Source organism: Saccopteryx bilineata, chromosome 3 (assembly GCF_036850765.1).
Source record: "Saccopteryx bilineata isolate mSacBil1 chromosome 3, mSacBil1_pri_phased_curated, whole genome shotgun sequence".
Lineage (NCBI taxonomy): Eukaryota > Metazoa > Chordata > Mammalia > Chiroptera > Emballonuridae > Saccopteryx > Saccopteryx bilineata.
This window is the reverse complement of record NC_089492.1, coordinates 148,223,560-148,295,648: the sequence shown is the minus strand read 5'-3', so window position 1 is coordinate 148,295,648 and position 72,089 is coordinate 148,223,560. Positions and strand designations below refer to the sequence as shown.

Below are 72,089 nucleotides of genomic sequence, written 5' to 3'. Positions count from 1 at the left end.
GACTGCAATTGCAATAGAACTATCCACAAAACAAAAAATATTCACTGTCTGTTTTTTTTACAGAAAAACTTTTCCAACTCCTGATCTAGACCATTAGACATGGAGGTGGGCTGAGCTGGACAATAAGAAACCAAGTGTTGGCCCTGGCCGGTTGGCTCAGTGGTAGAGCGTCGGCCTGGCGTGCGGAAGTCCCAGGTTCGATTCCCGGCCAGGGCACACAGGAGAGGTGCCCATCTGCTTCTCCACCCCTCCCCCTCTTCTTCCTCTCTGTCTCTCTCTTCCCCTCCCGCAGCCCAGGCTCCATTGGAGCAAAGGATGGCCCGGGCGCTGGGGATGGCTCCTTGGCCTCTGCCCCAGGAGCTAGAGTGGCTCTGGTTGGAACAGAGCGACGCCCCGGATGGACAGAGCATCGCCCCCTGGTGGGCGTGCAGGGTGGATCCCGGTTTAGCGCATGCGGGAGTCTGTCTGACTGCCTCCCCGTTTCCAGCTTCAGAAAAATACAAAAAAAAAAAAAAAAAAAAGAAACCAGGTGTTCTATGGGAAGCTTATAGCAATACAACCATAAGCCAGGCATCTATATTTTCAGCCTCTGCTACCTCTTGGGATCACACAGCAGGCAGCAAACTTCTGGAACGTGTTAAACAGAACTTTCTTGTTGTTGTTCTAAAATTGCTGCTTCTAAGCTTCAGTGAGTGTCCCTTTGGCAGGCACATTCGGCTCCTCCCCCTCTGTTCCCTCCACTATCCTGTAGATTTCACCATATCCCTGCTTGCCCTTTCTCTCCCAAACTTTACTGTGTGTGTTTTTATAAGTCTGTCCTCAAACAGAAGCCTCTCCTTCCCCTTGAGTGTTTTAATTGCTTTTCTCTGGACCATGTCCAGGTTCTTTATGTCTCACAGGAGACTGTGGCCAGAACTACACACTTTCAGAAGCAAACTGTGGTTTTAAGGAAGGAAGGAAGGAAGTTTTGGTGGTGGGGCTTGGGGTTGAGGCCAGGTTTTGTGGATGACCTGGGTTAGAATCCTGACTCTTGAACCTTCTAGTTACATGGCTTCGTCCATCACAGCCTAGCCACCTCCATAAGCTCTAAGGTGGCTGTGTATAGTGGTGAGCAGGTGAGACATGAAGCACAGCTTAAAACCCACACAAGCACATACTCCAGATGTATAGTCGACTGATGATTCTCTATGTCTGGGCTCCTGCCTTCAGGGAAGTCCGTGATGTCAGCTGCATATTCGTGTGGGTGGACAGATAGATAGATAGATACATGCATACATACATACATACATACATAGATACATAGATAGAAATATACATCTGAAATCACAACTGACTTCTCTGAAGATAAGTAAATGTGTGCCTCTCTATATATATGTATATACCTATGTATGTATTTTTATAGATTTGTGTTAGGTGTGCATATATACACAGTTGCATAGTGTGTATACAGTATACACACTGCCTCATATTTATTTATATATAGAGAGGTTTATAGTTGTAAATATGTGTATTCTTATATTATTATTTATTCTTATATTATTATTTATTAATTAATGTATTATTTTCTTATGGACAACGCAAACCTACTTTTGCCTCACCCAGTATTCATAATATATTTAAAACTAATGAAATTAATCTGTTCCCCACTGAGCACGGGGCTCTCATGGGGCTCAGCTGCACCCATCCTTCTGCACATTCAGGGGCCAACATGGCCTGTGACATAGGGGAAGGGACACTGAAGGACACCATGCAAGCCAGAAAATTAATTTCAATAGAATTTAAAGCTTTAAGTGAGGAACTAAAATTGTTTAATAAATACTTGTGAGTTCATGATTTAAGTTGAATGACTCTCAGAACCCTGTTTAAATACATATTTAGCAAACATTATTGAATACCTAAAAAGAGCCCTTTAAATAGGACCTGTCCTTTGCACCCATCAGTTTATAGCTCTTAGCTGTTTGACAAGCCAGCAGGGAGGACAGGGTTTGAAGAGAAAGGTACTGGGCCATTGTCACTGGAGATGATGTGTCTCTGTGATATTCAGGGAAGCCCATGAGAATACATCTGCACTCACAGCACCTAATGTACACCCAGCGTGTAGGAAACGGAACATCCCCTGTTCTCGGCTCTGACCTTGGCACTGGCATCCCGTGGGGACAGTGGACTCATTTCCCTCTGAAGCAGTCACCTGAGGGGGCACTGCAAAGTCCTTCATCTGCCCCTTAGCTGCTAGAGCCACAGCAAAAATTGGCTGTAAGAAGCTCTCGTCCCTAATCTCGAACACAGACAGCCCAAGGAACAGGGGCGCTGACAGGAGCCCCAGAATGTCTCTTCCTCAGCCAGGATTTGCCCTGGAAGTCTGAGAGTTTAAAAAGCGAAAGAGTTTCCAAAGGCCTCTGCTTGCGCCACCACTGGCCTGAGCAGACCCCTATCTCTAATAGGGATCACACATTAATGACAGAGACTAGTCCTCAGGAAGATTAAAGGCCTGTATAATTAAAAAGATAAGAGCAGGCCTGGGAGAAGGAAATTGGGATTCAATTAACATGGGCACTCTCCCCCACTGCCCACTCCCCCGCTATCAAATGTTCCTCTGAGAAGTGCCCTCTCTCCTTGGAGAGTGAAAGGCTGAGGGCTCTTATTTATGGCCGACTGGAGTGGGCCCGGGCCTCAGGGCTGGGGTAGTGTTTACTTAGAGCCCAGGAGGGGAGGGAAGCAACACAAATCCTGCAGAAGGAGCAACAAGGTGCTTTTCACTCCTTTTCTCTCCTCATCTCAGCTCCTCTGATCTTCTTGACAGGGGAAGAAAAATACTCAATGGAAGGTCTATTTCCTTCCTCCTTCAGCCCGAGGCTGACACACAGGCTAAGGGTCACCGCTGAGAAGGCTCTGTGGGGTTATTTGTGTTGGGAAACTGGGCCACTTCCCCCTTTCCGTCTTTCTCAGGTTTCAGTGGAGGCAGAGGGGAGATAAGGCCGAGACGCAGCTGCTTGCTCCCAGGGCTGGTGGGACTGGACCTGTGGTTGCCGGCCCAAGGAACCTCGCTCTGCTGTCTACCAAAGGCCTCCACAGCAGGGACAGCCGGCTTACTGGTGTCCGGGGTGTCTGCTGGCGTCGGGGCTTCGGCAAAGGGTGGCAGGTGTGGGAGTCATCCTGATGTGCCTTTACTCGCAACTCTCTTACTTCACAGCTAACTAGTGGTTAAGGCGGCCCTGGGCCCCATGGACTTACAGAAATGGAGGACCATTTAGGTAAATGGGCTGTTTTGAAATCCTCTTCTTCTGCTGAACGTTGGAGAAGCCCATCCTGGGGCTGCCCCCTGACCCTCTTTGCACAGGGCTCGTGGGGCTTGGTCAGAGCCCTCCCGACCCAGAAGTAGCTTCTGGTCAGCTGGTGAGGACTTGGCCAACAGGCTCCGTGGGCCCAAGGAGGATGGCCTTGAGGAAACCAACCCAGGATATCTGGGACTAAGAAGACAGAAAATGGTACAACAGCCAGAGAATGAGAAATCTGCAAATAAAGCATCATACTCAGGATGTTAGACCTTGTTTCATGCCCCGTTAATCACCTGGAAGCTCTACTTATGGCTGCACATTAGCCTCACTGAAAATGCCACAGAGAACTCAATGAGCTCAAGACGTTTGAAACCAAACTCCACGTTCTAATCATTTGATATCTTTTCCTCCCACGTTCCCTGTTCCAGCAAACACCCATGTAGGACTTTCTGAGCCTTAGTTGTTCAATCCATAGGACAGAAGAGATAATGCAGCCCCATATCCCTCAGAGTTGACAGAATCTGATAGGCCACCCAGAAAAAGCACATTTCAGAAAACAAAATATGAGGCAGATCATCAAAGCTGGAGACCTTGACTCTCCTCTCCCTCACCGCCCACATCAGTCACCTCCTTACAGACTCTCCAAACAGAGCCCTGTCACGCATGAACTGAAGATGCAGTCACACCAAGTGCACTGGAATGGGCTGCAATTGCGAGAGGGTGACAACAAGTGCAGCCCAGTAGGACATGGGCCCCCAGACCTCCCTCAGGTGCAATGCACAGCCATTTCCTCAGGAGCCCCGAGACTGAAATGGAATGTTTAGTATGGAATGAGGGGTTGACGATAGCAGGAATTTTAAGTTACATGGTAGTGGAGAGTAGCTGCATAGCAGACTTGCTCGAGAGCTATTTGCAGCAAGCAGAGATGTGGCTACAGAATGTAGACTTAGATATAATCAACTGTTTCTTGTTTCCCAGAGCAACCATTGGAAATGAGAGAGAGTATAGATATCAGCTGCCAAGATGATTACCTGGAATTCAAGTCTCTGTGTAACCCCTACCCCATTGATTTGGGCTGACCTCTGTGACCAGGGGGATATTAATGAAAGAATAATTGTGACTTACTGAGTCTAGATTTTAAAACATATTGAGACTTCGGCCTTGGACACTCACTGCGGGAAGCCAGCTAGCTGCCACATAATGAAGGCACTCAAGCAGTCTTATGGAGAAGCCTGCATGGTGAGAAATGGCAGCCACTTGCCAGCAATGTGTGAGCAAGCCATCTAGAAGGGGCTGGAAGGGCCCAGCCCCAGTGAAGCCTTCAGGTGATGCAGCCTCAGCCAATGTATTGAGAGGTTGAGTCAGAGCCTCCCGGTTATACCGCATCTAGATCTCTGCCCCACAAAAACTGAAATAATAAATGTCTGTTCTTTGAATGCACTGAGTTTGAATAGATAACTAATATAGAGGTAGTATGTTACCAAATTATATTTGGTATTTTCACAGTGTATCCACAATCATTGTCTCATTTTATTCTGATCCTTGTTCTATCTGGCCCAAAGACAGAGAAACTGCAGCTTGGAGGGTTTGCACCATGCCCAGTGGCAGAAGCAGGAGAAGAAGCCAAGCATTCTACCTCTAGTCTTTTCTCTTTGCACACTATCCAGCCACTGCTGTCATGTGATGTGAATATCCACATCCTGATCCATTCTCTAAGGCTTCCTCTCTTTGCAAGAGCTAGCTGGGTGCTCTGGGGCACACATGGCAGAGCATCACAGGTGGATTAGGGAGTTACCTCAACTTCAGCACAAGCTGCGTATTCCCAGCCATCATTCGACAAGCCTCAATTGAGTGTCTGCTATATGACAAGTGTCGAAGAAGCCACGTCTACAGGATGCATTTCCTAGAGGCACAGCTCAATAGAGAGCCAGGGAGTGGAAAAAAAAAGAGAGAGAAAAGAAAAAATGAGAAAGCTCTAACATTTGAGCTTGAAATGTCACAGGGAGCCAAGGAAGTTATCTGATGGATTGCCCTGTCATCTCCAAGCCAAAGAAAAATAATTCAGATCCATCAATTTGTTCCTGCCCTTTTAATCCAAACAATATCTTGCAACATCAAAACCAAAAAAAATTATTTTCTTAGACACTCAACAGTGTGTGTGCGCGGATTGCTGAGTGGTTCACCAGAAAGCAGCAAGTAAAAACTGCAGGTGGTTCAAATGTCTGCACATATTATTCTTCCAGATTATATGTGAAAATAGACTACATACATGAGAGGTTATGTGGTGCCATATGTTCATTTATTCATTCAGTCAGTTACTGATGTCTGTCTGCATGGCTTAATGTCTACATGGGAGCCCAATGTCCACGTGGCTGCCTTAGACCATGTACACGAAGGGACATGTGTATATAAACTTCAGCTACCCAGGTCAAGAACCCCTATGCCTGCTCTGGACTTGCTCCTCCCTCTGACTGGCTTCCTGGTCAGTTGACATGTTCTCTAATATCTTCTTGTAGGGCCACACTCTAGGCCTCCACCATCTGTCCCTTGGATCAAAGGTTTGGCTCTTAGGCTCAGATCCTGTTTCAGTACAGCTTTATGTACAGAGTTGGCTGAACAGCTCCTTCCTGTGACATGGAAAGTGTGAGGTACATGCTGCAGAAGTTTTTAGGACAAGCACTTGTTTGTCTTTATTTCAGCAGCTCCAAGGGAGGTACAATTTGATGGGAGGGCTGCTGGCTCTCAAACGAGTCCTGCCTTCCCTCACGCCCAGGTCTTCGCTCACACTGCTTCCTTCCTGGCCCTTAGTCTGTGTGAGTGTTCCCTTCCCCATTGTATTTGGTTCCTCTCTCCCTGCGATCTGCTATCTGAATTACCCACGGGTACACCTAGCTCTTCTTTTTCACTGTGTGTCATCTTTAGACACGATTGTGTCTATTTCTCAAGCAATGTGTAACACAAGGAATAACAAATCTTTATCATGTGACCATTGTTACCTACCCTCACTTTACAAAAGATGACACAAAGGCAAAGAGAAATGAAGCAGCTGCTCAGGGTCAGACAGCTAATTGGCAGGACTGGGATTAGAACCCACGTCATCTGACTGCAGAGCTTGTGCTCATCACGCCCTCACAAGACTGGAGCGTATTGCTTGCTAGTGATTCCATATATGTCTGTTTGTAATTTCTGTCTAACTCTATTTTCTGTAGGGATTCAAGTCAGTAAAGAAAAACTCTTTTTTTAAATTCTTTCAAATGTTTTACAACAACAAAAAGTATGTTTCCTCTAATTTTTTCTTCTGTAGATTAAATATACCCATTTTCTCAAGTGTTCTATAGGACGGGCTGCTTCTCGCTCCCTCTGTACCCTCTGCTGAGTATCCCTGAGTGTGTAATAATTCTCACAGGAGGTAGAACCTGGAAATAAGTGCAATACTCCAAGTATGGTTCAACCAGCATGGAGTACACTGAGATGGTGATTCTGTCTGAGGTGGAGCAGATGGCAGGTGACTGGGCTTGGGAGAAAGACACTTGTAAGAGGATGAGGGTGATACTGAGGCAGAAAGCGAGACAGAAAACAAGGCGTTGGTAACAAGTTAGGGAGGTGACAGGAAGGGTACACTCTAGTAAATGTGTGAAGAGCTATGCAAACTGAAAGAAGAAGGAGTTACAGAAGCAAGAGAATTAAGGAGGATGAGAACTGAGAAGATGGACATTCCTGCTGGTCTGGGGAGAGACACTGGGAAGAGCAGGCAATGAGCCAGAAGGTGACTTCCTGTCTTTCCTTGTTGCAAAAGTACAGGAAGGAGGACAGTGGCTGGTGGGAGGAGGGGCAGGCAGCAGGAACAAGTAAGAGAGGAAAGAATGAATGAAGAAGGAAAGATTGAAGTCACTGCAACCAGGGTGGGATGAAGGGAGCAGACAAGATGGGAAGTAAAGGGAGCTCTTTGCAAGTAGAGACAGAAACACCTGAAAGTCTGAAGGTACAGAAAGGCCATGATAACAACTCTCACTTAGTGCCTTTTTTTTTTTTATATACAAAGGCAGAGAGAAAGGGAGACAGGAACACAGAGCTACTCCTGCATGTGCCCTGACCAGGGAGCGGTCACTTAGTGCTTTGTGGCCTGGTACCACCTTGGCATGTGAGCAGATATCTAAGTAGTTTCACCATTGTCCTCAAATCTTTATACTTCTGGAGGACAATGGCTCTACCTGTAATTTGACTGCAGATGCACGAGGGGAAACCCTTTAGAAACTACTCCCATCTGTGTAAAAGCAGTATTTTAGGAGCTGCTTGTATTTTTCTTGTTAGCTGAAAGAGTTTGGCAGTTGCCTGAAAGAATGCCCAGTGCCCTCCCCCCCATTCTGTTAGATATCTGAACTCAGTGACAATATCTTCTGAACTCCAAATTGAAATGTGTGACCTGATCTACAAGTGTGCATATAAAGATGACGGATCAACATATTTGAAGCTGGCCCAGCGCATAGAGGTAGAGTCCCTACTTGTGTGGTAATAAGAGAGTTTGGGCTGGCCAACCTGACTCAGAGTCCTGGCAACCTCACTCCCATGCTCTGTGAACTTGAGGGTGTCTCAGATTCTCAGAGCCAACTTCCATCCTCAGACCATCTCATGGTATTACAGGAGTAAAACAGACCAATCTACTAAAATGAACCAAATAATACAGAAGCGCTACTAAAGTGCTGTTTGTTATTATGATGATACTGCCCATAAATGATAAGAAAACCATTCTTTAAGTGAGACTCCAGAGCTCGGGAGTTTAAGCATCTGATGTTGACTTGCCTGTGGACATTTTCCCTCATGTGCTGTTCTCACCTCAGTGATACACAGCACATCTCCCCTTGCCTGCTCCCCTCAATCATTTTTAGCAGAGAAACTTCACAGCCCCATACCCTCTGAAATTAGTTTGCAACTAAGTCAATAGGTTTGGGGAAGAGAGTTTGGTGAACTGAAACTAATAATTCGTTTGGAGGCCTGATCTCATTTTCTCGTGGGGTAATTCCAAGACTTGACACACTTTGCTAGTGGCTTTAGAAACACCGTGGCCTGCTTTGGGGCTGTTGCAAGATACATCCTTCTGGTTGATTCTAAGGCCGGCATTTTCACATCCTTTAAATACAAAACATAACCTTACCTTTAACACAGCATATGGGGGCTGAAATTTTTTATTCTTATGTAATAGATGAGGAAACTGAAGCTCAGAAAGAATTTAAAATGTCCCTAAAGTCACACTAACAATCGTCAGAGCTGGGAATTTAGCCCTTTCTTATGTCCAGCATTCTTTCCACTATTCCCCCTATATAAAGAAAAGGCTCTGTAAATCAGTTGGATTATTTTGGGCCCTTTCATCCTGTATTTTGATTCAAGAGCTTTATTGAATCCCCTAGTTCATCAACAGGGGTGAGACTGACAAATTATCCAATGAGAGGACTACAGAAGCCAGACACCCTGTATATGGCCACCATTGAATGTCAAACACACTGCAAATCAGATAGAGAAAATAATAAACTGCCCAACACATTGTGCTGGGACACTGCTGACCATAAAGAAACACTAGATTGGAATCCTCATTTACAGCATGTCCAAAATCAATTTAAGGGGATAATAGCTTAAATGTGAAGAGTAAAGCTTGACACTGGGAAAATGTGGGGGAATATTTTTATGACCTAGGATAGAAAATACTTTATTGGCCTGACCTATGGTGGTGCAGTGGATAAAGTGTTGACCTGGAAATGCTGAGGTTGCCGGTTCTCTCTCTCTCTCTCTCTGTCTCTCCCTCTCCTCTCTAAAAATGAGTAAATTAAAAAAGAAAATACTTTATTGTCCATATAAAAAGTAAAGCTCATAAAGAAAAAAATTGTTAATGGTGATTATTTTGAAATTAAGAAGGCGGATTTGTCAAAATATACTATAAAGAAAATGAAAAAACAAGGCACAAACTTGGAGAAAATATTTGCAACACAAAATCAACAGAAGAGAATTTCTGAAAACCAGTAAGAGAAAGACAAACAATTTAACAAAAATAGTCAAAAAGAGTCGTGAATAGTCATTTCACAGACTACAAGGAAACACAAATTATTAATAAACATATACAAATTCATTCAGTCTCGTGAATCAAGAATATTAAAAATAAGACCACAATGAGAAACAATTTCACACCCCCAAGTGTAAAGTCGGGTAACACCAAGTGTTGGTGAAGATAGGGTAGAGCGATTGCTCTTGCTGGCGGGAGAGTAAGCTGACTCAGCCCCACTGGACAGCTCAGTGTGGGCTAGGACATCAGAGATGTGCATGCGCCCCAGCCTGAAGTGACTGTCCTCGGCACACACCATGAAGAAAAGCCCAGCCTGTGCAGTGGGAGAATGAAAAGAATGTCCATGCCAGCATTGCTGAGACAGAAACAAATGGTCATTAACAGGAAAATGGGTAAATACCTTGAGACCTCATCTTCCACCAGAAGAGCATAAAGCCTTGGAAAGAAAGTACAGATGGCAACATCAATACACTGGAACTCCCAAACATACTGCTGAGCAAAATAGGAAAGCTAGATGGCACAGCACATACCTTTCATGACACTACATATGTAATTCAAAAATATGAGATGATACACAATCTATTGTTTGGATCACAGAAAGTTGAGGTCAACTACAAAGAAAGGTAAAAGGAATAATAAACCCGGAATCCAGGATTGTGGGCACCCTGCTGGGAAGGAGGGCCAGAGGCCTCTAGTCGTTCTGCAGGTGATGTTCCATCTCTCAGATTTTGCTGTGTTTACACTGGTGTTTATATCAGTCTTTATACCTTTTAGATGCTGTAGAGCAGTGGTAGCCAACCTGGTCCCTACCACCCCCTAGTGGGCGTTCCAGCTTTCATGGTGGGCGGTAGTGGAGCAACCAAAGTATAAATAAAAAGATAGATTTAACTATAGTAAGTTGTTTTATAAAGATTTATTCTGCCAAACTTAGCGAAAATCTGACATAAAGTACTTGGTAAGTAATTATTATTATATGCTTTAACTTGCTGTAACTCTGCTTTATAAGTTTCATAAAGTGAAGTTACTTCCCTACTTTATAAATCACCATTACTATGGAACCGGTGGGCGGTTAGAAAATTTTACTACTCACAGAGATACAAAAGTGGGCAGTAGGTATAAAAAGGTTGACTACCCCTGCTGTAAAGGCTGTTTTGTGAGCACAAGTTTAGAAGAGGACCTAGATGAGGAAAACTAATATCTACAATGCAGAGTGAACAGTTCTCCAGCACTGCGGGCACAGCTTGCCCCATGCTAACTCTAAGCTCCTGAAGTCTGTCTGCATGGCCAGCGCCTGGCACTGCAGTCGAGTGTCACAGATGCACAATAATCGCTTGATAAGGTAATGACTGGTGGAGGATTGATTGGATGGAGGGGTGGACAGATGAATGACTGAATAGGTGTCCAGCTCAAAGCCTACATAATAAGAAGGTATTTAATGGAAGCTCAGGGCAAATGAGGGAAGGACGCAGAAAGCCAGGACTCAAGGTCTGCGACCGGAACTTCTTTTTTCCTATTTTCTAAAGGCAATCAGATAAAATTAGGATCATCTCATTTAACATAGCCTAATTGAATCCCTCTTTATTAAATGGAAAGAAGACTATGAGTATATTAATTCTGTGTAGCCCTTCCCCCACTACCTGCGCTCCCCAGGAGGCTGACCCTTTATGCCTTGCTCTGAGCCCTGCTTCCCAACTCTTGCTGATTCGGTCTTTGAATGCACTTTGTCTATGGCCACTCTTTACTGATCGCAAGTTTCATGCCCTTCTGGGCCTCGCCAGGCTGTAAGCTGATGAAGGGAAATGTGTCTTATCAACTGTTAGTCCTGCACCTTACAGCACTTGGAAGATCTCATGGGCTGGGCACATGCTTCTTTTCAAGCTAACAGACACTGAAATGGTTTCTATTAAAAGCAGTGACTATAAAGTCAACAACTCCAAAACTCAAGTATTGATAGATTAGTGGAGGAGGACTCTCAAAATTAGAAGAATGGCAAAAATACAAAGTGGACTCCAGGCTGTTAATGGCTGAGACGTAAAAAAAAAAAGCAATGTAAACCAGGCTCTGAAGCCTTGCTGATCCCTTTGCTAAGCCAAGCAAGTCTGAGGTGCACAGTTCACCTCACAGGCCACCCACAGCCCAGGGGACAGAATGGCAAAGCTTGGCTGGGAGATCTTTAAAAGATCAAATAGAAGTCAGCTTTTTGAAAATAGGGCATTCAAGACAAACATGCTTTTTAATATCCATCCCTGGAAAACCCAGGAAACATCAGGGTGCCCAGGAAAGGGTGGGCAGGAGACAGGGCCAGGAAAAGGTATAGAAACAGAAAGGTGAGAGAAGAGGCTGGTGATGTCACACACAGAGAAGTGCGGCCCCTGGATGGAATAAATCACACCGCTAATATCTGGCTCTGCATGGATCCTGTACTCGTTCTAGTGCGGCAACCAAGACATAGTTGAAATTCTTCTAGCAGATACTGCCGGAAGCTCCTCTTCTAAAAATTTATCCAAGTTGCTTTATTTTGGTTAGATACTAAATGCTTCTTCACATCCAAATATAAAAGAACTCAAAGAAGAAACCAAGTTATAACTCATCATTGGTTTTGATAATTTTTTTTCCTCCTAAGTTTTTGGAATATTCTCAAATCTTGGCTAGTTTGGCCTGATTAGTGAAAACTATTGTTTGGCCCCTGGACGAAGCCCCTCATGGCAGCCACAACAACGACACAGTCACACCTGGTCGACCACTCACTGTATGTTGGCACTATCTTAAACCACGATGGTGTGTTATTCTTGTCTCAATCATGGCAGTGCCCTCAGATCTGGATCATTGCCCCATTTTTCACAGGAGAAAACTGAGTCTTGAGAGGTAAAGTAGCTATTACAAAATGGTAGAGAAGAGGTTACTCTCCATGGCCATGGCCATCTAATTCAAACTTTTCCTAGTCAGCATTTCTAACAAGACCTCTTTAAGGAGCTGTCAGATACGGTCAGCTAGCTCTATCTACTTTGAGAACAAAGACTGGACAAGGAACACGTGTAGGGAAGAATTAGCACAGACCGGGCAGATGCAGCACAGAATGCCAGCTGACTGAACTCTGTTTGGAGATCACACAGAATGTCAGGGCTTTGAGAACATCTATCTACCAGTGAAGACTCTCCACTGCTGGTACTCTTTCCTTTTCCTCCTCTTTCCCTTTCTTTCCTGCCTGCCTCCCATTAAATAAACGTTTACCAACGCTCACTTTGTGTTAGGAGCTGGGGTACAGAGATAAAGTGGACGTGGACTCACACTCAGGAACCTTGGTCCAGACATGGAAACACATGTAGCACAAGCTACTCGAGCCCCAGGGAGGAGTGACCAGACAGAGTCACATCCATACCTTCGCTCGTGTTTCCCATCAGACTTCAGGGTCATGTTTCTAAATGGGAGAGAACTCTCAGATGCATTTGTCTGGCATGTTTGAGCAGGTCTGCAAATAAACTAGACCATATGTCACATAGAGGGAGGACAGTTGCAACCGCATGAAGGAAGCACTATCAAGCCAGGGATGGAGACAGAGAAGCATAGTCTCTCTGAGCTCCGAGAAGAGGGGAAGGAGTTAGAGGCCTGGAAATAACTTAACAGTCAGAAAACTTCCTGACCAGTCTTGCCCCCACTCACACTCAGCCCCAGTACCTCCCAAGGAGGACTGTGACTTCTGTCCTTAATCTCATAAGTAAGAATGGAAAACGTGAATTGAGTCAGTGCTGGAGAATGGACCGAGCTGGAAGCACCTGTCAGGTGAAAGCAAAAATCCATTTCAATACTTATTTATTTATTATTATTATTATTTTAAGGAGAGCAAAAAGAACAAAAACAAAAGCTAAACAAACAAACAAACAAAATCCCAGGAATATTTCCAAAATGTCAACACTGTTAAGGAAATCTGAACACCTTAATTCATTTAAATGTCAGCTTGAACCAGGCGCTGGTTTTCGGGAGGGGAGAATGAGGAAGAAAGGAGGGGCAGAGGGAATTAATGCCAGATTCCACATAATCTATCAAAGTTTCTTTCTTTTGTTAATATATTAAATATTAAATGCTTCTTTGCATCTGAGTGAGAGAGGAGAGAGAGAGGGACCAGGGTGGAACTCATAAATGCCTAGATAATTGGTTTTGAGGTTTTTTTTTCTTCTTTCTTTCTTTCTTTCTTCTTGGTGGATTCTCAATTTCCCTATAAAAGAGAAAATTCATTTCCAGCCGCTAATGTAATGTCAGCGTGCTGTTTACTAAGCATGGATGATGTATAGGGGGACACTACTTTCAGAGGACTACTTAATGATGCATAGAATTAAATCCTGAGCTCCTCAGCTGAGCCTCCTCCCTCCCTCCTGGTTCCCAGGCTCCCAATGCATCCTGGGAGGAGTGCGGTTGGCATAACCTGTCTCCCCGTTGCTAGAATTCTGTGGTGTCTGCCTGGGAAGCTTAAAAGTCTCCCCTTAGCCTCTGTAGACAACGTTTTCCCCTGGCGTAGCCTGGGGTGAGCTCCTGGGCAGTAAGGAGCTGATGGACAAAGAGAAAGATGGATGCTCAGTGCTGAGGGGGTTCGAGTGGGGCTTTGGTGGGAGGCAGGGGTGGGTGAAGTTGGAGAGCCCTAGTAGGAAAAGGGCTGACGCTGACAGAGAAGAGGTGGAGGTGGAGTTTCTCTGAGCTTGCCCTCTGCCCTCTGAAAACCACAGCATTCAGATGTCAAAGAAAATGGATGTGGGCGGTTCAGCTGCGTCCCAGGGCATGTGGGGCTGTCGTCGCCAGGGCAGCACCTAGACCCAGCGGTTGTGTGGCTCAGGCTGTCTCACGGGGCTGGGTAGCCCAAGGTGGCTTGGTCTCCCCAAGGGGCTCCACCGGAAGTAAGCCACCTCCGTCCTCCCCTGGGGAAGTGACTCAGCCATGCCACCTGAGGAGACCATTGACTCTGGGTAGTTAGCTGGGCCACTGGGAAGCCAGGAGTGAAGGCAGGAAAGTAAACATTCGGACAGGCGGGCTGAGGTGAGGGGGTAAGCACTCAGGTAGGGTGTGGGGAGGGGTGTTAGTGCCTCAGAATCTGTTCTAGGGCTGCTTGGCCTCCATCTTCCTACTGAAACTGATCTCCTTCTTCCCCTGGGTAAGGCAGGTGTCCTCTGTCCTCTCAGCATGTGGTCACTGGCCAGTACCTTTCCGGGGTCTCCAAACTGCTTTGGTGCCTCAACATTGCCATGTGTCATGGCATCTTTTGCCCCTCAGTCTGCTTGCTCAGCTGTTGTCCAGGCACCTTCTTGATGGGTTGCTCCTCCTCTGTTATTGTCACTCCCTGATAGGGTCCCTGTCTGGCGTGACGCCCAGCAAACCTTGCTGACATCCCAGGCTCCTGGACACATTCGCAAACACCTTCAGGGCACCTTGGCTGATGTGCTCTGCTCCTGCAGCAAGTGCAGTATCACCCCCGCTTCTGCCCGTACAATGCCCCTTTAACATCCCTGGCTTCATTACTCATCCCTTGAAACAGCTCCTGTGTCTGGACTCCTGCTGAGGGCCCCAGCTCTTACCTGCCCTGCCCACACCCTCATCTCAGTCATCCTGAGCTCTGAGGTCTGACTCATTCACAAACCACCATTTCAGAGGCTAGTCACCACCTACTCAACTGTGTCCAGACTGTACCACACCGAGTGGACCCCAATTCAAAGAAGAATCAAAGCGGGGTGGGGAGGTTACCATCAGGCATCAGCCATAATTGTGACCCAGGTCACAGTTTCCTTGTGGATTAAGAGTTGGAGAAATTGAGTTTTCAACTTGGAAGAAGGGGGACCAAAAATATGAGCTTCTTTTATTAACCAGTGTCACTCAAATAATCAATTTAAAAAATAAAGTAGCCCGGGCCGGTTAGCTCAGTGGTAGAGCGTCAGCCCAGTGTGTGGAAGTCCCAGGTTTGATTCCTGGCCAGGACACACAGGAGAAGCGCCCATCTGCTTCTCCACCCTTCACCCTCTCCTTCCTCTCTGTCTCTCTCTTCCCCTCCCGCAGCCACGGCTCTATTGGAGCAAAGTTGGCCCGGGTACTGAGGATGACTCCATGCCTTCTGCCTCAGGCTCTAGAATGGCTCTGGCCATAACAGAGCAATGCCCCAGATGGGCAGAGCATTGCCCCCTGGTGGGCATGCTGGGTGGATCCTGGCCGGTTGGGCTCATGCTGGAGTCTGTCTGCCTCCCCCTGCCCCGCCCCCCGCTTCTCAGTTCGGAAAAATACAAAAAAAAAATTAGTTTTTAGACCTGTCTGGGTAGCTCAATTGGTTATAGAGTGTCGTCCCAACATGCCAAGGTTGTGGGTTTGATCTCTGGTCAGGGCACACACATGAAACCACCAATAAGTGCACAAATAAGTGGAACAAAAGATCAATCTCTCTCTCTCTCTCTCTAAATCAATCAATTTTAAAAATTTAAAAATTTGAGCTTAATTTGAAAATCTGAAGAATTTCTCTGCAGCAAAAGGGGAGATGCTGATACACACAAAGAGTTGTGTCTGTATCTGGAACCAGTGAACACTACAAATAATAAGATTTTAGCAGAACTTTCCAACAGTCAGAGATATCCAAAGACAAAATTATCTGCTCCTCTCGCTATGTGTGTTCGAACAAAGATCTCTGGTCACATGTACAGATGTTATAGAAGAAACTGTGTGGGGTTGGTGAGGCAGGAAGAACTTCCCTAGCAGGACCTAGGTGTCCTCTCCCACTAAGGTCTTGTGCTGTTCTATCAGACTTCAAGTCCTTCCTACATGTGGGCTCACCTCTGCACCTATTTTCTTTTCCAGCACTCCCCGCATGTGTCCAGGCAGACCAGATTCTTTACTGTCCACACGTGCTCAATGAAAGTCTTTGCCCATGTGACGTCTCTAATGAAGAATAGCCTCTCACTTGTCCTTCAAACCCACTTTCTACAGGAAGCCCACTGGGCTTCTCTGTACTCTCCCATGTTTGACTAACAGCCATTCAACCACAGGATCTTGTATTGTACTCCCTCTCCCCATCTCCAAATTTTTCTAAGTGAGAGTCACTCTTACTTCCTATAATAGAAGAATTGTACTGCTTCTTTTGCAACCTCACAGTATCTAACACACACCCTGGCCCATCCTGGCCGTTAATCAATATTTGATCAATTAATCAAGTAAACATTATAACATAATATTTTCACTGCCCACCTTAAGTCTTGCTTTGTTAGCCTTGCCAGCCAAGAAATGTTATTCAAAGAAAAATTCTGTGCATGAAAAAGTCTTGCTCTCCATCATGCGCAGAATAAAATGTCAGTTCCTAAGAATGGCACTCAGAGCCCATCACATCCTGATCACGGGCTACCTCTTCAGAATGCTCCTATAGCCCTCACAGCTAATCCTCACTCCATGCTCTGGCCGTATCAGACTCCCACTGTCCCCCTCCCTGGAATGCCCTCTTCATCTTCGTTCATTTGAAATAATTTTTATTCACCCTTCAAAAAGCAACTCAGAAATCACCTTCTTGGGAGGCTTTTCCTGATGACCTCTAAGGCAGTGCCTTCATTCCTCCTGTGCCCTCACGACACTTGGGGCAGGTCTCCATTATATTGCTCGCCATATTTTATTATAGGTAATTGTGTATACATATGCCTTCCCCACTGTTCGATGTGCTTGCCGTTCAAGGGCAAAGACAATGTCTTACCCATCTCTCATCCCTCTGGTACCCAGGCAAGTGTGATGCATGTAGCATTTAATTAATAGGGAAGAAGAGAGTAAAGGGATAGAAATAAAGGGGGATGAAAAGGGGGATGGAGGGAGAGAAAGAAAGAAGGAACAGAGGGGAGATCATGAACAGTGGGTGCTATAACAAGGATCTGAAGGATCATATTCACCTGTCCCACAGGAAATAAATGGCAGGAAGTAGGCATTTTGTGATACTTTGTGGGTCTGAATAAAAGGTCTTTGCCTCCATTCAGAAGCATCCACTCTGGTGTGTGATTACAGCTTCCTGCATTATAGTCCATGCTAATTAAAGCAACTTACTTTACCCCTTCTGGGACACTGATGTCCCCCTGTGCAGAAGACAGAAGAGAGTATTTCCATGAAGGCTGAGCTTTGAGCGATGGGAGAACATGGTAAGAGACTCAGGAGCAAGGGCTGCCCGGAGCTGTGCTTTTCTCAGCCCATGGAGTACGATGGTGGGGTCCTGGGCCTCACAGTGTTGTCACAGAAACTCGGAGTAACTCTCCTTGCTGCCAGTCCTCTGCAGAGTGAGTCTCAGGGAAGCTCAGGGAAGCTCTTGCCCTGGGCTCCCTGTCTAGTCAATGCTGCAGATTTGAGTAACAGTTTCCCAGTTGGGTCAGAGCACAGACTCGGGTATAATCTGTTAGGGGGATTTGAGAAACACCTCTCTCCCAGCAATCACTCTAGATCCTTTCTCACAGCAGAACTGATCTGCCCCCAGAGGACTCTTGAACCGAATCTGTAGGAATCTGTGCACAGAGAGACATACCTGCTGAGTTCCTTGTGGAAGACCTTTGTAGGGAGGGAAGATGGAACCTCATGAGGTAACTCACTGTCAGGAAAAAAGTCTTTGAAGGTGAGCCGATTTAGCAGCAGGACCAAAGTTTAGAGGGATGTGGTGGTATTGTGTGTGGCACTTGAGCTATTTTAGGGACTCGACCCAACTCAGCTATCCTGAAGACACAAGGAGAAAAAATGTCTGTATGTTCGTACATTGAAAGAAGTGTTTCAGTAAATTCTAATTTTGGGGGATGCAGGCAACCTTCCTCGGAGATCTCTCCCAGTTAAGTATAGAGGACCAATGTTCTCTCTTCTTAAGAGTCTGAGTGATTGAGCTAGTCATCAGCAGCTTCACACGGCACAGCCCCTCGTCATGGCATTTGTGGGAAGAGCAAAGACTTGTTCACCAGTGGAGATGACAGCCCAAAATAAAAGAAGCCAGCACTGTAGCAGGCAAGGCTAAAATGCCTGCAAAAACCATCCTTTGGTTTGGGAGGAGGAGGAGACGACATGAGCAGGAGGGAGCTCAGAGGTGGCAGGCTGAGGATAGCAAGGTGTCACCACCTGAACCGCTGCTGGTGAGACTCAGACATCGAAAAGATGTAGTTTAGGTGTTATTGGTGTCGTCATTGTTGTTTCACCTTTCTGTTGATGTTAGTTTAAATGCAGAAGGTGGTCATTCAGACCAGGAGAACAGAAATAAAATCACCCTCCTCGCACATCCTCATCTCTTGGGTCAAGTCATGACATCTTGTCTTGTTGTCTATGCTCAGGTTCTGCGTGAGGGCAGGTGCCCCCTAAAGATGAGAGTTCCCACGTGGGACTCCAGCTTTAGCCCTGAAAGTCAAGTCGAGTATACTGGAGATGAAGTGGTGAGAGTGGGAAGCAGAGCACACACAGTCCATCTCAAGGGTGTCAGAACAGTTGCTCCTCCCTCAGAGATCCCCTGTCATTAACAGGAAGACATTTCAAAGGATCTCTGAGAAGGCCGATACCATGTCATCACTGGTCCAGCCGAGAGCACTGGTCAGCACCAGTTTTGTCAGCCTGAGCACCTACCTGTTCCAGAAGCTCAGGCAAAGCCAGCATCTCTTGTTTTAGCACTATTTTCTAGAACACTTTATTTTTCTACGTTAATACAAATTTCTTCAAATTATGTCTTCTAGATTTACCCTTTAACATACTGCCATTATATAAATCCTGATTTCTCATCTCTTTCATAATCCAACCCACTTTTATTTCATCATCCACAATGTAACCACATCCATTTCTAGGGCCTTTGTCTTTAAAAAAAGTTGGACTGGCCCAGGAGAAAGAGAAGACTGTACAAAACCTGCCCATCCTCTTGTCCGCGTTCCCATCTGTCCAGCATTCCTCTCCTCGAGTCATGGGCTGTTGGTGCTTCCTGGTTTGTGAGGCTCAGGCCCACCTCCTTCCTGAGCCTCACCACTTCCTGCCCATCTCAGACTCCAGCGTCTGGGACACTGTAAGCTCTCTGGTCTAAGTGTTAGTGGCTAATGTGAGTGACTGGTTTACATTCCCCTGGGACCTTTTGAAGTCACCATGGCAGGATATTTCCACTCAAATTCCTCATGTTAAGAGGTTGCTGACATGCCCACATTTTGGTTTTTTTGGAAAGTACTAAGATCAGGGTCTTGTGATCCTGAATGACACCACCCACCTGCCCATACCTCCCATATTTGGTGTTGGTCACTCTCAGGTCCGGGTCTGTCTCCCAGTTTCACTGCTCCTGGGTTGGGGGAGTCTCCACACTGGGACCAGTCACCAGCCAATCCCACATGAGGCTGACCCAAACTCCAACTGTCTGATTGTTCCAATTATCGGCCAGCAAAGAAACTTACATGCTTCAGTAAGCATGTAAGCATTCTCTGTCTCTTCTTCTCTCTCTCATTCACTCATTCATGTTCACTTGCTTCTAAAATAGTATTTTTTTAAAGTTAAAACTAAAAAGACTTGAAAAGATCCTACCTTGAGGCTGTGATGAATAAGGAAAATTTCACCCCTGCGGATGACTTTTGAGACAGTTATAAATGACTGAAATTGGAAATTTGGTATGGAGAGATGCCCATCTGTTACTCTCATTGCCAAAAGTGGAAACAAACCTTTCACAAAGAGTGAGGGGCACTGAGAACAGGGAAAGGTTGTATAAACCTTGCCAGACTGAGAAATAAGACCTGGGGATGGGAAACACTACTCCAACCCCTCTTATGGCCCTAACGACTGGCTCACAGGCCTCCCACAGTGGCACCTCCCACACGACGTGTATAAACAGCAGAAGGGGCTTCAGGCAGCTGGGTGATGAGCCAGGGAGCAGGGAGAGGGATCAGTCTGAACTTTGAGCTCAGGGAAAAGTCTGTTGAGGTGTCCCCCAACCGTGTCCGGGTTTGGCAAAAGTGGTCCTCATTTGTAAATCATAATAACCAATGTTAAAAGCCACCAAGCCTTTGCTATGTGACAGACACTGCAGAGTTCTTTACCTGCATTCACTTATTTCTCCTCACAACAATCCTATGTGCCGGGTCTTACCAGAGACATTATTGTACAAATGAAGAAACAATGGCTTAGAAAGATAGAGGGAAGAGCCAGGGGGTTACACGTGCACCTGCAATTCAGAACCCAGTCTGCCTGTTTCCATTCTGTTTGTCTGGAGGTGTGCACAGCAGTCCTTGCCTCTTATCATTCCTGGGGAGGCCCCATTCTGGGCCTCCTCTCTCCGTGGTTATTCTGTCAGCAGACTGGGCGGGGGGAGGGGAGAGGGTTTCCTGGGGTACTGGGTTGGTCAGTGGGAAAGTTAGCCAGGAATAACCACCCTTGAACAGATACAACGCCTCCTGGTTTATAATGTTTTCTTATATGTGCTGGCTCTTCATTTTCACAACAGACTTCACATATAAACAGGGCAAGGTTTCCTCTTCTATAAAGTGAATATATAATTGTTCACGTTGTAAGGTTGGTCTGAAGATGAAACGATCCTAAGAAAGCTCCTGGAACAATGTCAGGAACAGAATTTACTCTTTCAGCACCCTGAGGTTCCTTCCCCAGTCCCTAGAAAGTGATGGCGCCAGTACTGCAGCCCTCCAGCTGCACTTCCCCACCGGGCTTCCTCTCGACAGGGGCAAGGGGCCGGTCCTATGTCCTGTGCCTCCTCTGGGCTATCATCCTCCCTTCCCATTTCTCCTCCTCCTGCCCCATCTCAGTGCCCCGGAGCCGCAAGTCCTAAGTGGACTTACAACACAGTGCTCTGTTTTAGGGCACAGATCTAAGAGAAGACTGCAGGCTTGGATGGGTACAGGAGGCCTTTAAGTGACAGGATGTAGACGTGGTTAGGGAGGGAGAAGTTCAGGTCACTGAAGAAGGTAAGGGACAGGAAGGTGAGTGCACACAAGTGGGTCATGCATGTGCAGCACATATACACATGCATGTACACACACACATCGGCAGCAGTGGTCTCAACAATGAGGCCCGGTCATGCTGGAGAGAGTTGTTCGATCAACATGTTCTCCAGTAAACACTCATTTTTTCCAGGAGATATTTAATATATCCAAAATCATATATAATATATAGAAACCTAAATGGCCTGGCTGAAATGTGGCCAAGTGTCCTGAGGACCAGCTTCTCAGCCTGCCCTGTAGCCCCTTCACTTGCTCCTGAGGTGACAATGCAGTTTTATAAGAATCTACAGATAGACTTGAAAAAATCCAGCCTAAACCAGAGAAGAAATGCATGCAGAGTTGGGGCTGGGAGATAGCAGACCGCAGTTGACTCTGATCACAGAGTGTGGGTAGTTGATAATGCAGCAGTGGAGGGGTGGTGGCCTGGGTCTCTGGTGACTTGCTGGAGTCCCTGCACCAACATTGGGCTGTCACACCCACACTCTGCTCTATGAGAGACTAACCCCTTTCTTTATTTAGGCCACTGTTATTTGTATTTCCTATTTTGTGCAGGTCAGCTCAGGCCCTAACTGACCCACCGTGTTGGCCATCCTTCTCCTGGCATTCTGCCTCTGGCTGACCTCTCGGTCTGATGTATGCTTCCCCTGCGTCCCACTCATGACTTGACATCTCTTATTCTCTTCCTGCCCACAAATCATTCAAGATGCCTTACTTGCCTGGTTATCATAGTACCCCCATGTCTCAGGTCCATACCCAACACACAGCAGGCACTCGCTGGGTGTTTCTTTCTTTCTTTTTTTTTTTTTCTTGTATTTTTCTGAAGTAGAAACAGGGAGGCAGAGACAGACTCCTGCACGTGCCCAAACGGGATCCACCCAGCAAGCCCACTAAGGGGCGATGTTCTGCCCATCTGGGGCATTGCTCCATTGCAACCGGAGCCATTCCACACCGTAAGGTGGAGGCCATGAAGCCATCCTCAGTGCCCGGGCCAACTTTGCTCCAATGGAGCCTTGGCTGCAGGAGGAGAAGAGAGAAAGATAGAGAGGAAGGAGAGGGGGAAGGGTAGAGAAGCAGATGGGCACTTCTTCTGTGTGCCCTGGCCAGGAATCGAACCTGGGACATCCACATGCCGGGCCGACGCTCTACCACTGAGCAAATCTGCCAGGGGTCGCAGGATATTTCTTTCTTTTTTCTTTTTTCAGAGACAGAGAGAGAGAGTCAGAGAGAGGGATAGATAGGGACAGACAGACAGGAAGGGAGAGAGATGAGAAGCATCAATCATCAGTTTTTTGTTGCAACACCTTAGTTGTTCATTGATTGCTTTTTCATATGTGCCTTGACTGTGAGCCTTCAGCAGACTGAGTGACCCCTTACTCAAGCCAGCGACGTTGGGTCCAACTGGTGAGCTTTGCTCAAACTAGATGAGCCCACGCTCAAGCTGGTGACCTCGGGGTCTTGAACCTGGGTCCTTCTGCATCCCAGCCCGATGCTCTATCCACTGCGCCACTGCCTGGTTAGGCAGGATATTTCTTAAGCAAACAAATGAATGATGTCATCAGCCCTGTCTTATTCCCATTACCCCGTGGTTGCTCAACCTACATCTTAAGCCCTGACCCTTTGGCCCTTTCCTATCTCACATTCCTTATTGTCTGTGGAAGATCTCTGTGGGGTTGCCCTTCAACCCTGCAACAAAACCTGTCTGAAGTGGAGCTTATTATCCTTCCTTCCAACCCAGAGTCCCTCCCACTTCTCTACTGTTGCTAGCAGTTCAATTAGCCTTGGGACCCGCAGACATCCCCCTTCATCTTCCTTTTCTTGATATTTACTCCCTCTTTGCATCTTGCCTGTTCTTTCTCAGCAAGATCTCACAGATGCCAAGGCCTCTGTTGTCCCTGCCCACTGGGGGCCCAGGCACACTCTGGGCAGACCATGGTCAGGCCCAGCTGCTGCCAATGCCTGATGCAGATATGAGAGTGAGTGCTGGGGGCTGCAGCATCACCAAGAATACTCAGCGTGTGTGATGAGGGAATGAGGAAGCAAATGAAGAACTCACTCTGGCTTCTCCTCCAGGAAGGAGAAGGGTCATCTGTGTCCTGTCTTCCCAAGGTGAACTCAGTAGACTGACTGACTGAGGGCGAGTCCTAATTCTTCAAGCTTGCTTCATTCACAGAGGCCATCTGGAAACATGTCCCTCTTCCCTAACTCCACACCACCCACTCTCTCCTGCTTTCCTGATCCTGGACCTCTGTCCTTCACTGAGCACACCCACGTGACAGCTGAGGAAGAGGGACCATGTCAGGGACTCACTGATGATCCCCCGACCCCCGTCTAGGCCTCTCCTGCTTCTGTGCACCCAGCTGCTTACCCCTCTCAGAAAACATGTTCCTCCCCTTTCAGTTTTACCCTGTGATTCCATCTTTCAAACAAACACAAAAATAACAAAAGAAAGATTAAAGAAAGAGTGACTTCTTCACAAGGCAAGGCCAGCTCCCCTGACCTGCACTGCAAATTCTAGCTCTAACCCCTGCCCTGGAAATACTCTTCCCATGGAGAGGGGCAGGGTTTTCCCCCTTTGCTGTTCTCAGGGTGTAATTATACAGCTGGGATGAGCCTTTGGGTTCCCTGCACCCTCAACACATCTTTTGACTGATTTACGCAGGGCTACGCAGCTTCCTGAGACAACAACTGGGGTTTGAACATGCACAGACATGTCTGGTAACATTGAGGGGTCTTCATGGAAGCCACATGGCAGTGAGGAAATTCAGGGCACAGGAGCTGAGCAGTAGGTGGAAGTGGATCCTCACAGAGGCGGCCAACACACCTGAGCTCACGCGGCCCAGCCTGCCCAGAGCCCCAGAGCTCTTCTGCAGAGTCAAGGCCACGTATAGGTGCAGTGGCTGGCACGGTGACACCTTGGGGTTCAAGTTGCTCCAGCTCCCTGTAATGGAGCCACACAGGAAGGGAGAGCCTTTTCTCTTCCCCTTTGCTGATGCACAGCTAATGGCTATCCAGAGTGAGTCGTGACAGCCACCTTTCAAGAGGCAGCCTGAGCAGAGTGACAAAGACCAAGAAGCAAGAAGCATCAGCAGATAAGGCAGCAGAGGTCCCTGAGAGCTTTGTGACACCAAGACAGGCTAGGATGACGGGAGGAGCCATGGGGGTGGGGTATGGCCTTGAGTTCCCACAGCGCCGTCTCTAACTCCAGGAGCCAGGCACACAGATCACAGTGACCTCCTTGCACTCACAGGCAGTGACATGATGGGGCATACAGGTTGTATCAAGATCCTCCAGCTCAAAGTACATCAGGCAAGTCCAAAGAATGAAGCAGGAAGAAAAGACAAACAAGATGGCTGGCGTCCAGAGCATGGAGCACAGTTGAGAAAGCGGAGGGCTTGCGAACGGTGGTGGACAAAGGCTTGGCCTGGCCGGGCTGGAGGGAGGAGAGGACGTGGCAGGGAGCTAATCACTGGTGTTCACCCCCACCCTGACCAGCACTGTCCTGAGGGGTGGGGATTAAGGTAGGACAGAAACAGTGGATGCCTTGGGGACCGAGACTCCAATGTCTCCTTTTCATGGGCAGGCAACGGGGCTTCTCACAAAGAAGAATAATTTAAGTGGAGTTTGGCTGGCACATCACACAAGGCCCCCATGTGCATTGTATAGCCCACATAATTCCCACAACAGACTATGAGATATGGCTATCTTATGTTAAAGGCATGGAAATAAAGGTTCAGCAACATTACATGACCCAAGGAGCCCATGCTATCCTGCACACCTCACTCTGCTAAAGGAGGGGAGCTCCAGGACAGCTTGGGGACACAGTGTGGGCCGGCCATTCCAGAAGTACAGTGCCTATGATACAAAAAATATTGTCAAATACAAATTGAGTAAACTTTTAAGTACTGGGAGGTCCCATAAAATAGTGAGAAAATATGAGATTCAGGAAAATTCAGGAAGCATATGAGCCAATGTTGGATGTGCTTCAGTGTTTGTTAGGAATACAGGTGTAAGGATCCTGCCGTGCACTGTGATTCGGGACTTCTGGGGCCTCTCCATACTCACCAAGCCACCCAAGTTCTTCTGCTTTACCTGAAGACTTGATAATTAATGTTTCTAGATGGCAGTTGACCTTAATTTAGTTATGAAGACAAATAATCAACCAGTTTGTAAAACCTTTGTAGATCGCCATCTGATAATAATATCAATCTTTAATTGTTCTTTTAAAATTTTTATTTATATATTTTACATATAAATATATTTTAAAATATGTTTGTATTTATATAAACATAAATATACATATCTATATATAAAGTTATGTAAATACATAGAGAAAAATATAGAATATATTAAAATGTATATACAGCAAGAGGGATAAAGAGAAACATTGACTTGTTCCATTTATTTATGCATTCATTAATTGATTCTTGTATGTGCCCTGACCAAGGATCGAACCCACAACCTTGATGTATCAAGATGATGCTCTAACCAACTGAGCTATTCGGCCCGGGCCTAATAGCAAATCTTTGTGAGCCATATATGTATATTCTTTTTTTTTTTTAAGTGAGAGAAGGGGAGATAGAGAGACAGACTCCCACATGCGCCCCAACTGGCATCTTCTGGCAACCCTTGTCTGCTGAGGCCGATGCTCAAATAGGCCAAGCGATCCTCAGGGTTTAAAACAATTGTGCCACTGGCTGCTAGAGGGGAAGAGAGAGAGAGAGAAGGAGGCAAGGAAGAGGGAGAGAAGCAGATGGTTGCTTTTCATGTGTGCCCTGACCAGGAATGGAACCCAGGACATCTGCATGCTGGGCACTCTATCCACTGAGGCAACCAGCCAGGGCCCATATATGTATATTCTGATTTAATTTGTATAAGAACTCTGCCAGGTTAGTACAATATCCTTACGTTATAAATGTAGGATGAGTGATTTGGGTGCTGAGCTGGGCCCAATCCGTCTGCCCCAGTGCGAGCTCCTGCCCTAGACCCACAGCATCTCTCCTTGGCCCTGGAGGAGAGCCCAGGCGGCCGGCCCTCAGCACAGGTGCAGTCACTCGTCACTGCAGCGACCAGTAGAGACTTTGAGAAGCTGTGAGCTAGGATGAGGAGCACGTTCCACCTCGATGCATGTCAGAAGAGACTGGGAGCTTGTCTGACGAAGAATTATGAGGGACTAGCAAGGGAGTCTGAGGTGAAAAAGATAAGAATGGATGGGGAGAGGGAGGCCAGCTGGAGGAATGCAAGTGGTTGGGATCCGGACTCTGGAGAGTGAGGGAGTGAGGTGATGTGGTTGAAGGTGCTGTGAGAGGGGAGCCTGCGGAGGGAGAGAAAGGGAGCTTCCTGCTGGAGGAGGTGGGGGAGGCTGCTGTGAAGAGGGGTCCCAGAGAGCTGCAGGAGGGGAGAGGGGGAACTGAGGAGTGGGGGCAAAGAGTGGGCCCATTATTTCTATGCCAAACTCTAACTTATAATCTTTTAGGACAACACTCAGGTTCCACAGTTCTCAAAATTTTGACCTCAAGATCCTTTTATATTTTAAAAAATTATCAAGCAGCCCAAGAGCATTTGTTTATAAGGGTTATAGGTGTCAATATTTATTGTGTTATAAATAAAAACTGAGACATTTTAAAAACATATATTTATTAATTCATTTAAAAGTAATGATAAATTCATTCATATATGTATGTATATAATATACCTATATTAATGTAGATCATGTATTTTTATGGAAAATAACTGCATTTTAAAAAACAGCAAGCCAGGTGTCATTATTGTACATGTTTATGTCTCTTTAATGTCTGCCTAATAGACAACAGCTGGGTTCTCATGCCTGTTTTGCCATTCAGGATGTTGGGATACATTGTTTGGAACAAACTTGGCTTCACAAAATATACAGTTGGAAAACAGAAGAATATGTGAATCACCTTTCAGGTCATTGTGGACATTCTTTCTAATACTTCCTCAGAATTCAACAAATGGTAGTTTTAAAGTTAATTGCATTGTGGAATGAGGTTTTGTACCCTCTTACTGTAAAAGGCATCAGTTCCTACCTTGAGTGGACATTTCACACAAGCAAGAGTCGCAACCTCATGCCCCAGTCATTTGGGGCAAATGTGAAAGGCTGAGAGAGGTGATTCTGAAATTGTGCTGACCTCACAGACCCCTTAGAGCGGTGTTTCCCAATGTGGGGCCCACGCCCCACAGGGGGGCAATTTGATAGTTAAGAGGGGCAATTTGAAAATGGACTCAACACGACTTTAACTCTTTCACCCCGGGCCATTTAAATGCAATGCTAGATATCGGTGCCAAATTTAACAAAAAATGCAATTCTTAAATAATTGCGGTAAATAACTATTAAGTATAATTTCATTTGACGAGACCAAAATATCAACTGGGTGATTGGCGTCATCAAGTAAACTTCGTCCTGGGTTCACCGCGGAGCATGCCGTCTGCCGCAGGGAACCCAGGACGTTTTAAAAACTTGCTAAACAACGCAGTTATTCTCACCTAATTGGCCCATCGCAACTTCTGTAGTGTTTCACATCATTCAGTTGGTGTTAATTTGAAATAAGTGTCAGTCAAAACTGTTGTAAAAGCTCGTTGATTTAATAAATATACATATATATATTATATAGATATAATTGGTAAGTATTTGATTTTATTTTTATCAATATTAAACTCTTGAGGCTAGTTATCAAATTTCTTTATTCATCACTAAAACTGGAGAAAATCACACTATAGGAGAGAATTTAATAATACCATCAATATCAGCATTTCTTAAAACGGTTCTTGAAAAAGATGACAAACTGACCTGTGGTGGCACAGTGGGATAAAGTGTCGACCTGGAACACTGAGGTCGCCTGTTCGAAACCTTGGGCTTGACTGGTCAAGGCACATATGGGAGTTGATGCTTCCTGCTCCTCCCCCTTCTCTCTCTCTCTCTGTCTCTCTCTCTCTCTCACTCCGATCTCTCTAAAAAAAAAAAAAAAAGAAAAGAAAAAGATGACAAAGATATAAAAGCTATGCCACTCAGTAACAATACTGTTAGCAGAAGAATAGACGAAATGAGTGAGGATATTGAAAAACAACTTATTGAAAAGCTGAAAACAAGAAAATTCTCCTTGCAAATGGATGAATCAACTTTGAGAGACAGTGAGGCAGTATTGATAACTTACATAAGATATATTGATAAAGGACATTTTGCTGAAGAAATGTTGTTCTGTAAAAGATTAGAAAGCACCACTACCTCCAAAGATATATATAATAAGCTAAAAAACTACTTAGATGTCAATGATATACCAATGAAAAATATAACATCTTGTGCTGCAGATGGTGCTCCCAATATGATGGGCAAAAAAAAAATGACTGCTTAAAATTGATGAAAGATGCGAATCCAGAAATGATTCTTGTGCATTGTGTTATTCATAGGAAAAATTTGGTAGCTAAAAACATCTCGCCTGTTCTGAATGAAGTATTACATACAGTAATAAAGTGTGTTAATGCTATTAAAGCTAGTGCCAAATGTGAGCGTCTTTCAAGCTATTTTGTGAAGAACAAAATGAAGACCATGTGAGACTTTTACTTCATACTGAAGTAAGATGGCTATCTAAAGGAAACTGTTTGAAAAGATTTATGGAACTGTTTGATACTCTTAGTGATTTTTTAAGCGACAAACCTGAAATGAAGTATCTGTTAACAATAGATGGTAAAGCACTTGTGAGTTATTTAGCCGATATCTTTGAAAAACTAAATATATTAAATAAGCAACTTCAAGGAACAAATAAAACTCTTGTCGATGCAAAAGCAAAGATATTTGGTTTCATTACCAATATTGAGTTATGTCAGAAACATATTAACAACAAAAACTTTAAACAGTTCATTGGCTCCAAAAATGTGAAGTAACTGATACCGCTTTACTTGTTATTGTCAATCATTTGAATATTCTATCGGCTGATTTAAAAGAAAGATTTTCTGATTTAAAACAAATTGATTTCCCAACATGGATGATGCAGCCAATGTTAGTGGATTTGTCTGATATATCAAATATGCAATATCAAGAAGAACTCGCAGAATTGCAAAATGATGAGTCAGTTAAAGCTTTATTTAATATCAAAGGAGCGATGGCATGGCTTTGTGAGGAAACAGAAATCAAATACCCAAATTCAACCAAATATGCAAGAAAACTATTGCTACCATTTCCATCTTCATTTTTAGCTGAATGTGGATTTAGTGCTGTAAATGATTTACTGGTGAAAAAAAGAAATCGGCTAGATATAACACAACGTGGAGACTTGAGACTAAAGCTCACCAAATTGGAACCTAATATAAAATCTCTGTGCAGCAAGCATCAAGCGCAAGGATCACACTAAATTAAAATAATAAATTAATATAGAAAAATCTGTATTAAATTATTTGGAATTTAAATTTCTGTTTTTCATTATATGTTTTGAAATTTTACTTACTGTGTTTTGTTAACAATTTCATAGTGATTTCTTCCTAGAACCTATCATTTATGTTTATTAAGTGAACAAATCAATTTTTTAATGTTAAAAATTATGTATGTTACATAATGGGGGTACATAAAAATTTTAGAAAGGTTAAGGTGGGGCATGGCACAAAAAAGGTTGGGAAACACTGCAGAGGGTCCCAGAGTCCAGGGCCCTGACCACACCTGGGAATCCCTGCTGTGTTGTAATGACACCTGGGCACGTCCTTGAGCGTCTCTGGGACCCCTCAGCAAGCTGAATGATTCACTCTTTCATGAAAATTCCCCGTGAATCCTCCCACCAAGCCTTTCTTTGCTGTCTGAAATGTGTTCTTCTCCACTCAATTCTCCAACTGTCACCTGTCAGTTGCCTCCCTTCTTGGAGGCCCAGTTGCTGAGCCACCCTTTCATGACATATTCCTGACTTCCCCTCAGGTCCTTTGTTCAGACCTCTCCTGGGGACCTTATCTCACTCAGCCCCAAGTGAAAAGGATCACCACCTGTACTTCTGCCCCCACCAGCCCCTCCCAGTGGCACCTTGAGTCCCTGGAGAGCAGAGGCCACCTGCCTTGTCCAAGCCGTGTCTCCTTCAGCCACCCCAGCCAATGCCTGGAGAGGAGTAGGCACTCTGTGCAAGTAAAACTAATTGCTTAGCACGTTTCAGAAAGATCTGTCTGTAAGGCTGAATGGATATTTATGGGAGAAGGGGCTGGGAAGAGGTGACTGGGAGGTGAAGGAAGAGGAATGATGGTAAATGGAAATAATGAGAAAAGTGATAGGAGGAGATGGAGAGGAGAGGTCAAAGGATGTGCCAACAGGCCAGAGAGAGGGACAAAGAGATAGGGTAGGATCGAGGCATAGCGAGGCGTAAGAAGGGCATTTTCGGGTGGATTGAGAGGTTGGGGGAGCTGCTTGGGAAACAGTATTCCACTTTATTAGGAAACTAAAGGGTGAAAACCCTGAGATGCCAGTCAGCAGAGAAGGCTGAGTCCTGGGCAGCACTGAGGCGGCTGCCTGTGCGTCAGGGGTGTGAGCAGGGTGAGAGGAAGCCGTCTGTGTAGCCTGTCCTCAGTTCTCTCGCCCTACAATTCAAGAATGCTATCGGCTCTCGGGCACCCAGAACAGCCTGCCAGCTTGCACACATTGGTGAGGAATGAGCTGTGTGAAACAGAAGTAAAAAAGAGCAAGCCACTCAAAACCTTTTTTTCTCTTCCAATATTTGCCGAGCGATGTGTGGCACGGGTATGGAGAACACAGTGCTTATTGCTCACACTACATTAAAATTCAGATTGGCTTTGCAATATCCCAGCATAACCACCCTGTGCTGATATTTTTATAACTCTTAATATCAAACAAATTGCCTCTTCACTGAGACAATTTAATGTGATGGGGGCCATGCCTGCCAGCTTCCTCACACCGGCCCCATAAAGATCACTGTTCTGTTACTGAGGATGAAGAGCCCTGAATTTCTTATCAAAAATACGGCTGGATTATGCAGAGTAAATCTCAGATTGTATCAAAGGCACCATGGTGTTTTACTTTCTTTTCTTTCTCCCTGTGCTCATCCCTGCATCTTTTCCTCCTAATAAAAGGAAGAGAGAGGGGGGCTCCTGACTGAATCGGTAGCTGTGAGTTGGTCCATGCTCATGTTTTTCCAGACTTCTTCCCAGTCGTCAGTGGATGCCCCTGGTCCACCCCACCCTCGATAGATGTCACCTCTCTCCTTCATGATTCGATGGAGAAATAGATTTGGATGGATTTTCCTAGAAAATCCCTACCATGATGTCAACTTCAGGGTCCTCCTATTTAGGCAGGTTTTGGCCTACTGGCCACTGGGCAGCAGAGAGAGGGCAGCAGAGGACACTGTCTACTGCTACTTCCCAAGCTTGGTTTGTCTAAGACCCCTTTACTATCAAGCCATGAACTCCTGGGTAATTAGAAAACACAGACTCTATTAAAAAATTGAATCTCTTTGTCATTTATGAATCAAAGACTTAGAAAAATGTCAATCAGAGCAATCCATTTGAGATAGTAATTTCTGTTGAGTTGGCATAAATCAACCCAAAGCAAAGAAAGTTGACATTTTATTAATCCAAGATACTTTCCTTAGGTAATCCAAATATTTTCCAAATACTGAAATAGTTCACGGACTATTTCCCCCACCCCGACCATGGCTCCAGACAGCCATTTGGAGCACTGAAGTTTATAATAAGTAGTCTCCAAAGGGACGAAGGAAAGATTGACTGAAAGGGACCTCCCAAATCAGAGATCTCAGTGTAATACATGCACAGTTTATAATAAAAATGCCTATGTGAGTATGAAGCCAAAAAACAAATTATCAAATAGTTTTGTGTCATTTTCCAGCCTTCCAGAGACCCATACACTCCAGACGGACAGACATACAGATGGATACCTCCAAACTGTCGGTCACTTGGGGTGCCTGTGGGTGGTCACTGAATCTTGAATTTCTTCTCCATTTTTATACCTTGAATCCTTTTCTTCTTATCCACTCCTGTGCTACTAGACACTTCTCAGGCCAGACTCTTAGAATGACCCCAACACTTTCAAATTTTACATTTTAACACACTTTAAAATGACAGCACACTGACCACCAATTAGAGGTAACTTGTCCCATTATTATAATTTGGCTCATATTTTATTTGGAAATGTGCTACCATGACTCAAGTAAAATAAGCCTTTTCTTTTTTTTTTTTTTTGTATTTTTCTAAAGCTGGAAACGGGGAGAGACAGTCAGACTCCCGCATGCGCCCAACCGGGATCCACCCGGCACGCCCACCAGGGGCGACGCTCTGCCCACCAGGGGGCGATGCTCTGCCCCTCCGGGGCATCGCTCCGCCGCGACCAGAGCCACTCCAGCGCCTGGGGCAGAGGCCAAGGAGCCATCCTCAGCGCCGGGGCCATCTTTGCTCCAATGGAGCCTTGGCTGTGGGAGGGGAAGAGAGAGACAGAGAGGAAGGAGGGGGGGGAGGAGAAGCAAATGGGCGCTTCTCCTATGTGCCCTGGCCGGGAATCAAACCCGGGTCCCCCGCACGCCAGGCTGACGCTCTACCGCTGAGCCAACCGGTCAGGGCCAAGCCTTTTCTTTAAATATATCTTTTTCGGTTGCTATAGCTGCTGAAGACTTATTTACCTCTCTTGCTTCCAGAACACCCTCAGAAGGCCCTTGATTACAGATTCAGGTGGTCATTGAACATGTTCAAATCTCTAGAAGAACTGATGCAGGCTGGCCCCTCAGGCCAGCCCACTGGGCTAGTTGAACTTTACAACACATCTCCACAGGTTCTCATGAAGCAGGAAGGAGTGGAAACTGCTGCTCGTATTGCTGACTACAGTAAGGATGGGTGACTTGGATAATTCAAAGGTGAGCATATCTTCATAATAGCAAAAATTTAGAAATGATCAAAATGAACAATGGGTGCCTTGCTAAAAACAATGATGCAAAGAACATGTAAACATAAAATAAAAACAGTGTATCTATTTAAAATATCTAGAAGACTATTTCATATCAGTAGAAAGGTAGGCACAATATAAAGTTGAGTGGATAGAACAGGTCAAAATGTGTACAATATGGCCTTGTTTGTTGAATATAAATATATATATTTATATTTAAACTATGATAAATACCAAACTATAGAATAACAGGTGATTTTTATTTTCTTATTTATTGTATCTCTATTTTCCTAATGTTTATCAGAAAATAATGTATGGTTTTTAAAATAAGAAAAAAATAGTTTGAATAACTGGTTCCAGTGCACATCCCTTTGGGGTTAAAAATAGAGCCATGAGCTTGCAAGACATTCTTGTATTCCTGTCAGGGAGGAGATGGCAGGGTGAGCCAGTAGGCTTGTGGTGACCCCCCCCCCCCCCGTGCTGCAGCTGCCTTATGGGGGCTCTCAGTCTGCTACCCAGATGGGCAGAAGCTAAACCCCTAGAGATGAGGGGTTAAGGTGGGGCACTTGCCTGTGCAAGGGCTTCCCTTCTTCCTGTCCCCTGGGTGGTACCTGTGCCCAGGACCTGAACCTTGCTGAGCACCCACCCAAGAGATCAGGTATAGCTGGTGCAGCCTGGGTCTCAGACAAGCCTAGGCTGCTGCCCTGTGCTCCCACCCTGCCGCCCTTCCCCCTGCCCTCTGTCACCACCTGCTCTGCTGCCTGTCTCCTGTCCCCTGCCCTTTCTCAGTTCTCTTTCTTCCATCTCAAGGACCTGCTGCTCCACCCCAAACTGTTGCTAGTGCTCCAGAGGTGGCTGCCCTTCTCAGGCCATGTCCCAGGGAAAGTAGAAATGCGCCCAAGGCTGCAAGTTCTTCTGGGGGAGGGCGTCCCGGGAGCCTGAGCAGATGGGGAGCCTCCGCGGGGCGCACGTGGGTGCATTTCTGGGAGGAAACCAGGCACCACCCACTCTCACTCGCTGCCATCCAGCGTCTTCTTCCCCCAGCGAGTCTCTTAATTTTGCTCATTTATCTTAAAGAGCTCTGTGAGTGAGCGCCGGGGGCTCTGGTGGGGGCCGCACCGGGGCTCCGCCACCGACCCCCGCGCTGCCTCCCAGAGGAGCCATCCAGCATGGACCAAATCTCATTTTCCTACAAATAGTTTGTCAGAAGCAGCAGGGCAAGTAATAAATCACCAAGCGAGAGCTGAGAGGGCGGGGGAGGGGGAGAGCGAGAAGGAGGCTGGGGGCGCAGATGGAGGAGCGGCCTGGTGGGGGGCGAAAGGGGTAGGGAGGGATAAAAACAAACAGAAAAGGAGGGAAGGAGATAAAAGTGACAAAGGGAAGAGGAGTGTGGGTAAGGAAGTCCAGAGAGAGCGGGAGAGGCAGAGAGGGAGGGAATAGAGAGAGAGGAGAGGGACCTAGTGAAAAGAGGAAAAGAAAACACTGAGGAAGACAGCAGAGCAGAACCAAGCAGCAGGAGAGGTGGAGGAAGAGGAGGAGAGAAGGGATCCAAAGGTGTTCAGAGAAAGGAGGAGAGAGGCAGGCATCTGTAAAGAGTCAGACCAGGAAAACCAGGGGCGGGCAGAAGCACCACACCCTCCACCTCCTCTGCGCCCTGAGCTGCAGGAACCTGTGGGGGGGACTCCTCATCCACCTCCCGACCTGGTCCTTGCTGCCTGCTCCAGGTGGACAGGTGCAGGACAGAGGTCCACTGGGGTCATCTTAGTTTAACTACATTAGCCAGACTAGAGAGAAGGTCTGCAGTCATTCACGTGTACATGTGTGTGTATGAGTATGTGTGTGTGATGGAGACAGAAGGAACTCACATTACAACAGTGATGCTGATCTGTGTGGCCTTAAGCCAGCCACTTTACTCCTCTGTGCCTCAGTTTCCTAATCTAGAAAATGGGAATGATATTTGTTTCCAGACCTGGGAAGTTTGGAAAAGGTAATCCATGAAGAAAAGCAGTGAGCACACAGCACAGGCTGTTGATTAGGAAGGGAGCCTCCCTTGAATGTCTGTGGCCAGTGAACTGGGCCTGGGGGTCCAGGGCAGGGCCTTGAATCTGTGCACTGCCTGGCCACCCCCGCAGCCTGTGATCCCTGGCCAGGCTCTCTGATCTGCAGCTGTCAACGCAATCACACTCCAGTGCTTTCTGCTTCGCCTTTGGTCTCCCGGGGAAGCTTTGAACACGATGAGATCATCATAGTCAAGTTCTCTGGGCTTCTGAAGTGAAGGCAGCCTGATAGGACCATGGAGGCGCCCACCCTCCACTTCATCCCAGCCCCCAGCTCCAGATCTCTGGCTCCCACCTGGGTCAGGCACTGTGGGCCCAGAGCAAGGCTGATTTTCTGCATTTCCTTCCCTTGACCCCCTCTGCACTCTAGGGTACCTTATAGGTAAGAGGAGAGAAGGGGTATGTACTTGTGGCGCCTGTGTTGTGAAAGATGAGTTTTGTCTGGGTGGGTCACAGAACTGTCCCAGCACCCAGTTCAGCACTGGCACACACTGGGCTCATGAAATGAATGCAATTTATTTAGTTTCATGAATATGTATTGATTTGTTCACATTTTAAGGAAGCCATTGTTATTCCATTTTACAGATAGGGCAACCAAGACACAAAGTCACCAAACTAGGAAGTTGCAAAGCCGGGCTTCAACCCAGAGCAATCTGTTTCTAAAACACCTGTTTCCTCCACTGCAGCCCAGGACCCAGTTCACGCCTGTCAGCATTACTCTCTTATCAATCAGTTCCTGCCCGAGGGCCTCCTGATGCCTGAGGCATGGGATGGGTTGGACAGGGCAGACCTGCGGTGCCTGCCCTGCCTTCTGTTCACCCTCTGGGTTCTGGAGTGGGGACCCCAGAGGGCAGCTCATCTGGGGAGGCTCTGTGCCGCTGGCATTGTCTTCTAGCTCTGGCTTCAGGTTATGCCACTCTCAGGCAGACCCTCAACACCCAGGCCTCTCCCCTGCTTGGGGCTTTGAGGAAGAGACCTCATGCCTCTCACCTTAGCTCTTGGGACCCGGCCCCACCTGCTCTGCTGTTTTGCCCTCTGATCCCAGGAGGTAGGCATCATGTGGGAACACCATGTCCAGCCCTGAGAAGGAGCAGAGCCCAGGGTAAGGGAACCAGAATCCACTCTCCTGCCTTTTATTGGCTAGTTGACCCCGGGCAATTCCTTCCCCTCCCCAGGCCTCAAGTTCCTCAACTGGAGAGCAGGGATTGAAGAATTCCTAGCCGGACTCCCAAGGCTGTCATGAGAGTCAATTAAGGCAAAAGCTGGAAAGGACTTCATAAATGAGAGGCCTCTTGTTCTTCACTTTGGTCTGGTGGCAGCTTCCCCAGCCCTCCTCCCTCCAGACCCTACTCTCTAGCCTGCTGTGCACATGGTCACTGATCCCAGGTCTGCATCTGAGGACTGCAGATACCTCCCAGCCGGCCCCTGGTGGAGAACCCACAAGCTACCACTGAGGACCCAGGTGATCCCGCCTAAGGGACGTGGTGGGACGCAGGGCTGTGAGCTCTGCTGTGAGTAAGAAGAATACCAGCTTCTCAAATTTCAGCTCTATCACCTACAAAGTGTTAACCTGGAATAGTCATGTTACCTCTTCAAGTCTCAGCTCCTTACCTACAAAATGGGATAATAATAATAATAATAACAGTGTCCACCTTATGAGCTAGATAATGTGTATATAGCAGTAGGCACATATTGAGCTTGACTACTATTATTTCCCTTCTTTTATTTTGTCTTGATTCCCAAACAATAAATCAGTTGCCAAACTTTGTCGTTTCTCACATCCTTCTCAGTTGTCCTGGTGCTAGTGTCTAGTTCCTATCCTTGTCCTCTTGTCCTGGCCTCCACACTGCCCACCACACTCTGCTCGGGCCTCATCGCCTTGGGTTTCCGGGACACCAGGCAAGAGGAGGCACTTTCTATAGTGGCACAATGGTGAGCAAGGTGGGGCAGGTGAGGTGACCTGCCCAAAGTCACAGGGTGCTACCAGAGCCACTCCTAGACTCCATGTTCCTCTGGACTAGCCCTACCCACAGCCCTCATGGGTCTTCAGTGAGACAGCCTAGGACCAGCTTCCCTTCATACAGGGCCTGCCACCTGAGCACCCTTGGTGAGGTGCCCACAGGCCCTGTGCCATCTCAGCCCGCCTTCTCAGCCCCTTCAGTCATCCCTCATCTCAGCCTCCTCCACTGTCCCCACACACTTATACACGGTTCATTCACACATGACCTGGATCTCACACTGCTGTCAGGAAGCAAAGCCTCTGCCGCACATGTCTCTCCCCTCCACAAGCCCGGGAGTGGTAAACTCCATGTACCCCACCAACCTCCCACCCCAGCCACCAGCCCAAGCTGGCCCCTTTAGTCCCTGAAACCTGCCTTCCTCCATGAAGCCCTCCCAGACTGAATGACTAGTGGAACACTGCTTGCCCATGCTTCCAAATGGCACTGTTCCTCTCTGGAAACTGTGCATGAGCTCTTTTCATCTCCATCTTTAAACTGGACTTCTTTCTGTTGATATAAAATGGCTACTATTTTAAAGTCCATTTTAAAATATATAAGATCTTGTCTATGTTTCCTAAGCGTAGAAGTCCACATCACTCTCTGATTGCACTTTAAACCCTTGAGGCAGACCTCAGTTCCCTGTGACTCGTAAGGGATCAAGGCACGGAAGGCTGCTTGCCTGGAGAAGAAGGCACCACAGAGCTTTGCAGACACCATCGGAGAGCAGGTGAAGCCCTGTGAACCTCAGAGAAGGAAAGACCACAGATGGATGTGAGAACCCAGGGAGAAAGCACCTTCGGTCTGCTCACCTCCGACACAGACACTTCGAGGACCAGTTGAAATACCCCATATGATGGCATCTCTGATCCCTACCTGTGATTGAACTGTGTCTTCTAAGGAAACACCCCACTCTGCGTGGACCTGCCCATGACACTCTTCTGGGGGGTTCGGACGGTTACATCTGTGGGCAGCTTTGCTTTCTCTCTGCAATTCAGTTGTGCAGATTCTTCTGGAAGAGAAGCCAGAGTCTGTCAGCCTTTGTATCCCTTCCCTCCGCACATCCCTTGACTTACCGCCTCGTACTTAGTAGGTGCTCAGTAAATGTTTGTTAAGGGAAAGAAAAGAGGAAGGAAAAGAGAGAAAAAGAAGAAGTGAGAAAAGAGAGAGGGAAGAAGAGAGAAGGAAGGGATGGAGGGCAGAAGAGGAGGATATGGAAAGGAGTGACAGGAAGGAGGAATTCAGAAATGCTCTCGGGTGGAAACACTATAAACAGAGCACAGAGGCCCTTCCCGGACCCTTCCAGCATGTCTCCTCTCTCAGCCAGGGGCAGGGGGCAGATCGAATTTTCTGGAGATAGAGCCCCTGTCTTCAGCATCTTGTGTGGAAACCAACACTTTGTGAATGGCACTGAATTTGTATTTCTGATGAGAAGTAATAGCTTCAAACTCATTTGGATGATTAAGATTGCTGAGATCAACAACCTTAAGCAGGGCCCAGTAAGACATAGGAAACACATCAGTACCACCATTCCCTTTAGGGACAGGAAACTGCCAATTAGAGGAAAGCGCTGGCAGCCAGGGTCTCTGGCCGGATGTGGTAGAGTCCAGGTGTGAACACCCTTACATCCTCTCCAAATGCCAGACATGCATGATGGCTAGAGACCAGGCTTTGAGCCTTGCGCAGAGGTTAGTGAAAAAGGACTCCACTGAGGTGTGAACCAAATGAAAATGTATTCCCAGGTTTCTCTCCCCTTTTCTGAGACATGGGGACTTCAGAGACCCATGCTCATTTCTTCCTACTGCAGTAGCAATCTGCTGCAGACTACAGAGGGGAGCCTGGCCCAGAATTCTGGTTCCAGTGCTGTTGGAAGCTGGCAGCAGGGCCCTAGACAATGTGTAGATTCAACTTTGTCCTCGTCTTAAATACTTTCTTGGTCAAGGTGGCCCCATGTCCACCTTGAATCCTTACAGACTCTCTTCTCCCCCCCCCCCCCAAAGTGAGAAGCAGGAGGCAGCAGACAGACTCCCTCAAGTGCCCGACCAGGATCCACCTGGCATGGCCACTAGGGGGCGATGCTCTGCCCATCTGGGGTGTTGCTTCGTTGCAACCAGAGCCATTTTAGCGCCTGAGGCGAAGACCATGAAGCCATCCTCAACACCCAGACCAACTTTGCTCCAATGGAGCCTTGGCTGCGGGAGGGGAAGAGAGAGATAGAGAGGAAGGAGAGGGGGAGGGGTGGAGAAGTAGATGGGTGCTTCTTCTCTGTGCCCTGTCCAGGAGTTGAACCTGGGACTTCCACACACCGGGCAGATGCTCTACCACTGAGCCAACCAGCCAGGGCCCATACTCTCTTCTTGAGCTAAGAAGCTGTAATGCCATGTGCAATAATTTTTTTTTAATTTTTACAGGAAAGCATTTGACTGCAGCTCTCATTACTTCAACTTTAAACTAATTCTTCTCCACCCCATGAACCTCTAGTCTTTTCTCAAGTGTTGTCAACCAACTTAGAGTCTATTCTTCTCTCAAACTCACTCTGCCCTCTGTGTTGAGAGCCTGGTTACTCCTTGTCACATTGTTACTTTCAATACATCCTCACCACTCCATTCCTCCAGCAGATTTTTATTGAGTACATACTATAAGCAAGGCTGCAGAAGAAACAAAAATAAGGAATGCAGCCCTGTCTTTAAGACAGTTTCTTACAGAAGAAAGAATGTAAGCAGATAAAAAAATTATTATGTGTACAGTATCATGCATTCCATACAAAATAATGCCCTGGAATGTCAGAGTTAATCCAAACCTTAGAGGTTATCTAGCCTTCAAAATATCCAGTGCCTCATATATTGGCCTTAAAAATCAGATCACAGTGTCATTTTTACACCTGGCCTTTGGAAGGCCTGTGTTCTGTGGTTTTAAGAAAGAGATCAGAGACTGGACTGAATCATCCAGGAGAAATGTCTGCTCTCCTGGGGCTGCCATGTCTCTGTCCTGCTGACCTTTCTAACTCAGAGTTTATTCTCTCCAGGCCTCAATTATTTCTTCAGATAAATGAGGGGGTTGAACTACATGACTTCTGAGACCCTTCTTGCTCTAACATTTTATAAGCTATGGTTAAGACTGAGATAACATTGCTCAACCCACTGTCCAGACGGTGACCCACCAAGTTTCATAAAAACAGTCATCATTAACCTATAATAATTGGTCAATAAAACCATTACAGTTTTATAGCATGAAATCTGGAACCTGCTGAGAAAAATAGTATTGATGAGCCATGTGGAAGTTTAGCCTTAGAAATAAAAAGAGTTAAGTGGTCACTGCTGAAGTTCTATTAGTCAAAGTGACATAGACTCAAACTTATTTTGGTTGTAATAAGAACAGCTAATGGAGAAACTGAGTGACATATAAAACAGTCTTGGGTTGGAAGAACATAGCCAATCAGACTGGGGGTGAGGGGTTCCTGAGGTATGGTTTGGTGCCAGAGGAGAAATCAGAAGGCTTGCTCACCAAAAAACCATGTTCCTGTCTCCCTTCTCCCAGACCCTTAAATATCAGCACCATCACGTGGGGTAAGGCAGCCTGTGATCAGTGAATGGGTCCTGGATCTGCCTTCTGGCCTCATTCAACAACTATCTCCCATCCTTCCTCAAGTAGCTAAATCTGTTCAATATCTGCCCTACTTTCTACATTTGGGAACCATCTCTCATTCCTGATTCTGCACTTGCTCCTTGAACTTGACAGAATTCTGCTAATCTCTTAGACTCAACCTCAAGATTTCCTTGTTATGTGCCAAACTCTTCATAATAAAATGAGAATTATCAAGTGTGACTACCTACTATGTGCCAGATGATTTGCATATTTTATCTCACTAAATCCTCACTACAACACCATGAGATTGGAATTTTCCTCACCATTTTATAGTTTTAACTGAGGTTCAAACAGTTGAAATAACTTGCTAAGTTATATATAACTTCACCAATTGGTGAAGCCAGGATTCAAACCCAGGTCTGCTTGCTTCCCAAGTTCTTTCTCTATCATCTAGGCCTCCACCCCATTGAGCATCCTGGCCAGGTCTACCCTGACTCCCCCTTTGAGAAAAATAAGATAGTTACATTGTAAATTATCAAGGGCTACCCCTTGTCCAACGAAAGAGACTAAATGTTAACAAAAGGCAAATGGAGGTTGAAAGCGAGCTGAAGTGTCCAGACAGAAACCCCAACACACAGACAGTAAGTTTGGAGGTCATGAGGTCAGAAGCCAGGGCAGTGCAGGGGAGAGCAGGGAGCTAAAGAAACCAGTGCAGGATGCTGCAGCCTGCATAAGAGATGGCTTGTAGCAAAAGACACATCCTGCCAGGGAGAGGGAAGATCATTACAGATGCTGCACATGGCTGGACAGGAGATCTTGAGGGTCAGCCATCCAGCTTCCATCATCCTTATTATCTCTCGCAAGGACCTTCCAACTTAGTACAGAGAGCCAGTCAATCCATTTATATGTAACATCAGATAGAGACCATATATAGTAACTACCAGGTTTTAAAAAAATAAGTGAACACATGTTCACTTATTTTTTTAAATAATAATGAGACTTACAATCTATACACCTACCATCTTATCATAGGAAGACAGCAAAAGTGTTGTTACAATATTCAAAGTCAACCCTCAAAAGTGACTTAATACACGACTTGAGACGTATTACGGGTAAGCCCTGCTTTAAGGAAACTTGTTGGGGGGAGGGGGTGGCGGCAAGATGGCGACACAGTAGGCAGACGTTCCAACTCCTACCTCCCAGAACCAAAGTGGATTACAATTTAATTTTAAGAACAATCATCTTGAAAAACCAACTTTGGACTAAACTTAGAGGATTCTATAAGGACCACCGAGAAACCACACTGAGACTGGTAGGAAATGCGAGATGCAGAAAGGGCTGTCCTGCTCCCAGGAGTGAGTGGCAGCCCGGAGGGACTCTCACAGAGTGGTGGGCTGCCTGGAGAGTTGTGGGTCCTTAGACCCAGGACCGAAGTCCCACCCTAGGACCCCAGAGCCTAGAAAAGGCATACAGACAGTATTTATCTGAGAAAAGAGCCAGGATACTGTTTGCAAGAAAGAGACAGAACTCTCAGTCCCAGGCTCTGTCTTAAAGGGACCGTGCAGAAAACCTCGTTCATAGCCACTTACCCGGGGCTCTGGGAGCGGGGAGCGCTGAGAGGAATGGAGGTGCCAGAAGAGAGTGTAATCTCGAAGGCACAGGGAGAGACACTTTGAAGGACAGCCACCCTAACCCCTGGGCAGAGTCACTCCCCAAATCTAAAGTGACCATTTTTCCTAGGCACAGCAACACCAGCAAAGGGAAGAAATTACTCCACCCACCAGAGGCTCTCCTGCTCCAGTCAGAGCAAAGAGATGCTTAGAAGCAGAGAGCACATCAGGGACACAGATAGTGAGTGCTGAAGTTTGAGCTCCACTGCCTCCCCCACACTGCTCAGTGCTCGCCGGAGGGCGGGTGGGCCAGTGGTCATGGGCACGGAGGCAGGGGGTCAGGGAGTCCAAGCACGTGTGCACAAGCCCGCCCGTGATGGCGGAGGCTGGGGAGGCTGCGGGGGCCCGAGCACAGCACACAAGCCCGAGAAGAGACCACACATCGAGAACACAGAAGCCACACCCACTGAACTTCGGTGGCCACACCTTTCTGAGGGCTGAAAAAGAAAAAAATAAATTTTTTTTAAAAAAGGTCTGGATAGAATGACAGGCCCCTGAGGCTATGGGGTAAGCCATATCCAATACCATACCTAATCTCTGAATTGCAATACTGAGCCCAACAAGTAGCCAGCAATCTCTAGAGGCAGCAGAAAGTGAATCTCAGGGGAATTTGAACTTTTAAACGAACTTCTCCCAGGCCAAGAGTAGATAAAAGCTAGCCTAAGAGTGCAGCTGATATTTACAACAGCCCCTGGACCCAAGAGATGCAGCCACAAGATCTGGATCACCTGTCGCTCCAAAAAGGGTTATAAGGGCCAGTCATAGGCAGTAACCCCCACTGATCTGTGCCAGGCTCTGGCCAGGGAAGTCCAAGGTGTACACATCCAGTGGCCAGATACAGAAAGCATCAGTTCAGGACCTAACAACCCTTGTTAGAGTGGTAGCTTAAGGAAGGGCTCCTCACACCTCACACCTCACCCAGCCAAGACATAGAAAATGCTGACACAAATAGCAAAAAGAATAGTGATAGCAAATAAGTAGTCCACAGCAGATTACAAACAACAGCTGATGCCAACCTGAGAAGATCTAGAAACAACACAACTGAAAATTGGAGGCAGACAATGCCAACCATAGACTCAGCTAGCTACACAAACAACACATCAAAAGGAGAAATCTATACACAGACAAAATGGGAAGACAGAGAAATGCAATCCAAATGAATCAATAAGAGAAATCTCCAGAAAAAGAACTAAATGAGATGGAAATAACCAAATTACCAGATGCAGAGTTTAAAATAATGATTGTTAGGATGCTAAAAAATCTTAGAGCAACAATGAATGAACATAATGAGCACCTAAATAAAGAGATAGCAAGCATCAAAAAGGACATTGAAATCATAAAAAAGAACCAGTCAGAAATGACAAATACTATATCAGAAATGAAGACTACACTAGAAGGAATTTAAAGTAGGCTGAATGAAGCAGAGGATTGAATCAGCAATGTAGAGGACAAGATAAATGAAAACACAGAAGCAGAGCAGCAAAAAGAAAAGAGGTTCAAAAAGTCTGAGGAAGGAGTGACGTTACGGAAATGGCACCGTGAGCAGCGCGTCCGACAGATCTCCCCAAAATCACAACAAATTTATCAACTAGAAACAGAAAAATTTATCCTCGGAGCATTCCGGAGTTCCACACAAACTGAAAGCAAAAGGACTGTTATCACTTGAATCTGAGAAACGAGGGTGTAGAGGAAGCTACCACAGGGACGTTCATTCAAGCCGCGGAGGGAGTGCGCCTGTGGTGAGTCAGCCCACACTCGGGAGCGACGAGCAGCCGCCCGCGCGTGCCCGGTCCGGTTGCAGAGCGAGCACCGCTAACGTTCCCAGCGGCCCGCGCACTGCGAGTGAGAGTCCCCAGCCACCGGTGCCGGGAGCACCCCATTCGCGTGCGTGCCCTGGGCATTCCACGCGCCCAGAGTGCCCTACTGGCCCGCACACCCAGGGTGCCCCATTATCCTGCGCCCGGTGCGCCCCAGCCGCCATCAGCGGGGCGAGCGGGAGAGGCGCCAGGGCGGTCTTCCCTACTTGAAAGATTCTCTCCGTGGGCAGGGCACCTCACCCAGCCATTCAAGCTAACAATCAAGCATTGGGGGAGGGGCGCTCAGGCAGTCTGAAATACCTTCGGGAGCACAGCTGTGGACCCAATCACTGAAATTAGCTTAACCCATGAAATCTGCGCACCCACGGGTTCTAATTGATAAGATCTCTCTCAGTTCAGCGATCCAAGACAAGAGGCGTGATATTTTTTAGTGCCTCTCGCTAAAGGGGCGGGGGCAACTTCTGATTGATAGAGCCTCCATATTCAGGGATAAACGCTAACAAGAGGAACTTGGCAGATAATAAGATCTATACTACACTAGTTGCAAGCAGAGACTAGTGCCTCTTCTTCCCAGCCAAAACAGGCTACAAAGTGTGGAAAGCCTGGGTTGAGTGGTCCAACTGAATGCTAGGCGCTAAACAGTCACCTTGACAACAATTGACTCCCACCCCCGCCTGATTACACTGGAGGCTCTGACTGCCAGAGCCTTTCCCAAAGCCTTGCGCTGAGCGGGGATAGAGTGGGGATTTCCCAGCTCTTTGAGCCTCTTACTCCCCAGGCAGAAGCAGTTGCAGCCTTATAGCTGGATCACCAGGTTGCTAATTCAGGAATTGGGGACTAGGAGAGAGACTCCAGGAAAGCAAACTCTCTCATCGTTGGACCCTGTAAACGCCAACAAGCCTTGACTACCAGCAAGACTAAAGCCAATTATATGACATTGCCATAGAATCCCATCAACTGCAAATCCCTACCTAAGTGTGACACAGGGGCAGAGCCTGGGGTACAGAGTCACCGACCAGGAAGAGGGAGAGAAAAGAAAAAGGAAGAAGTTAACCTCTCAAAATCAAGAAAAATCCACAGACTTTACAACTTGTTCCACTAATTTTTTGTTGTTGTTGTTTGTTTCTTCTATCTTATTGCCTTTATTATTATTATTTCTATTTCCTCCACCTCGGTCCTTCTATTCTCTGCCCATCTTATGCTTCCCTTTTCTTGAACTACACTACCTATGAGTGTTACATTTTATTTCTCTTCTTCATCCTCACCCTCCTTTAAGGTTATACTCCAAAACACTTAACTCTCACTCTCTCCTCTTTTGTTTTTTTTTGTTTTGCTTTATTTTGTTTTTTTCTCTTCCTTTCTTTTCTTCCTTCGTTTTTCTCTTTTTCTTATTTTTTCCTTTCTATTCATTTTTTCTTTTCTCGTTTTACTTTCCTCCCATTTAATCCTCAATCATGAACAAATTAGTTAATTTGGGACTCAAGGGTTTTTTTTGGCTTTATTTTTCTTTTTTGCTTTTGTTTTTGTTTTTTTCTTGTTTGTTTATTTTTGTGGCATTTTGGGTACTTTTACATTGCTTTTTAACTCACTAGCATTCCTCCCAACCCAAGGTCTCCATTGTATTTAGTCTTCGCTCCACTGAATACAACAGATTGTTACTTATTATTATTATTTTTTTCTTCTTTATTATTCTTTTTTTCCTCCTTTTTTCTGGTTCCCTCTTATCCCTCTCATTATATCTCTTAGTCGACCATCACTTACAAGCAAATCATCTTATGCTTGTCTAAGATTTTCTTCCTTTTTTTTTTTTTTTTTTTTTGTATTTAGTAGGTCCCTACTCCCTTTTTTTGCCCCTTGAACTCTTCACCCCAAATCAGGCCCTCCATTATAGGCAGTTTTTGTTCCATTTAGCATAATATAATTCACAGGTCATCACGTGAGGAAGGGATATTTCCTGAGGAGGGGAGAGGAGGGAAAGAAAAGAAAGAAAAAAGGGGGAAATAATAAATTATTACTTTTTTTTTGTGGGGTGTTTTACCTTTTTTTTTTTTTTTTTTACTTTTTACTCTTTATTAATTCTAATTAGTGCTATCAACAAGACCACCCTCAGATGCCAATAAGAAAGAGGAAATCAAATATTATGGATACAAAAGAAAGAGAGGTAACACAAATAGATGTGGAAAAATCTATGGAGAAAAGACTTAACATATTGGAAGCCTTGGAGCTAAATGACAGAGAATTTAAAATAGAAATCTTAAAAATACTCAGAGATATACAAGAAAACACAGAAAGGTAATTTAGGGAGATCAGAAAACAACTCAATGAACACAAAGAATATATTACCAAGGAAATTGAAACTATAAAAAGAAATCAAACAGAAATGAAAAACTCAATTCACGAGCTGAAAAACGAGGTAACAAGCTTAGCTAACAGAACAGCCCAGATTGAAGATAGGATTAGTGAAATAGAAGACAAACAACTTGAGGCACAACAGAGAGAAGAAGAAAGAGACTTAAAAATAATAAAAAACGAGAAAGTCCTACAGGAATTGTCTGACTCCATCAGAAAGAATAACATAAGAATAATAGGTATATCAGAGGGAGAAGAGAAAGAAAATGGAATGGAGAATATACTCAAACAAATAATAGACGAGAACTTCCCAAGCCTGTGGAAAGAACTAAAGCCTCAAATTCAAGAAGCAAACAGAACACCGAGTTTTCTTAACCCCAACAAACCCACTCCAAGGCACATCATAATAAAGATGACACAAACCAATGACAAAGAAAAAATTCTCAAGGCAGCCAGGGAAAAGAAGAGTACAACATATAAAGGAAGGCCTATTAGATTATCATCAGATTTCTCAGCAGAAACTCTACAAGCTAGAAGAGAGTGGACCCCAATATTTAAAGCCCTGAAAGAGAGGAACTTTCAGCCAAGAATACTATACCCATCAAAGCTATCCTTCAAGTACAAAGGAGATATAAAAACATTCACAAATACAGAAAAGATGAGAGAATTTATCAGCAGAAAGCCCCCACTCCAGGAAATACTAAAGGGGGTTTTCCAACCAGATTCAAAGAACAAAAGAAAACAACACCACAAGTAACAGCTCCACCAAGAACACAATAAAACCAAACTTAAACTGTGACAACAAAGGAAAAAAAAGGGGGGAGAGGATGGAGATTAACAGTAGCAAAGGACGATGAAGTGCAGAAATACTCATAAGATAGGGTACTACAATGAATATGGTAGGTACCCTTTTCATTACTTAATGGTAACCACCCTTGAAAAAACCACCACAAAAACACTTGACTTAAAAAAGGTAGCAACAGAGGAAAGAAGTATGGAACACAAACAAACAAAAACAAATGATAGAAAAACAAAAGAGAAGAATCAAACAAGATACAAAACTAACAGAAAGCAATTTATAAAATGGCAGTAGGGAACCCACAAGTGTCAATAACTACACTAAATGTAAATGGATTAAACTTACCAATAAAAAGACACAGAGTAGCAGAATGGATTAAAAAAGAAAATCCAACTATATGCTGCCTACAAGAAACACATCTAAGCAACAAGGATAAAAACAAATTCAAAGTGAAAGGCTGTAAAACAATACTCCAAGCAAACAACACCCCAAAAAAAGCAGGCGTAGCAATACTCATATCTAATAATGCTGACTACAAGACAGAAAAAGTACTCAGAGACAAAAATGGTCATTTCATAATGATTAAGGGGAAGTTGAATCAAGAAGACATAACAATCCTTAATATACATGCACCAAACCAAGGAGCACCAAAATATATAAGACAGCTACTTATTGACCTTAAAACAAAAACTAACAAAAATACAATCATACTTGGAGACCTCAATACACCGCTGACGGCTCTAGATCGGTCATCCAAACAGAGAATCAATAAAGATATAGTGGCCTTAAACGAAATACTAGAACACCTGGATATGATAGACATCTACAGGACACTTCATCCCAAAGCGACAGAGTATACATTTTTCTCTAGTGTATATGGATCATTCTCAAGAATTGACCATATGTTGGGCCACAAAAACAATATCAGCAAATTTAGAAAAATTAAAATTGTACCAAGCATATTTTCTGATCATAAAGCCTTGAAACTAGAATTCAACTGCAAAAAAGAGGGGGAAAAACCCACAAAAATGTGGAAACTAAACAACATACTTCTAAAAAATGAATGGGTCAAAGAAGAAATAAGCGCAGAGATCAAAAGATATATACAGACAAATGAAAATGAAAATACGACATATCAGAATCTCTGGGATGCAGCAAAAGCAGTAATAAGAGGAAAGTTCATATCACTTCAGGCCTATATGAACAAACAAGAGAGAGCCGAAGTAAACCACTTAACTTCACACCTTAAGGAACTAGAAAAAGAAGAACAAAGACAACCCAAAACCAGCCGAAGAAAGGAGATAATAAAAATCAGAGCAGAAATAAATGAAATAGAGAACAGAAAAACTATAGAAAAAATCAATAAAACAAGGAGCTGGTTCTTTGAAAAGATCAACAAAATTGACAAACCCTTGGCAAGACTCACCAAGGAAAAAAGGCACAGGACTCAAATAAATAAAATCCAAAATGAAAGAGGAGAGATCACCACAGACATCATAGATATACAAAGAATTATTGTAGAATACTATGAAAAATTATATGCCACCAAATACAACAATCTAGAAGAACTGGATAAATTCCTAGAACAATACAACCTTCCTAGACTGAGTCATGAAGAAGCAGAAAGCCTAAACAGACCAATCAGCAGGGAGGAAATAGAAAAAACTATTAAAAACCTCCCCAAAAATAAAAGTCCAGGCCCAGACGGTTATACTAGTGAATTCTATCAAACATTCAAAGAAGACTTGGTTCCTATTCTACTCAAAGTCTTCCAAAAATTTGAAGAAGAAGCAATACTTCCAAACACATTTTATGAGGCCAACATAACCCTCATACCAAAACCTGGCAAGGATGGCACAAAGAAAGAAAACTACAGACCAATATCTCTAATGAATACAGATGCTAAAATACTAAACAAAATACTGGCAAACCGAATACAACAACATATTAAAAAAATAATACATCATGATCAAGTGGGATTCATCCCAGAATCTCAAGGATGGTTCAACATACACAAAACGGTTAACGTAATACACCATATCAACAAAACAAAGAACAAAAACCACATGATCTTATCAATAGATGCAGAAAAGGCTTTTGATAAAATACAACACAATTTTATGTTTAAGACTCTCAACAAAATGGGTATAGAAGGAAAATATCTCAACATGATAAAGGCCATATATGATAAACCATCAGCCAACATCATATTAAACGGCATAAAACTGAGGACTTTCTACCTTAAATCAGGAACAAGAAAGGGTTGTCCACTCTCTCCACTCTTATTTAATGTGGTGCTAGAAGTTCTGGCCAGAGCAATCAGACAAGACAAAGAAATAAAAGGCATCCATATCGGAAAAGAAGAAGTAAAGGTATCACTTTTTGCTGATGATATGATCCTATACATCGAAAACCCGAAGGACTCCACAAAAAGATTATTAGGAAACAATAAACCAATACAGTAAGGTCGCAGGATACAAAATTAACATACAAAAGTCCATAGCCTTTCTATATGCCAACAATGAAATATTAGAAAACGAACTCAAAAAAATAATACCCTTCACGATTGCAACAAAAAAAATAAAATACCTAGGAATAAACATAACAAAGAATGTAAAGGACCTTTATAATGAAAATTACAAAGCATTGTTAAGGGAAATCGAAAAAGATACAATGAGATGAAAAAATATTCCTTGTTCTTGGATAGGAAGAATAAATATAATCAAAATGGCCATATTACCCAAAGCAATATACAAATTTAATGCAATTCCCATCAAAATTCCTATGAGATTTTTTAAAGAAATGGAACAAAAAATCATCAGATTTATATGGAACTATAAAATACCCCGAATAGCCAAAACAATCCTAAGGAAAAAGAATGAAGCTGGGGGCATTACAATACCTGACTTTAAACTATATTATAGGGCCACGATAATCAAAACAGCATGGTATTGGCAGAAAAATAGACACTCAGACCAATGGAACAGAATAGAAAGCCCAGAAATAAAACCACATATATATGGTCAAATAATCTTTGATAAAGGGGCCAACAACACACAATGGAGAAAAGAAAGCCTCTTCAACAAATGGTGTTGGGAAAACTGGAAAGCCACATGCAAAAGAATGAAACTCGACTACAGCCTGTCCCCGTGTACTAAAATTAATTCAAAATGGATCAAAGACTTAAATATAAGACCTGAAACAATAAAGTACATAGAAGAAGACATAGGTACTAAACTCATGGACCTGGGTTTTAAAGAACATTTTATGAACTTGACTCCAATGGCAAGAGAAGTGAAGGCAAAGATAAATGAATGGGACTACATCAGAATAAAAAGTTTTTGCTCAGCAAGAGAAACTGATATCAAAATAAACAGACAGCCAACTAAATGGGAAATGATATTTTCAAACAACAGCTCAGATAAGGGCCTAATATCCAAAATTTACAAAGAACTCATAAAACTCAACAGCAAACAAACAAACAATCCAATAAAAAAATGGGAAGAGGACATGAACAGACACTTCTCCCAGGAAGAGATACAAATGGCCAACAGATATATGAAAAGATGCTCAGCTTCATTAGTTATTAGAGAAATGCAAATCAAAACTACAATGAGATATCACCTCACCCCTGTTAGATTAGCTATTATCAACAAGACGGGTAATAGCAAATGTTGGAGAGGCTGTGGAGAAAAAGGAACCCTCATTCACTGTTGGTGGGACTGTAAAGTAGTACAACCATTATGGAGGAAAGTATGGTGGTTCCTCAAAAAACTGAAAATAGAACTACCTTATGACCCAGCAATCCCTCTACTGGGTATATACCCCAAAACCTCAGAAACATTGATACGTGAAGACACATGTAGCCCCATGTTCATTGCAGCACTGTTCACAGTGGCCAAGACATGGAAACAACCAAAAAGCCCTTCAATAGAAGACTGGATAAAGAAGATGTGGCACATATACACTATGGAATACTACTCAGCCATAAGAAATGATGACATCAGATCATTTACAGCAAAATGGTGGGAACTTGATAACATTATACGGAGTGAAATAAGTAAATCAGAAAAAAACAAGAACTACATGATTCCATACATTGGTGGAACATAAAAACGAGACTAAGAGACATGGACAAGAGTGTGGTGGTTACCAGGGGTGGGGGGAGGGAGGACATGGGAGGGAGGGAGGGAGGGAGGGAGAGAGTTAGGGGGAGGGGGAGGGGCACAGAGACTAGATAGAGGGTGGCGGAGGACAATCTGACTTTGGGCGAGGGGTATGCAACATAATTTAATGACAAAATAACCTAGACATGTTTTCTTTGAATATATGTATCCTGATTTATTAATGTCATCCCATTACCATTAATAAAAATTTATTTTAAAAAAAAAAGTCTGAGGAAACTCTAAGAGAGCTCTGTGACAACACGAAGAGAAAGAACATCTGCATCATAGGGATTCCTGAAGGAGAAGAGAAAGAACAAGGGATAGAGAACCTGATTGAAAAAAATCATGGCTGAAAACTTCCTTAAATTCATGAAGGAAAAAGTCACACAAGTTCAAGAAGCACAGAGAGTCCCATTAAAGAGGAACCCAAAGAGGCCTACACCAAGACACATCATAATTAAAATGCCAAAATTAAAGGACAACAAAAAATACTAAAAGCTGCAAAAAAAAAAAAAAAAAAAAAAGCAGAGGAGCCCCATAAGGATGGCATCCAACTTCTCAACAGAAACACTAGAGGCCAGAAGGGAATGGCAAGAAAAATTCAAAGTAATGCAAAACAAGAGCCTACAACCAAGACTTCTTCATCCAGCAAGGCTATCTTTTAAAATTGAAGGAGAAATAAAAAGCTTCTCAGACCAAATAAGAAATAAAAATTTGAAAGATTTCTAGAAATTTATTACAACAGAACTAATGCTGCAAGAAATGTTAAGAGGCCTGTTGTAAACAAAACAAAGGGGAAAAAATCTAGAAAAAAAAAGAATGTAGATTTAAGGGATAAAATGGCAATAAAAAACTACATATCGATAATAACCTTAAATGTAAATGGCAATAAATATGCAAAACCAGAGCCTTCAACCAAGACTTCTCTATTCAGCAAGGCTATCACTTAAAATTAAAGAAGAAATAAAAAGCTTTCCAGACAAAACAAAACTCAAGAAATTCATTACAACCAAACCAATGCTACAAGAAATGTTAAGGGACTTGCTGTAAACAGAACAAAGGGGAAAAAATCTAGTAAAAGAAGAATGTAGATTTAAAGAATTAAATGGCAGTAAACAACTACATATCAATAATAACCTTAAATGTAAATGGATTAAATGCTCCAATCAAAAGACATAAGGTAGCTACATGGATAAGTAAACAGGACCCATACACAGGCTGTCTACAAGAGACCCACCTCAAACCAAAGAGACACAGTCTGAAAGTGAAGAAATGGAAAACAATATTTCATGCAAATGAAAATGAAAGAGAAGCTGGGTAGCAATACTTATATCTGACAAAATAGACTTTAAAACAAAGGCTATAGTAAGGGATAAAGAAGGTCACTACATAATGATAAAGAGAGCAACCCAAGAGGAAGATATAACCATTATAAATATCTATGTGCCTAATATAGGAGCACCTAAATTCACAAAGCAGATTTTGATGGGCGTAAAGGGTGAGATCAACAGCAATACTATAATAATAGGGGATTTTAATACCCCACTAACATCAATGGATAGACCCTCAAGAAAGAAAATTAACAAAGAAACAGCAGCCTTAAAGGACACACTAGATCAACTGGATTTAATAGATATCTTCAGAACATTTCACCCTAAAGCAGCAGAATATACATTCTTTTCAAGTGCTCATGGTACATTTTTTAGGATAGACCACATGCTAGGACACAAAATGAGTCTCAATAAATTTAAGAAGATTCAAATCATATCAAGCATCTTCTCTGATCACAATAGCATGAAACTAAAAATCAACTACAATAGAAAAACTGAAAAAAACATTCAAACACTTGGAGACTAAACAGCATGTTATTAAATAATGAATGGATTAGCAATGAGATTAAAGAAGAAATAAAAATTTCCTTTAAACAAATGAAAATAAACATACAACAACTCAAAATTTATGGGACACAGCAAAAGCAGTCTTGAGAGGGAAGTTCATAGCATTACAGGTATACCTTAAGAAGCAAGAAAAAGTCCAAATAAACAACCTAATTCTACATATAAAAGAACTAGAAAAAGAACAACAAACAAAGCCCAGAGGAAGTAAAAGGAAGGAAATAATAAAGATTAGAGTGAAAATAAATGACATAGAGGCAAAAAAAAAAAAATACAAAAGATCAGTAAAACCAAGAGCTTGTTCTTTGAAAAAGTAAACAAGATTGATGAACCTTTAACCAGACTCATCAAGAAAAAAAGAGAAAGGACTCAAATAAATAAAATTAGAAATGAGAATGAAGAAGTAACAATTGACACAGCAGAAATACAAAGGATTTTAAGAAAATACTATGAAGAACTGTATGCCAAAAAAAATTAGACAACCTGGGTAAAATGGACAAATTCCTTGAAACATATAACCTTTCAAAAATCAATCTGGAAGAATCATAAAACCTAAAGAGACCAATTACATCAAAAGAGATTTAAACAGTTATCAAAAAAACTCCCAACAAAAAAAAGTCCTGGGCCAGATGACTTCACAAGTGAATTTTACCAAATATTCAAAGAAGAACTAACTCCTATCCTTCTCAAGCTATCTCAAAAATTCAAGAGGAGGGAAGACTTTCAAGCCCCTTTTGTGAGGTGGGCATAATCCTCATTCTAAAACCAGGCAAAGACACTACAAAGAAAGAAAACTATAGGCCAATATCCCTGATGAACTTAGATGCTAAAATTCTTAACAATATATTAGCAAACCGGATCCAGCAATACATGAAAAAAATCATATATTATGATCAAGTGGGATTTATTCTGGGAAGGCAAGGCTGGTACAATATTCACAAAACAATGTGATTCATCATATAAACAAAAAGGAGAAAAATCACATGATAATATCAATAGGTGCAGGAAAACTATTTGATAAAATCAAGCACCGATTTATGATCAAAACTCTCAGCAAAGTGAGAATACAGGGAACATACCTCAACATGATAAAGGCCATCTATGACAAACCCACGGCCAACATCATACTCAATGGGCAAAAATTAAAAACAATCCCCTTAAGATCAGGAACAAGGCAGGGGTGCCCCCCTTTCACCACTCTTATTCAACATAGTTCTGGAAGTCCTAGCCACAGCAATCAGACAAGAAGAAATAAAAGGCATCCAATTGGAAAAGAAGAAGTAAAACTATCAATATTTGTTGATGACATGATATTGTATATAGAAAACCCTAAAGTCTCAGACAAAAACCTACTGGACCTGATAAATGAATTCAGCAAGGTGGCAGGATGTAAAATTAATATTCAGAAATCAGTGGCATTTTTATACACCAACAATGAACTGTCTGAAAGAAAAAGAAACAAAACAACAATCCCCTTCACTATTGCAACAACAAAAAATAAAGTACCGAGGAGTAAATTTAACCAAGGAGGTTAAAGACTTACACTCGAAAATTATAAAACATTGATAATAGAAATCAGGAACATATAATCAAGTGGAAGCATATACCGTGTTCATGGATAGGAAAAATAAACATCATTAAAATGTCTATATTACCCAAAGCAATTTATAAATTCAATGCAATTTTTATTTAAATACCAATGGCATACCTCAAAAAAATAGAACAAATATTCAAAAAATTTATATGGAACCAAAAAAAAAAATACACAAATAGCTTCTGCAATCTTAAAAAAAAAAGAATAAAGTCGGTGGTATCAGACTTCCTGATATCAAGTTATACTACAAGGCCATTGTACTCAAAACAGCTTGATACTGGCATAAGAACAGGCATACAGCCTGACCAGGTGGTGGTGCAGTGGATAGAGCGTCGGACTGGGATGCAGAGGACCCAGGTTCGTAGACTCCGAGGTTGCCAGTTTGAGCGTGGGCTCATCTGGTTTGAGCAAAGCTCACAGCTTGGACCCAAGGTCACTGGCTCGAGCCAGGGGTTACTTGGTCTGCTATAGCCCCTCGGTCAAGGCACATATGAGAAAGCAATTAATGAACAACTAAGGTGTCGTAACGAAAAACTAATGATTGATGCTTCTCATCTCTCTCCGTTCCTGTCTGTCCCTATCTATCCCTCTCTCTGACTTCTCTCTCTGTCTCTGAAAAAAAATAAAATAAAGAACAGGCATACAGATCAATGGAACAGAACAGAGAAACCAGAAATAAACCCACTCCTTTATGGACAATTGATACTTGACAAAGGAGGTAAAAGCATACAATGAAATAAAGACAATCTCTTTAACAAACGTTGTTGGGAAAATTGGACAGGTACTTACAAGAAAATGGAACTAGACCACCAACTCACACCACACACAAAAATAAACTCAAAATAGATAAAAGATTTAAATATAAGTCGTGAAATCATAATCATCTTGGAAGAAAACATAAGCAGTAAACTCTCCAACATCTCTTGCAGCAACATATTTGCTGATTTATCTCCATAGGCAAGTAAAATAAAGGACAGGATGAACAAATTGGACTATATCAAGCTAAAAAGCTTTTGCACAGCTAAAGACTATTAATATGAACAAAATAAAAAGACACACCACACAATGGGAGAACATATTCGACAATAAGTCTGATAAGGGGTTAATAACCAAAATTTATAAAGAACTCGTAAAACTCAACACCAGAAAAGTAAACAACCCAATCATAAAATGGGCAAAAGAACTGAATAGACACTTCCCCAAAGAAGAAATACAGATGGCCATATAAAAAAATGTTCAACATCACTAATCATTAGAGCAGTGGTTCTCAAACTTTTTGAAGTTGGGATGCATTTAAAACTCTACAAATAATTGTAGGTGCACTATATACAAATTTCTGAGAAATACGTTATAATAATTAAGTCACATATTAAAGAAAAAATATAAATCCCAAGTGTGCTTTTATAGTAATTAAACAAAATAAATATGACAAAATTAAATTTATTCTGACATTAAAAAACATTTTTATGTTACATTTTTTGAGTTACACTTTTTAGAATTCATAAAAAAGAGGAGTTAAAAATAAATAAACAACAAAAAAGTTATCTTTTTATATATATATAGATACATTCTTAGTAAGATTTAGTAAATTTGGCAGGTCCTGGCACAAATGTGTTAACTTTTTCATTCTTGTGTTTATGAGAAACATGAGCCTAATGTGTCCTAGAGATTTCTTCAATGTTTGGGCATATATTTGAAAGACAAACTTTCATTTCCTTGTCAATACCTTGTAGAATTCCTCTCTTTATACTTAGTTGTGTTGAGGGTAGAAAAACCTAATTAACACAAATCGGATGCTGAAAATTGTAATAAAATGTTCAAAACTTTTTTAGATATTGCCACACATTCTTCCTTATAGAAATCTAAAAGGCTTCAAGAGACAATTCCTTATGTTTAATCATCAATCCACGATCAGTGGATATAGCTGCCAGTTCTTCTTCTGTTAATGTTAAACCAAAATCTCTTGAAGCTTCCACGAATGGGTTTCTAATCCAATCGTATTGTTCAGTGTTAAGTGATGGAAAATGCTATAAATTAAATTCTGCCCGTTAGCCTTCAAGTCTTATTTTATTTACACTTAACTTTTGCTCACTTCCAGAATCAAATTCTTTAATATTATGCTTCTTTTTGAAAAATCTATCATTTTATTTGGGTGTATTTACCTAAAAATAACATAATTGATGTGTTAATAATAAATATAATGATGATATGTTAGCAAAAAGAGCAGTATTTCCATAATGAAATGGTATATTTGAGAACTATTTATTTTTATATCTGGGTACATGCCGTGAACCAGCGCAGCTAGTAATTCCAACTCCCAAGTGGAAATGGTGCAAAATTAATAAAATATGCAGAATTAAGAAAATACAGGGTTGGGAGGGCCCTGTAATTGCTGCTGGCAAGAACAAAGTGAGCCCAAAAACCGCATTTTGCTTTATTTATAGGACAAAGTGAGGCCATGAGCAAATCAATGGTCTCTGATCACGTTTCCAAGGCAACCCAAGAATTTTTACCAAGTGCAGAAAACCCCCACCATACATATCATCTTAACTTTATACTAAACAAAAAATAGAAGAAACTTGCCTCCAGTCTTTCCCGGGAACATGGGGGGTAGTGTAAACAATCCAGTACCACAGCTTAACAGCCTTTTGCAACCTAATCAGGCAAGTTCGGTGGGGGGTTGGGCAGACTGTCAGGTTACAGCCAATTCCCCACACCTCTGTCCCCCCAAAACCTAAACTCCAAAAACCCTGTTGGTTTTTTGGTCCCCAACAGGCACATATTTCTCTGGAATAACATAGGGTGCATCTGGAAATCTAGGACACACTAGTGCATTCTGGCGCACACTTTGAGAACCACTGCATTAGAGAAATGCAAATTAAAACCATAATGAGATACCACCTCACAACTGTTAGAATGACGCTCACTAACAAAACAATACATAATAAATGCTGGCCAGGGTGTGGAGAAACGGGAACCCTCCTGCACTGCTAGTGGAATGCAGACTGGCGCAGCCACTGTGGAAAACAATATGGAGATTCCTCAAAAAACTAAAAATAGAAATGCCTTTTGACCCAGCTATCCCACTTTTAGGAATATATCCTAAGAGTATCAAATCACTGATTCAAAAGAAGAAATGCACTTCCATGTCTATTGCAGCATTGTTTACAATAGCCAAGATCTGGAAACAGCCCAGTCCATCAGTGGACGAATGGATTAAAAAGCAGTGGTACATATACTCAATGGAATACTATGGGGCCATTAAAAAGAAGGAAATCTTACCTTTTGCGACAACATGGATGGACCTGGAGACTATTATGCTAAGTGAAATAAGCCAGCAGAGAAAGAAAAATATTATATGACCTCACTCATATGAGGAATCTAATGAACAATGTGAACTGAGGAATGGAATAAAGGCAGAGGTGTGATCAAAGGGACCAGAGGAAAAGCGGTCAGAGGAAAAGGGGATGAGAGGCTGGGATCAGAAGGGAAAGAGATTAATGAAATTATATATACAAGGTTATAAAGAGCAGGACAGAAAATCCTGAAGGTAAGGGATGAGGGTGTTGGGGGGAGGGGGCAAAGGGGGTGTCAAGAGGAACATGGGAGTGGGGGGAGGGAGATATATTTGGTGGGACACTTGGATCTATGTAAGCACAATAAATTAAAATCAATTAAAAAATAAAAGAAAGAAAACTTATTAGATGAATGTGTGAATGCATCAAATTTGGTTCTGGAAGATTCCTCAGGTTACTGTTTGAGTCATCCAATCAGTTTAGAGATGTGTTTCTAGAGCATGTCTGTTTGCAGACAGATGATGCCTGTGAATATGCAACCCTCCACAGCATTGCAGACAGCTGTGCCGGGACAACTGCCCAGCTACAGGAGATGTGCTTTTCGACTTAACAGGGCACTACTCATTCTCACCAGTGTGGTGTCACTAACCAGAAAGCTTCCCGAAACATATGCTTGGTAGTTAAACAAGGAATGACTGGTTATTATGTACATATTTAATTACTGTTCATATTAGTATAAGACAAATCATGGTAGTATGTGTGTATTCTAGATGCTTCATTAGCGATGCATAATATTGTTAATGCTTTAATGAGCTATAATAAGAAGGTCTTTGCCAAGCACTCACATTGAAAAAAGTCCCTAACACACAAAGCACCCCAACAGCGACACAGGCTTTTCTAGCAATGAAGACTGACTGCAGGCCCATTCTTTTGAGGTGTCTGATGTGGTTCAAACCACTACTTCTCTAAACCTCAATTTCCTTCTCTGTAACACTTGGATGGGCCACCCTCCTAAGTCTCACTTTCCCCATGCTCCCCTCCTATCTCATTCTGGCAACTCTGACCTTCTTTGGAAACCACTGTCCCACCAGGCTCCCTCCCACCACGCAGCCTCTGTGCTTGCTGTCATCCTTGCTTCTTCTCAACTCTCTGTCCATGTGGCTCCTGTGATTCAGGTCTCTGTTCAAGAGAAGGCTCATTTCCTCAAAGAAGGCTTGCAGCAGAATCCACCGGGTCAAACTCTTCCATTAAAGACCATATTTTACCGTATCTATCTCTGATGCAGCTTTCCTTGCATTTCTGTGATTATGTGACTCGTGTTTATCCCCTCCCCTAGACTACAAGCTCCTGCCTGCAAAAAGAGATAGTCTGTTTGCACTCATCACTGTAACCCAAGAACTAGAGCATAGTGGGAGCTCAGTTAGTATGTGCTGGGTGAAGAAATAAAATTAATCAATAAATTAACATAAAGTACATGACATCCACCTAATAATAATAATATTAAGAGGCAAACAGCTTACTCCCATCACCACTATGCCCTCCCCCAACATGTGACCCTTACCCTCATATAATTTCAAATTATAAACACCTGAGTGTACAATCATTGCATTTCTTCTGCCAGCTGCCCACCGCCCACCACTGATCCACCTAGCCAGGGTGTCCTGCATGGACAGTACCTCAGTGTTTGCCCCTGAGTGTAATGTCATCTTCCTGCTCTTTGCTTTTCTCCTTCAGGATCTAGTGCAGAAGACCCTAAACTCTTATGTTTATTGAATCAGCTATTATTTGGTGTCTTTAAAGAAATCTGGGCCCTGGCTGGGTAGTTCAGTTGGTTAGAGTGTTGTCTGATACCCCAAGTTTGTAGGTTCTATCCTTGGTCAGGGCAAATACGAAAATCAACCAATGGCCTGACCAGGCAGTGGTGCAGTGGATAGAGCGTTGGCCTGGGACACTGAGGACCCAGGTACAAAACTCCAAGGTCGCTGGCTTGAGTGTGGGTTCATCTGGCGTGAGCACGAGGTTGTCAACTTGAGCGTCGGATCATAAACATGACCCCATAGTTGCCATAGCTAGCTTGAGCAAGGGCTCACTGGCTTGGCTAGAGCCCCCCAGTCAAGGAACACATGAGAAGGTAGTCAACTAAGGTGCCACAATGAAAGATTGATACTTCTCATTTCTCTCCCTTCCTGTCTTTCTGTCTCTGTCTGTTCTTCTATCTTTATCTCTTGCTAAAAAAAAAAAAAAGAACCAACCAGTGAATGCATAAATAATTAGAACAACAAATCCATGTTCCCCCCTCTCCATTTCTTCTCTCTAAAATCAATAAAAAATTAGAAAAAATAAAGACATTATATGCTTTCTTTTCCTTCATCATTCCTCCCTCTCTTGCTCGCTTCTCCCTTAGTCATCCTATTTGTGATCCAAAAGCTCACCTTAATCATGACTGATAAAAGCAAGCAGTGCTTAAGGGACTGGTCTGAATCAATGAGGAGAGTGGGTTAGATGTCATAAAGTCCTTGAACATCAGGGCCTCCCCAACAGTCTGCCATTTAGCTTCCCCCAGGCGATTCTATTTCTTTAAGAGGTCAGCATTTGGAGTAAATGCAAACAGTCTACCCACCTTTGAGATGCAGCATGTAACTACTAACACAGCAGTGATGTGACTGATGCGAGGGTTATGTCACTGTCGACATGCAGGATCTTAGCTGCACTCTGCATGGCTGATGTGGGCATTCCAAGGATTTATAATATTGTTTCTATGCAGAAGGTCCAGATTCTTGAGCTCTTTTGTGACTCTCAATCTTCCTTCTGAAAGATGGAAGCAGTCTTGTAATCGTGGAGAAGATCTGTTGGAGATAAGGCCACCCAAATTTTAAAGAGTGCTGGTCATGTCAGTCTTGTTCTGGGATCCACACCAAGCTCCCAAACACTTGAGTTGGAGTGAGCTCCCAGTGTGCAGGTCCCAGAGTCTGTGACAAATGAGATCATGCAAGCCTGAGGCAGCAGTGGTGACAGTGATACTTCCCAGAACTGTCTCCATCCCTTAAGGTGTCCCCTGTGCCTGGGTCCCCTGTGTTCCTGTCTGTCTTTCTGGTGTAGCTGGCCTCTCCTTTCTCAGCTTCTCTACCACCAGCCCTCAATGGAGCCTACAGTCTCAGTAATCTCAGTACGACACCCTTTGCAAACACTGCCCAACAACTTAGAAGGTAGAAATGAATGTCCCACTTTACAGATGAGTAGACTCAAGAAAAAGGCTAGGCAGGGCAGTGAGTATGGATGTTGCTGGCAGCCTTCTTCCTTCTAAGCCCCTGTCCCCCCTGTCCCTCTCAGTCTAGGACTGACATGTACATGTCTGGGCTCTTATCTGAGGAGTAATTTACACAGAGTCCAGAGTAGACAAAGCCCAAATGGTATGGCTCCCATACAGAGAGAACCCAAGGTGAGCCCTAGAGAAAAACCATCAAGGGGCCAGCTGGAGCGGTGACAGGCTACAACAGAGAGCAGAGTACTGGATCTGGAGCCAGAAGTCAGCATAAAGTGAGCAGTACAGAGTGGGCATCTCCAGGTAAAAAAAATCAGGCTGAGGGTTGAGAAGAAGAATGATACTCCGGCAGAGCACACCTGTCAGTCATGTCACAGATTTCAGGCAACTGGTACACCAAGGAAGACATTCCCACAGTCCCTGTTGGATGGCATGCAGGCACATGTGCCTTCATACAGTGGGTGGGAGGGGGAGTCTGAGATGTTATAAAGTGATAGATAAAGAAGATGCAGTACATATGCACAATGGAATATTATGCAGCTATAATAAAGCAGTCCTGTCACATATGACAACATGGTTGGACCTTGAAGCATTAAGCTAAGTGAAATAAGTGAAGCAGAGAAAGGCAAGTGGTATATGATCTCATCTACATATGGAACGTTAGGGAAACACTGAGCTCATAGAAAACGAGGAGAGAGTGGTGCTCGTCAGAGACATGGGTAGAGGCGGTGGGTGGGGAGGGCATAATGGATAAAGGGGGCAAAAAGGTAAAAACTTCCAGTTATAAAATTATAAGACATGGTGATTAAAGTTAATAATATATATTGCTAAGTGAGTAGATCTTAAAATTTCTCATCACAAGAAAAACATTTTTGTAACTGTGCGTGGGGCCAGGTGTTGACTCGACATATTGTGGTGATCATTATGTTGTATACTTGAAACTAATATAGCGCTGTATGTAAATTATTCCCCAAATAAATAAATAAATAAATAAATAAATAAATAAATAAATAAATTAGATAAAGTGCTGAGGTGTTATGTAAGAGGAATAAAAGCCTTTTGGGTGACTGAGCAGGCAGTCAGCCCCCCCCCCGACACCCTCCCCCTGGGTTGGACCGCAAGCCTGAGCTGGCAGAGCAGCCGTTCGGAAGTGGGGCACCGAGTTGACCTTGGCCAGCGTTTCATCAGCCCACCTTGGCTGCTGGTGAGCAGCGAACCACTGATTACTGCCATTGCCTGCGGCTCCAGCCTATTTGCAGTGGTCTCCCGGGACCGATGCTCAGTCTTGTTCACAAACTTACTTCAGCTCCTGAACTTCTTCCTGGCTGACTTCTCCTCAGCCCCATCTCACCCCCACTTCAGGAAGGGGGTCACCATCCCCTGCCCCACTGTGCTCTATTGTGGGCTGCTGGGCTATTTTACCGTTTCACAATCCTGCTTTTTCTTTTTCCACAGGAACCCCAGATTCACCCTCTATTCCCTGAAAAGAGGGAACCTCTGGCAAAAGAGCAAGGCGCTGGAGCCCAGGAAGGACCTAAAACTGAGTTCTGCCACTTATGCGCCGGGCAGCTTGGGCATGTGGCTTGACTGCAGGTCTGGATCTGCGGGAGGCAGAGAGGACAGTGCCCACCACGTAGGGCTCTCGGGATTAAGGTTGTAACCAGTGCTGCATCAGCCTCCCTCCACTCCACACATTGCAGTGATGTTGTCCTCACGGTTCTTGCATAGTGCCAGGGCTGGCGGAAGCCCTTCCCGAGGACTCTGCCTACCTCTCCAGTTTGCATGGCGCTTACATCACATGGTCCCATTGAGGTCTTAGGGTAAACTATGTGCTTGGGTATTGTAGGCCTCCTATGGCCATTTAAATCTCTTCAACTGAAATGGTGCGCTATATAGCATGGTTTGAAGCAAATAAAAGACAAATAGATTTAAATCTTATTAGCAAAGTGCCATTGTAACCTACAATACTAAGCAAAGGATCTATTTGGGGAAAGATGAAAGATTGGACATGGTTTCTGTGCTGGGGTGCTTATAGGTGATTTGGCAGAGAACATGCACACACACACACCACACAAACCACACACATCACAAACACACCCTCCATGCCCCACAGGAACTTGATCAGGTCGGGTGTCCAGTGAGGTTCCTGCCTCCCGGTCCCCTAAGGTCTCTTGAGGTCTGGGGATTCTTCTCCCTGTAGGTTTACCCAGAAGTTGGGCAGAGGTTTCTTAACCAGGAACAAGAGGTGGGAAGAAGAAGGACCTGAGGCCGACTGGGTACCTTCTCTGTCCTGGTACCTGAGTGGTACAGGCATTCTCAGAACAGCCCTGCAAGCATTGTAGTGGACACTGTCTTTGTCACCTGTCCCCCTTACAGACTGAAGGACTCTATTCCCAGGTCTCAGACTTCCCTGGAGAGAGCCAATTCACCCAAGGTCAAGCTGCACATCCAGCAAGTGGTTGATACAGGGCTTTAAAGGCTCCCCCAACTTGGTGCAATGCCGAGGTCTGCAGCAGTACCACGCAGTTCTGCTTCTCCCTCTGCCCAGTGCCCCTCCTTTCCTTCCTCCACAGGTGCCAATCCCAGATACTCTCCTCCGTACACTGCCCACATGCTAATCTTTGTATGAACAATAGAGGCTCAGAGAGGTTAAGTAACTTTCCCCAAATCACACAGCTTTTAAGTGACAGGGTTGGCCTCAAACCCAAGTTATTGTGGTAATAAGACTATTACTTATTTTCAGTGCATAACATGAATCACTCTCCCCTGCCCCATCAGTCCTTGACCTTTAAACTCCTTGAAGGAAGCAGATGTCTACTTCAGGGCATGAAAGTCCAAATGAGGGCAGGTCTTAAGGTTTAAAATAGATTTTAATCCTTATTTCCTTCCCCCTTCGAGAAGCTGTTTCTGACCATCTGTATAGGAGATCTCATGCAGCTGACGGGTGAGGAGAACCAGGGGACGCCTGAAGGAGAAGTGTGAGGACATGCGGGGTGGGGGCGGGGGGCAGCCACTTACTGTCTGCAGACTTGGTTTTGGTTTTCCCACCTATAAAATGGAAATAATAGTTCTGCCCCAAAATTGTTTTTAGGATAAATAAAATGCTAAATAATTTAAAACTATTTTGAAACGTACAAAATGTTCCAGTTCTTTAGGAATGCAGAGACTAGAAAGGGTGATGATAAAATGGCGTTTACCCAAAAACCCAAGGCCAATTCCATCAGCTTTGCAGTTTGCCTGGCTGATACCGAGGGTCCAGGGTTTCATAAGAGACTGCTGATGTTCCCAGGGAGACCTTCAACTGGCATCGTCTGTTCACCTGGGGCAGCGTGGCATGTGGGCCGAGCAAAGGCATAGGTGTAAGGAGACCCAGATTGCAGTCCTGGTTTCTCAAAAATAACCTCTGTTGGCCCTGGTGGGTGGCTCAGTGGATAGAGTGTCGGCCCAGCGTATGGACATCCCAGGTTCAATTCCCAGTCAGGGAAAACAGGGGAAGCAGCCATCTGCTTCTCTTCTTCTCCCTCTCCCCCTTCTCTCCCACTTCCCTTCCCACAGCCAGTGGCTCAATTGGTTTGAGCATGACCCCAGGCACTGAGTATAGCTCGGTTGGTCCAGGTGCATCAGCCTCCAGGGCTAAAAATTGCTTGGTACTCCAGCGTCAGCCCCAGACATGGTTGCTTGTTGGATCCTGGTTGGGGTGCATGCAGGAGTCTGCCTCACTATCTCCCCTCCTCTCACTTAAAAGAAAAAAAGACCTCTATTCACATCACATGGCTTTCCTCCTCTCTTGGGGCCAGTTTGCTCTTTTCAGAAATAAGAACATTGGACTAGATGCCCCTTAGTACCCTTCAGGCACATGGAATTCTATGATATCTAGTGCCTTCGGAGAAAAGTGCGCTTTCTCCTTCACCCCACCCCTCAAGCCTACTGACTAGGATTCAACTTGCTGTTCTTGTAGCCCAGGTCAGGGACAAGGATGGCAGAAAAGAGAGAGAAGCCTGTCACCCGAAGTTCTTGGGCAACAATGATCCAGTGCTGATGGCTCTCACCTAAATACCCAACCCTTGTGGTTGGGCCTGAGTGTGCCCCCATGCAGGTGGCCCTTGTGCTGGCCTGTGGTTCATTTATATTGAACTTCACAGCACATTCTTGCTAGCCCTGCAGAGCATCTCAGGAGCTGCACCCTGATATTACAATAAGTCAAAGCAAACACAATTAAGGAAGAAAAAGTGTCAGAAAAGAGTTAAGTGAATGCAAACCAAAGCTACATAGACCACACCAAAGCTACAGTTGTTCAGAAAGTCAGTTTACAAAGTTAATGACCAATGTGCTCAGCGTTCAGCAGGCCAGCCCACCTTGTCCCCGTGTACCCAGCCCATGGGGCAGCTATGGCTCTCACCTCATAGGGGTTTGGTGCACCCTTTTTGCAAAGCTCCACTCTGAGGGGGCTGTGATTCCCAGAAAGAAAAGGCGAAGGGTGGGTGGCTTGGTGTGCAGGGATGGAAATATTTCTATGGTAAAACTTCATCACCAACATGTTGCAGTCAATAGAAGGATGGCTGTCACTTGACAAAGGTTTTCAAAGTAACGCTAAGGTTTCAAGAAGCAATGCAGAGTATTGGTAATCTTGAGAAAAACTGGAAGATCTTCAGTTTTATTCATTCTCCATCCATGTGTTCAGTCACTCAAACATACTTGATAAGTGCCTGCTATGTGAAATTTTCTTGACTGTCAACCCAAATTATATAAATCTCCATGTGATTTCATATTACTCTTTGAAGAAATTAAGTAGAAAAGTGATCATTGCTAACATTTTTAGTTAATTTCTAAAGAACTATTTGTGAACTTACTTGGGTACGAATGTTAACAATGGATACCATCAAATATTTTGTATTACCCATAATGTTCCTGTCCTGTGCAATTGCCAGAGGAAACAGATCTTATAAGTAAACCCAAAGTCATCTGCTAGTGTTGGGACTAACCCTCTAGTGTAGAGATGGCCAAGGGTTCATCAAATATGGGAACTCCATTGACTAGGATGTTGGTTAAGAAGTGTTCTGGAGCCAATATGAATCAGTGGGAAAGAGTACCTGGGGAGAGAGGCATTTCCAATCCTGGCTTTTCTACCTTGAAGGCTGCATGCACTCAGCATCCTGTAGGTCTCTTGGTCAGCATGTCCTCTAGTTGTTCATTATCTCCTAAGAAGGCACTCATACTGAGGTCCAGGCTCTTTTCAGGGTGATGATCTGAGCTGCAGAGATGAACCAATCATCTAAGCAATGTTCCTTCACTGTCCATGGAGCCAGCTGAGGGGGAAGATCTGCCCTCCCAACAGAGAGCAGGGGCAGAATGCAGTGTGATGGATGAGCCCTGTGGGTTATGCTGCTAGGACCTGAAACCTGTCTCCTCATTTGGCTGTGAGCTGATAGCAGAAGTACATCTTCTTATGAGTTTGCTCTAGAGACAGCTGTGCATCTCACCTCACGTCTGCACAATTACCCAGCAGTTGTTCCTGCATCGTGGAACACAGGCCAGGCCACTCCTGCAAGCATCTATGGGGATGTTCCTGGTCTGATTGGCAGAAAACATCTGGCAGGCTTGCAAAATTTCCTTAATGCTTGACTGAAGGGACTGGGGACAATCCAATTTTTCTTCTCTGCCTCAAATCATCCTTATTATCCACCACTCTCCCTTTGCTCAGGGCCTTAGCAGGATGACCACAGCCGGCCCCGCTGGACACGAACCCCACCACTCCCCTGAGCAGGATCACCACAGCCGGCCCTGCTGGACACGGACCCCACCGCTCCCCTGAGCAGGATGACCACAGCCGGCCCGCTGGACACGGACCCCACTGCTCCCCTGAGCAGGATGACCACAGCCGGCCCTGCTGGACACGGACCCCACCGCTCCCCTGAGCAGGATCACCACAGCCGGCCCTGCTGGACACAGACCCCACCGCTCCCCTGAGCAGGATGACCACAGCCTGCCCTACTGGACACGGACCCCACCGCTCCCCTGAGCAGGATCACCACAGCCGGCCCTGCTGGACACGGACCCCACCGCTCCCCTGAGCAGGATCACCACAGCCGGCCCTGCTGGACACGGACCCCACCGCTCCCCTGAGCAGGATGACCACAGCCGGCCCTGCTGGACACGGACCCCACCGCTCCCCTGAGCAGGATCACCACAGCCGGCCCTGCTGGACACGGACCCCACCGCTCCCCTGAGCAGGATCACCACAGCCGGCCCTGCTGGACACGGACCCCACCGCTCCCCTGAGCAGGCTGACCACAGCCGGCCCGCTGGACATGGACCCCACCGCTCCCCTGAGCAGGATGACCACAGCCGGCCCGCTGGACATGGACCCCACCGCTCCCCTGAGCAGGATGACCACAGCCAGCCCGCTGGACATGGACCCCACCGCTCCCCTGAGCAGGATGACCACAGCCGGCCCGCTGGACACGGACCCCACCGCTCCCCTGAGGTGGTTCTGCTCAGCCTGATTCCCAACGCTGGATGGGAATTTGGATTAAATCCTTAAAACCACTAATTCTAGTGTTTCTAAGGTGGAAGAAACTTAACTATCTTGAGGACAATATCACCATCGTGCAAAAAGAGGAAACGTCCCCTCAGTACACCCCCGAGCACACAGCTGGCTGGGGCAGGCTGAGCCAGAGCTTGGGGCTGGTCCTTGTGAGACATTCAACTTACAGCAATCAGGAGCCTCATGACCTTAGACAGGCCTCACTCTGCTCTTTTATTTTATTTTATTTTATTTTTGTATTTTTCCGACGCTGGAAACGGGGAGAGACAGTCAGACAGACTCCCGCATGCGCCCGACCGGGATCCACCCGGCACGCCCACCAGGGGCGACGCTCTGCCCACCAGGGGGCGATGCTCTGCCCCTCCGGGGCGTCGCTCTGTCATGACCAGAGCCACTCTAGCGCCTGGGGCAGAGGCCAAGGACCCATCCCCAGTGCCTGGGCCATCTTTGCTCCAATGGAGCCTCAGCTGCGGGAGGGGAAGAGAGAGACAGAGAGGAAGGAGGGGGGGGGGGAGAAGCAAATGGGCGCTTCTGTGTGCCCTGGCCAGGAATTGAACCCGGGTCCCCCGCACGCCAGGCCAACGCTCTACCGCTGAGCCAACCGGCCAGGGCTCACTCTGCTCTTTTAACTCTCATTTCTATAATCTTAGCACCAGCCTCTGACTTAAATTCCAGACCTACTTTTTCAGACACAGAAGGACTCCTCAGATGCAGCCCTGAATTGCCTTCCTCTTTCCTGAACCGACACTGTCATCTGTGTTCCTGCCTCCGGCCATTAAAATTGTGTGTTTTTGTTTTTGTTTTTGTTTTTTTTTAATTTTACAGAGAGAGAGAGAGAGAGAGAGAGAGAGAGAGAGAGAGAGAGAGAAACAAAATCAATCTATTCCTCTGCACTTTGGGACAATGTTCCAACCAAACAAGCTATCCAGTCAGGGCTGGCCATTGAATTCTTTGTGTGGATCTGTAACAGTGCCCAGCCAAGTAGCCACAGGGGAAATTACTCTGGGGCTGTACCCCAGGCATGAAGATGGGTACGTGGCCAGCAGGGTAGCTGGCTTTCCCTGGTGGACTCTCAGGGAGTGGGTAGGAAGCTTGGACATCTGGCATCTCTGTCCTCATCCAGTCTCAGCTGTCCACATGCAGGAACTGAAAATCCTTTCTCCTCAGGTGACGAAGTCTCAGGAGGGTTATTAGAACCCTCTTCTTCCCAAGGGTGACATGAAACCTGCTTCTCTTCAAATACCGTAGTATAACCAGCTCTGCAAGATAGCTCACTAATGTTGGAACATGGCCTCTGGGCCCCCAGACCAAACACCTTCTCTTCTCTAAGCCAAGCATTTCCAAGGCCCAGTACTTGTGATGCCTGATTCTCAGACCACCCAGACACATACTCTGGTGAGGCTCCCCAAGGTGGAACTCCACACACGGTCCTAAGAGGAACCTGAATAGAGAACCACACTGTTGTCTCCTGTGTTCCAGCTGTGAGGTTGTGCTTGCAGTGAGGTTGTCCTGGCAGTGAGGTTGCACCGGCAGTGAGGTTGTGCTGGCAGTGAGGCTGTGCCAGCTATCTGGGAAGCCATGTCCCCAACACCTCCTCCCCAATTCCTCTATGAAAAGGGTCTCAGTTTCCATTAGCAGTGTCTCCTCTCCACCCTCGGGCATGATACTTGCCTTGTCTTCTGCCTCTCCTACAATTATCTCAGAGTCCTTGTCAAAGCCCTGCTGAACCAGGTGATGCTATGCATGCTGAAGAGTGAGGAGCATGTCCCAGACACCATCTCTATGGGTCCAGAGCTGAGGCCATGGGACAGGAGTGTCAAACTTGGTGGTACCTCAAAACCACATGGAGACTTTAAAACCTCGTGTTCACTGGGCCTTTCTGGGATGACAGATTATTTTGTATCTTGATTGGAGAAATATTTATACAGTATAGAGGTATACATTTGTTAAAAGTTGTACCTTTCCCATGGATGCATTTTAGTATATTTATATTATATCTCAATCAAGTTGATCTAAAAAGAAAACTATCCTAAACCTAAATCATCTCCCTACAGTGAAGCTGTAAGAAAGGAGAACACTGTATTCAAGGACATCAAGAACGTCTTACATCAGAGCCCATTTCCCAGAGAAGGGCTGTGCTCAGGCATAATGATGGCAGCAAGTGTTCTAACAATACAAATCAGTGTTTCTTTACGTGTGGGTGAAAAGTTACACACACACACACACAGTCCTTATGTCACAGTCTATACTAATTAGTTCAAAATTTCTGGTTAATTTTTAGGCCCCTTCCAGGCATTGAATGGACAGCAGGGCTTGAGAGCCTCAGGCCTCAGCAGCCGTGTCCTGTGGCCTCGTTGGGACCCTGAGTGCCCAGCACTGTGCAGAGGGCAGAGCAGAGAGGCAGAAGAACAGCATGTGACACAGTATCCTTCTGACTAAGTCACAGTCTGGTTTGAGACACAAAGCAGGACCTGCATAAAAAGAAGTTAAATTATAACTGAGGAAGGGCCATTCCCACAGCTAGAGTAGTCCTCCTCACCACAGCGTGGCCAGGGCACGGCTGCCCCCGCGGTCACACCACCTCTGAGGTGACTTCTGAGCACCGTCCCCTTGGCTCCCAACTACCCCTGCCTAAGCAGAGACACAGAGAGGTTGCCCAACTTCCCTGGGTCTCACAGCTAGGAAGGAGGGGGTGGCCTGGCTCCAGAAAGTGTCACATGCTTGCTGTCAGGTGGCAGGCTGAGATCTTCCCAACCTTACTGATTTGCCAGAACCAATCAATTGCTAAACTGTGAGGTGCTCCCACCTGGACCAGGGGAGCAGAACAATGATCTGGAGAGTGGTGTGTGCATTGGGGGTGTCTCTGGGTGACATCCACCCTACATGAAATGCAGCTGATTGGAGGGTGCAGGAGGCTGGTGCCTCCTCAGGAGGACCCACCGTGGATGAAGGGAATAATTCCTCTCCTGGAGGCAAGGGCAGAGTAGCCCTGCACCCCTCCTCCTTCGCCAGGGCAACATAGGACGTCAGACAACACTGCAGAGGCCTCATTATTGGGCTGCTCAGCCATTGTCCTTGGGACAATGGTTTCCGGCCCTGGCTTTGTGTGGGGCTGCCAGCCAAAGTTATTAACCCCAAGAGCTGCCTTTGAAGGACATCCAAGGGAGGGGTGAAAGGTCACGGGGAGCAGTGCAGGGAGCGGAAGTGGGAGGGAGAGGCAGCACAAAAGAGAGGGATGAGCCCCTGTGCTCCTCCCCCTCCTCCCAGGAGAACTCCAAACAGAGCTGGGCCTAGAAGGGGTGTGTCAAGAGGAAGTTCCTGCTGCTGCTGCAGAACAGAGAGGAGCAGGGGATGGCTGACTGTCTTGGTGGACCACAGAGGTGTGTGCATAGATGGGGACACAGCCTGCAGGGGGACTGGATTTGGGGGGAGAAAGCAGGAAGAGATGGCAGAGGCTGGGCCTGAGGCTTTGCTACCCCTCAAATTTCTCAAATAGACATCTGTTACCCAAGACCCCTGATAACCATGCCACCTGCCTGACCTCTGTCCTTCAGGGAAGCAAATGAGACAGCCCAGGATATGCTGCCCTGGTGGGGAAGGCTCCCTCCGCAGCACTGCTCAGGTTAACCTGCAGGTCTGGCTGAAACCGGTGGGGAGGGACACCATGGCTTAGGGCTGCCTCGGCCAGAGACTGAGCTGGAGAGGTTCAATTGGTCATCTAATGACAACTTGCCTTTAATTGGACAGGGAAATCGATGCCCAGACAGAGGACTCAGTATAGGGCACAGTCCAGTGATGGCAGAGCTGGAACTTGGTGTATTGTCTACTCCCTACCCTGGGCCAGAGGAGAAACAGGGCCTCTGACATTCAGCTGGACCCTCCATCCTTGCCCCAGGCTTCCTCAT

General features: G+C 44.9%; 1 long non-coding RNA gene across 1 annotated transcript; it reads right to left on the bottom strand.

Moving 5' to 3' along the window:
* Nucleotides 1–27,965: 27,965 nt before the first annotated feature.
* Nucleotides 27,966–61,212, bottom strand: LOC136328841 (uncharacterized). Its single transcript, XR_010730102.1, has 3 exons — nucleotides 60,999–61,212; nucleotides 38,084–38,219; nucleotides 27,966–28,229 (listed from the first exon to the last, which is right to left on the bottom strand). It is a non-coding gene; the product is annotated as an uncharacterized lncRNA (long non-coding RNA).
* Nucleotides 61,213–72,089: the final 10,877 nt, after the last annotated feature.